We start from the raw sequence: 70,272 nt of genomic DNA, 5'->3' as shown, positions 1-70,272 counted from the left end.
ACGAAAAATGGCGTTCTTGTTGCTATTACCTGCAATCATAATATAAGCCCTAAGGCGTTGGTGATTGCCAGTGGTCAAAAAGTCATGTCAGATGATAAAGACCACCAGCAGCTTTCGACAATACCTAATAGCTGCTAGAACTAAAAATGTTTCGACGGCGCTGTAGTTCAATCGGTTGACAAGGTTTGGTCAGATTTGTCCAAACATGTTAAGCTCGGGAGTTTTTTAAATTTATGACCTTCATTGGCCTTCACTATTGACCTCAGCAAAATGCGGTATATACTATATACGTATACTGCTGAAAGTAATTGTTGAGAGCTCTATCGATTCTTGCCCGCGTCTTCGTATCTTTTTTACTTTTCGGGATGATCGCGTGAGGCAAATAGGAAAACTGTAAGATGAAGCAAATCTGCCTGGGGACCCCCAAGCGGGCGTGGGCTAAGACAATTTTGTTATTCGTCGGTGTAAAAGTTATCGCAACGTAAATAAAGCAAAACATAAATAAAGCATTTGAAAAAAATATGGCAGAGCATAAAACACATTTAGCTTCTTTTACCCAATGAAAAGGAAGTGCAAGGTTTAAACTTTAAGCAAGAGCGCTTCGCACAATGCAAGTACCTATGAACAGCAAAACGTCCTTGTGTATAGGTCGGTTGTCAGTACCAATAAACCGTGGTAACGATAATACAAGCGATACTCTAGCTTAAAGGTTTCTTTTCCGACTTTATCTGCGCAGCAAAGGCGAACTCCAACACGAGCAACAAACTCTTGCAATGAGTGGTGGGCCATGCGGTCAAGATTTGAAAACTATACCCAAAAAACGTGCTGGAGGGGCAAAACATCTTTGAGTGAAGGTAGAAGATACGAAAAACAGACTATAACTACAATGGCTTGTATGCATTTTAGTCAGTTGTTTTTCTTCATTTGTAACATCTGAGCCGTAGCAATCCAATATATCCTGCTCCTTGCTTTAGGATGCTTTTTCGGCTAATAACGGTCGTGGCGCAAGCCACAATCCTAAAATATGCAAAATATGCAGTTACTCAACGTGACCTATTGACCAGACCCTATAACACATTATTCTTGAAGAGCTACCTATACGTTCAAGCATGAACTTATCACCTCTGTAGTCGTTTGTGGACCTTGTGCTTGTCATGTCTCGTGCAATATCAAATACGCGGTGGCGTCGTTTGTACAGTGTGGCTCGATCCTCCCCCTCCCCCCGTTTCAATGGTGTCACATGATGTAAACGACGCCATCAGTTATGTCGAATAGCTAACATTTTCCAACTGACGAACTGTGGAGCGAGATCAGCTATCCATTTCGCCATTGTGCCTGAATGTCTCTCACTGTCGCCACCTACATACTGACTGATCGAAAGAATGGGTTTTGTCGATTGGCCATCGAAGAAGGCAAAAAGGTAGCTTAGGACCGTGCACTAAGGGAGAGACGTTGAGCTTATTCAATTATTAACGTTGTCTGCCGTGGTTCTTCCGCGGGCTCGGGCGTGCTGCCAGCTCGATAATAGACACCCATGCCTAATTTAACTAGCTTTTTTGGGGGGTAATTTTAAGGAACTTATGGAGGTAATTAAAAGAAACAGCATTTAATTTGCAGGGAACAACTGCATCAAAAAGACATCATTTTATTCAAATACCAACTTCGATTTCAAACTAGTTTGATCTGACCTTCATCTGACCTCGAATCAAACTTCATTTATGGGCCAAACTATCAATTTAACGCTTGCATTGCGTTGCTTGAGTAACATTATCCGTGAACTGTGTGCCACATATCCCTTTCAATAATTAGTCCATGGTCGTATTTGGTGACCTGACCTTGATCTTGCCAAAATTGTATCATCATCTGTACACTGCGCCTTTTCTTGGTAACTTATGGATGTTTTTATTTGTTGTTGTTGTTGTTGTTGTTGTTGTTGTTGTTGTTGTTGTTGTTGTTGTTGTTGTTGTTGTTGTTGTTGTTAGACAATTTCGGCCAGATTGGATTACAAGCCAGTGACCCAGAAACTTTCATTAAGACATTTGATTTAACGGTCTTCATTTGACCTTTTTTACCTGATCTTACCTGATCTTACCGATGGTCGAATATGCGATATAAACGTTTGCGTTTTTAGAGCTTTTGAAAACCGTTTCCAGTCTTTCTACGAATGGAATGACTAGGTACTATGACTACTATATGCTTATAGTTGTATCGAGAGTACATGAACCTCCAGGCTCCACGAGTCAAACTATTAAAACAGTTACATTTAAGGCGTACCGGTTTCGTCTATTGACTTCTTCAGCGCCGTATGAAACAAGGAACAAGAAAACGAGCACAACATCAATCGTTTGAAATAAATAGCACGTATTTCTGAGAACAAGGTCAGAGTAGTCGGGTACCTCCTAAATAAAACGAAATCATACATATTTTCGTGAACATGTAACAATCTATTCGCAACATGATATTACAATAGCTAAATAGTATTATATCAATTGACGGTGCATATAATATGTTTTCACTTCTCTCACTCTTTCACTCTCTCTCTCTCTCTTTCTCTCTCTCTCTCTCTCTCTCTCTCTCTCTCTCTCTCTCTCTCTCTCTCTCTCTCTCTCCTTTCTCTCTCTCTCTCTCTTTCTCTCTCTCTCTCACTCTCTCTCCCTCCCCCCCTCTCTCTCTCTCTCCCTCTCTCCCTCTCTGTTCTTTTCCCACCTCCCTCTCTTTCTCTCTCACTCTCACTCTCTCATTCTTAATTTTTATCTAGATCAATGATGCTCAATTGTGCTGCAGATTTCGCCCATTTTATAAACCCCCCGTTCGTGTTGATCGTTTCGTTAGTTGCGATGTACGCTGCTTCGGTTGCTTTTCTAATCGCTTTTGAAGAGCATGAAGCTATAATTTCTGTCCCCTCCCAGTTCGGTAAATGTCCCGTTTTGTTCGCATGAGCCACAAAAGCGCTATGTTCCATAAAGTTACGAAAATCTCGTTTGTGCTCCTTCAGTCTAGTTTTTGCTCCCCTGCCTGTTTCTCCTATGTATGCCTTTTCACAAATCCCGCACGGTACCCTATATACTACACTCTTATCTGACTTGTCTTTCTTTTCTTTCTTTCGTATCATCTCGCCTATTTTTCGACCAGATGTCACAGCTGTGCGCGCGCCCGTCGTCTCGATTCGCTTGGCTACTACGTTCGCTAGCTTCGAATTCGGTATGGTAAGGTAACGTTCGTTTTTCTTTCGCTGTCGTTCAGTCTCTGCTCTATTTCGGATCTCCATTGCCTTCCTTTTCAGATTTAAAAGAAGGCCCTTAGGGAACTTCAGTCTAATAAAAGAATCTAAGACATGTTGGATTTCCTGCTCCAGATACTCTTCGCTACATATGCGATAGGCCCTAAGAAAGAAACCTAAAACTACTCCCCGTTTCACTCTATCACTGTGTCCTGAATAAAAATGAATGTAATCTTCTTTGTTCGTTGGTTTTCTGTAAACTTTGAATTTTAGGCAGTCTCCTGTCCTTTCTATTTCAGTGTCTAAGAAGGGGATTCTACCTTGCTTCTCATGTTCAATAGTAAATTGGATCTTTGGATCTACTGCGTTAAGCTCATCTAGTTTTACGTTTAAGTCCATGTCACTTGGAGCAACAACCAGAACATCATCAACATATCTTACCCAGACTACGTTGTCCCCCATGATACTCTGGTAACGGGCATAGGCATCACGTCGTACATAGGCAGCGCTCCCCACCGACTTGCCAAGGTACTGGCCAGACCTCTCTCTAGCAATTTAGGTGCTATCAGTGACAGCCACATTAAGAATAGTGCCGAGCTGATGGAGATCCTCCGCCCTATAGACATGTCGGGAAAGTGCTTAGCCAGCTTCGATGTCAAATCCTTGTTTACGAATGTCCCCATCGACGGTGCATTTAAAGTCATTGAAGGGGTGGTAAGGAACATGGACCCAGATCAGTTACCGCTAGCCAAATCAGACTATCTTAAACTTATCGCACTTTGCATGAACTTTGGTGGCCTCACATTCGAGTCTGAAGAATACTTTCAACATAGCGGATTAGCCATGGGCTCACCACTGAGTCCGGTGGCAGCCTGCCTGTACTTAGAGTGGCTAGAGAAACATCGTTACCAGAGTATCATGGGGGACAACGTAGTCTGGGTAAGATATGTTGATGATGTTCTGGTTGTTGCTCCAAGTGACATGGACTTAAACGTAAAACTAGATGAGCTTAACGCAGTAGATCCAAAGATCCAATTTACTATTGAACATGAGAAGCAAGGTAGAATCCCCTTCTTAGACACTGAAATAGAAAGGACAGGAGACTGCCTAAAATTCAAAGTTTACAGAAAACCAACGAACAAAGAAGATTACATTCATTTTTATTCAGGACACAGTGATAGAGTGAAACGGAGAGTAGTTTTAGGTTTCTTTCTTAGGGCCTATCGCATATGTAGCGAAGAGTATCTGGAGCAGGAAATCCAACATGTCTTAGATTCTTTTATTAGACTGAAGTTCCCTAAGGGCCTTCTTTTAAATCTGAAAAGGAAGGCAATGGAGATCCGAAATAGAGCAGAGACTGAACGACAGCGAAAGAAAAACGAACGTTACCTTACCATACCGAATTCGAAGCTAGCGAACGTAGTAGCCAAGCGAATCGAGACGACGGGCGCGCGCACAGCTGTGACATCTGGTCGAAAAATAGGCGAGATGATACGAAAGAAAGAAAAGAAAGACAAGTCAGATAAGAGTGTAGTATATAGGGTACCGTGCGGGATTTGTGAAAAGGCATACATAGGAGAAACAGGCAGGGGAGCAAAAACTAGACTGAAGGAGCACAAACGAGATTTTCGTAACTTTATGGAACATAGCGCTTTTGTGGCTCATGCGAACAAAACGGGACATTTACCGAACTGGGAGGGGACAGAAATTATAGCTTCATGCTCTTCAAAAGCGATTAGAAAAGCAACCGAAGCAGCGTACATCGCAACTAACGAAACGATCAACACGAACGGGGGGTTTATAAAATGGGCGAAATCTGCAGCACAATTGAGCATCATTGATCTAGATAAAAATTAAGAATGAGAGAGTGAGAGTGAGAGAGAAAGAGAGGGAGGTGGGAAAAGAACAGAGAGGGAGAGAGAGAGAGAGAGAGAGAGAGAGAGAGAGAGAGAGAGAGAGAGAGAGGGGAGGGAGAGAGAGTGAGAGAGAGAGAGAGAGAGAGAGAGAGAGAGAGAGAGAGAGAGAGAGAGAGAGAGAGAGAGAGAGAGAGAGAGAGAGAGAAAGAGAGAGAGAGAGAGAGAGAGAGTGAAAGAGTGAGAGAAGTGAAAACATATTATATGCACCGTCAATTGATATAATACTATTTAGCTATTGTAATATCATGTTGCGAATAGATTGTTACATGTTCACGAAAATATGTATGATTTCGTTTTATTTAGGAGGTACCCGACTACTCTGACCTTGTTCTCAGAAATACGTGCTATTTATTTCAAACGATTGATGTTGTGCTCGTTTTCTTGTTCCTTGTTTCATACGGCGCTGAAGAAGTCAATAGACGAAACCGGTACGCCTTAAATGTAACTGTTTTAATAGTTTGATTCGTGGAGCCTGGAGGTTCATGTACTCTCGATACAATACTTGTCCATTTATAACTATGCTTATAGTTGCTTCTCGAAGATACCTTAGGAAGCGGAAGCAGAATTTGCCCCGCCAGCGGGGCGCGCTCGGCTGAATAGTTGAATACCTACTTTAACGGTAACCCTATTAGTGGCAGGCTCCTGGCTACCCCTACTGGTGGCGGGGGGGGGGGGGCTGTTAAGAACCTCCAGTGATATCTCGAGATCTAATCGGCCGATCTTTAAACTCAAACGGCATCCGACCCCACTCAACGTGATCTACATTTTGAAAAAGAGAAATCCCCAAAAAACAAATAGGGGGAGGGGACAGTACATAGAGGGATAAAAACTGCAAATTGCAGATGCCTTTTCAACTGCTCGCAACGGCCATGTTTTCAACCGATTTGGACGCAACTACTGCTTATCGGATGGAAAATTAGCCAGAAATAGACACGTATCATCAAAATAAGCATTTCGAAAAAATGATAGGCAGTTACAGGTAATTGACTTTGGAGGTATACAAAAATGTATAATAAATCATTTTTTTTCTGGTGCGGTCACCGAAATGGGTTAGGAATGGTCTTATTATGTTAAAAACATGTGATAAAATGCTTGATTTAGAATATCTATTCATAGGCGGTGTCAGGGCACCGAACTTGGAGGTGAAATCGACACCACTTTATTTTTCTTAGAACCTTTATTTCTCATGTCAATTCTGGTTGGCCAGAAGACATACCGTTGGGGGCTGTTTGGCATCCGGACGTGCTGTTGATGAGCCAGTTCGATGTGGTGCTGTAACCGGCCATTTGAAACAGCATGCAGCGATGTAGGAAAATCGGTATATAATCAAAACCGTTCCACATTTCTCTGATATCACGCAGGGTGATGTGTAATGGAACCATCGGTCTTACGGACCATTCATTTAATATTTTTTTAAATTTTTTTTTGCCTTGTTTTATACATTTAGGTGTGCTTTATGGGGTGGCGAGCTTGTCTCAAATAGTCCCACCAACTTTGGGTATACATATCTGTTTTTGCGCCGCCAGAGTTACGTACAAAAACGTAACCGGAAAATTTCACTGTCGACTTATGAATACTTATTGATAATTATCCTATCATTTTGAAAGTTAAGCATCACATCATATCATCACAGCCCTAGCATAAAATGATGCAATTTTATAACTGACCTAAGTGCTGTGTCCTACGAATACGGAAAACAATTGATTATATAGGTAGTAAACATTCAGTATTTCCGGAAAATATTTTGTCGAAAGGACCAAATTTTAATTTGGAATCTCATTGCGATAAAAAACTATCCCTTGCTTAACCGATTTTCATCAATTTCTTTGCAACTAAAACTGTCTCGAATAGCCCAGCCCTGTGCGGCTATTTGAGGCAGGCTTAACTTAAAGAAAATTCCTTTTTCATTATCACTAGCTGCACCAAAATGCGTCTTTCGGAAAGAGGTCACAGAGAACTAGATTTCTGCTATTTACATGCTATATGAAATAGGAACCATTTTAAAGGCAGAGGCAAAAACTGTTAATCCGTCTCAAATGCGGCCCCACCTTACGGTATATTATATTTCAACAAGCAGCACTATCGACTGATATGTAGCATGATTTTTCTGTGACCTTGAGGTTAAATTTTTAAGTTGATCTTTTTAGGTCATGTTATAGTTCATTCGAATGCGTCTGTACGAGAGAAACGCGAAACTGGTAAAATCAACGTAATACATGCTTGGTGTCAAAAGTCACTGCAGAGAAACGTTTTCCGAAAAAAAAAACGTTTTCCGCCGTTTTTGAGATATTGTTGAAAACCGCAGGGGGTGTTCAAACACCCTCCCCCCCCCCCCAGCAGAACGCGACTAAGAGTTTTTGTTGTACTAAAAAACTCGCTTCGTTCTTTATTCTCGTTCGTAATTTACAGCATTATGCGGAATTACAACTAAATCCGGTGTTTTATATGTATTGTTTTTGTATGCATCCTGAAAATCAGTTTTCCTGACTACATTTCACCGACTTAAACCTCGCCGGACCTATTGGTTTTCCACATACGCGCCGGCCGAGGGGGGCGGGGGCGGGTACGACCCCCCTCGCCGTTTCGCCCCTGGTGAAGCTAGCGCGTCGCGGAAAAAAACGAGCGTGTGCGCCGTTACGAGACGCAGATATTGGTACTCGATTTTAAGGTCCTAGGTCAACCGGTGGCCTCTGAGGTTAGGTCAAGTGCCCCAGGTACGATTCAGTTTTTGGTGAATAACTTCGCAAAAAACGGCCACAGAGCCGCGATTTTGGCAGCATCGTGTTCGCCTCGCTCAGGCGCGTCGAATGATATACTTTTTGTATGGGTCAGGTCAACTTAGGGTTTTGTGTTGACCTCAGGTCACGGTCAGGTCAGCGCCCCCAGGTCACGAAGTTGGTCAAAAGAGGTTATGTCGCATATCATTCGATTCGGCAGATCTTCCTGAGTCCATTGGTGACTTTTCCGTCTCGCTAGCTTAATTTGATCGGGAGTTATTGACGAAAAACTAATATGACCTTGATGACGTCATAAATGACGTCACGCAAGGCCAACATTGCAAAAGTGACGCATCTAACCATGCAAGGAGTGCATAAAATCACGATTCTGTGTGCTTGAGATAGTTAAAAATCGTTCCCGGCGCCAGAATAGCAGTTTTTATTTTTCCCCATTGACTTATAATGGTGAGGTCACGGAAATGACCTGACTTCATATGACCTTTAGGAAAAATCCGAGATATACAAGTTATGAGACTTGTAATGGGTACTAGATCCTGCAAGTTTCATTTCCCTGTAAAAGCTCCTCTGGCAGTGAGGGCGTTGCAAAGTTGCGACATCTGAAGACCTTGCAGAGGTTCACTTATGACGCCATAGGTCAGTGACCTGACCCGACCCGAAAATGCGGTTGGTGTCAAAAGATCCGGCCTGAATCAAAGGTTAGGTATGTCAAGTTTTAGCTCTCTATCGCTTGCGCGTTTGGAGCTATCGCGAAAAAAAACCTATGGGGGGCGGCACCCGCCACCCCCTCGGACGGCGAGGGGTAAGTACATAGAAGTCTCAGCCCAGTTGAACCATGTTAAACTAAGCAAAAACATGACTGTAGCTCAAAGCTAGCAAAATATGAATCTCGGGATAGATGCATAAGAAAAACATAACTTACCTTGTCTTCTCCCATGTTGAAAAACTTCTCGGAGCTTCCCTATAACATACACTTAACCACCACTCACCACTCGCTTTGCCGCCACTTTTTCAGGCGGATCTCAGCATGGTGAGCCTACGGCCATGGGCGTCGGAATGATTGTACCCTATCAAAACTATCAAAAGACTCGCATGCGCATTTATGACGTCTGCTTGCTTTGGTTATCGCACTGGATTAAATGATTTGATTAACGGCCCTGTTTTAAGTGCTAGCTACATAGAGTGTTTCAATACATATTGCATACCTACCTAACTGAGAAGGTAGCTGAAAATAATCAAGTTCTGAGCTACATCCGAAAATGCTAAAGTGCTCCTACCCTCGCTGTGGCCAGGCCGTACATTTCAAACTCTGACACCGAGTCAGTCCAGGAAATACACATAAAAACTAATTGTTGATGACTCGCAAATCGCAATTTCAGTCACATATAACGTAAGCATCCGAACTCTATCAGCATTGGCCCAATAGCTCTACCTGAACGACTATGTTACCGGGCTAAGAGCAGCTATCTTTTGTTGGCCGTCATGATCGGTGGCCGGTGCACACTACTTCTACTTACCTGCATACACTACCTCATCGAATGTCTCCTCCAGGATAATATTGAAGAGTCAATTTACAAAATAAACATGTATTTATCCAGAAGGAAAACGTGACATATCATTTTACAACTATAGGCCTAAAAGCGATGGAGAAGATTTAACCGACGACATATACGATGGAGAAGTGACAATCAAACAACACGAGCTTGATTGCACTTTGCTCACATAAAACAGATGACCTAGAAGGTACGTACGAGTACTTCAGTCGGTCATGTATGCGTAACAGCAATCTAAACAGCAGACAATACGACTTTCAGTGCCAGAATACTCTTAGCGCTCGTAACATTGCAGGCGTATATTCGACAAATAGTAGTCGATACATTGATATTCAATGTATTGGCGACTATTTTTTTCTGCAAACACCGCTAGGCAAAAGAGTAAACGCAGCAATTCATGACCAAAAAGGCGACCACATGAATGTGATACTCTTCAAGCCATGCTACCGACCATTCGCGCTCAAGTTTGAGCCGTCCTCGCCGCAGCTTTAAAGCGACAAACAACACAGAGTCTACCTATTTCCATTGAAATCACACAGTAACACTCTATGGCTCATCATCCTGATCCAAGTGGCAATGGGATTTCAGGGAAAGTTCTGATGTCCCGCTTGCTTCATCTGCGATTGACGAGTAACGAGTAGATCTTTGTTCAGATCGTTTATAAGTGGTTAGCGCGCCGATTTTCGCCTTTTAAGCTTAATTACGAATAAATTACACCACTGCACGCTGTAGGTTACTCTAGTGAGATACATAAGCACCGCCGCAGAGTTACATACTGAATTTTAATGTAAAATTACGCCTTCTGCTGTCCTGTCGAAGAGTTCGTTATTTGTGTTGACAACTGTTCAGGGACAGATATTTCATTTGTGTGCTTCCATCTTTTGCAGTTTTTGTTCTGATCAGCAAGAACGTCAAATGTCGATTACGATCCAGCCGTGGACACATTTTTTTTAGCGGGAGCGTATCACACATAATATAAGACATCCACACCGACCGTTCACAGATACAGGTATAACATGAGATTCACCATAAACTGACGAGTGGCCACCACTTACTTACTCCTGTGTCAGTACTGAACTCATACAGCAGAGAATACTGGCCGATGGTCAGGACTTAGGGTCGCATGTGTGCGTTCTACTAGCAGTGTAGAGTTGGACTTTGTCTCGAGTAAGCTCTGTTGTGATTGGTCTTCGCACCACGCGCTCAGGCAGTTTCTTCCTCCTCGACGTTTCGACATAAGCAGACGGTGAATAGCATGCCGAAAACCTGCAAAAAAGAAAGAAAGTAGGTTATTGTAAACATGTCTGAAGCGGTTCGTCCATGTATCCCGTTTTGTTAGGAGGGAAATGTCGTCAGACCAGCGTCAGGATTTGATTTGCCCAACAAGAGTTATTCATAGGTATACGAGTGCACTTCTACCATATAAAAATAAAGTTACTCAAACACGGATTACGTGAAGGTATTGGGGCTAGGAAGGGTCTATTTTTCTTTTTATTAACAGCATCTCGTCAAACAATTATTGTACTTGAGCTCGTAATTTATATGCTCGTAACTGTAGAGACGGTGAAGAGATGACTGAACGGTGAACCAGAAAGGGACAAAAAAACGTCAAAATTTTGTTTCGTTTTACTGGCCCCCTCTCGGTCTTGAGCAGACAACTTCAATGTCGGCCAACGTGCGAGAAATTATAAATGAAAAAAACTAGAACAATTATTCCAGCTATCAGGGAAAAAACAGGCATTGATTTATACCTATCCGTCTGGCATTGCCAAGTCCTTTCTCTGTCCCTCCAGCCTAGACTCCCTGGACCCTGGTCCGCGATTGCATGCAGAGTATGACCACAGGCGCTTACCAGCAGACCAGCGAGTCCTAGCGAGGCGCAGAGGAGGATGGTCGTCTCCTGATCGAACCACCGTTGGATCTCTGCCATACAGCCCTGGTGGAAAACCACAGCACGTAGTTAGCGGACGGAGTTCGCGATCACAGCGACATCTGTGTGGTCATGGCGTGATAGCACGTGGCGCCATCTGCTCAATGGGGTTTGAGATGAGGAGAAATGGGAACGTCAATGATAGACGTCTCGTGTTACTTGTTAGGTTGTGATGTTTGTTTATAAGCGTTTGTTGCTGTCTTTTTTTGAAGATGAGAAGTGGTATTGGTTTTTTCTTCGATGAAAAACGGATGGTTTGTGCTAGAGTAATTTGTCATCTTCACGACTACGAGGGAAGAACAAAACGCAGCTTTCACAATGTTTTCCTGCTCTATAAACATTTAAACAATATCCGGCAAATGATACGTTCAAACATTACAAGTCAGTAGTCACTTAACAATTCGGTGTACTCAAGTGCTTTCCTACATGCCGGGGTATGTCTTAACCCGGCAGTTGCTGGGGTATTTCGCCACCCACCGTTTGCTGGGGGGGGGGGGGGGGGGGCGTTAAACGGCTAAACGCCCCCAGCCGATACTCGAGAACCAATAGGCGCAGCGAAACGCACGAGGCGGCAAACGAAAGAGCGCGACGAGACGCTTCAGCTGAGTACTTGAAAGTTGAATTTTGAGGTCACAGGTCAGGTCAAGGTCAGGTCAAACACCGGAAATCGGACTTTCAGTAGCATGGACTTCAGGACTTCGCAATGGGCGCCTCTCGTCATAAACTCTGTTAAAACGGTGCACAATCCATCATATAAGGATTACAAGAGTGTCAGCTCCATGTAGGGGTCAGTCAAGCATAGTTCAGGGTCAAGGTCAGGTCAACCGGGTAGGCACATATCCCCGAAAATCAAAACTGATATTCGCAGCCTGTGACACATGTAAATGTTTTATGGGTAATTTGGAGCGTAGAACACGATGGTGACATTCTTTTTCTCATACGTGTACGAGTTTGGCTCAAAAAGTTCAATTTAAGAAATTGATGTATCATGGTCGTTAAGTAACTAGTCACGAGAAATTGCCAAGATTTAGTTCAAGATTTTGGAAAATGCGGAACAATAATCAATAATCGAAGATAGCCATTAGATTGCTCATGGTATTGGCAGTCTAATGGCGTTTACGGCATGTCTGTATATCTATTCTGTGATTTTATATGATTTTTTGAACATATGCCGTTTTTGGTCGAAAACTCAGAAATCATGACGTCACTAAAACCTCGATATCTGAAAAATTTTCCGACCGATTTTTTGGAAACTTTGTCACAATAAACTTCAATCAATTCCCTACAGGTACCCAAAATTTGGGTTTTTATGCTATGGCCCGGCGAAAAAAGTGGGGGCGTTTAACGCCCCCCCCCCCCAGCAACTCGCGGGTTAAGCACAGCACGAGCCGGGCAGTAAAACCATAGTGTAATAAATAACCATAAACCATACCATAGTGTAATAATAAGTGTTATTTATTACACTATGGTAAAACTATGACCAAGAAACTGTCGGTGTCAAAATGACATGTTATTTGATAGGCCGGGCGTAAACAAAAGTTTACTGCCCGGGTTTACTGCCCAGGGCAATGACCTCTAAGCTATTGTTTATCGCATTAGCCCAGAGGTATGATTGACAGGGAGTGTATAATTGACATCATTATTGCATGATATTTGCCTCGTAAAATTAGAAAACCAACCTTTTTGATAAACAATATCTGCTCTGCTCATCAAGGGTTTTGAAATATTTTGTACAAAAGTTTGTAGTCCTTTCCTCGAAACAAACATGTAGAATATGGAAAATATAATGTATTTCACGAAGTTTAGCCATAGGGCATCAACAAAGTACGATTACATGAATAAAGGAAAGATTCTTGCAAGAGCACTGGAAAATTCACGTTTAATCACTAGGAATATTATGCTTTCTTCTTGTTCTTATGTCGTAGCAAATCATTCATGTATTATGTTCCTTGCCGATATCAACTTGTTGTGCCATTCTGAGTTGATGTTTTCAGACGCGATTCTTTTTGAAGTAAGGAGTTTTGATGCATTTTCTTCTATAAATTTTCTTTAAAGCTTTATCCACAGCAGTAGCACAATCACTGTTAGGAAATTATGGACAACAATATCGGATAATAAAAGTGCCGCCAAAACCTGTCGAAACTGCTTAAAGGAAAAGGGCCACCTTCGTGAAATATGAAGATATCGTTGTTTTTCATTTTGACATTATTATCTTTCATTTTCTTTTTAAAACTGGTGCCAGAAGTGCACAATTCGCGAAAAAGTATTTAAAACTATTTAACATATTGGTACTATGTTGATACTCTCTACGGCACCTACTGTATGATGGCATAGCGATGACGTCACACTCAAGCCAATCAGCGTTCAGAAGACAGACTCGTCGGATTGTGTCAGATAAGCTGATTGGTTAGAGCTGAGCTGGTTGGAGCTGATTGGTAAAAAACCAAAGCCTCGCCGCGGGTGGCTGTATTGTCGGATAAGAACGCATTCCTGGGATAAGGACGCATTCCTGGCGTATTTTCTTTTAAAATTGCCGATAACTACGAATAGAGGCCGAAATCGGCCGTAAAGTGGTAGACAGACCGGTTTTCGGACACGGGCTACAAGATGGCTATCTCAGTTTCAATCCCCATGTTAAGGGTGGCCCTTTTCCTTTAACAGGTATGCAGCATGTAGGAAAAATCTTACTGACCTCAGCCGTACGAAATTATTTGGAAACTCGGCTTGCAAAATTTGACTCCGGCCCTCGTGCTCCGCACTCGGGCCTCCGTCAATTTTGCAAACCTCGTTTCCAAATAATTTCGTCGGCCCGGTCAGTAATATAAAATACGTGCTAGGAATCATCTTGTGGTGCTTGCAAGTTGCAACTAGTTATATAAGACTTCTGCAAAAACGATGTTTCGTTCACAAATGCCACAAATTCAGTGATACAACAAATTCCAACCTGCTCATTCCATTCAGCCATCATAATCAGTTTTGAGTTGGCTCAGAAATTACGCGAGCTATAACGCTTACCACAGTATGGCGGAAGGGTCCTCCGTCCTCCTCGGTGCCGTATTTTCTGGGGTCGGATGATTGACAGAGCTGGGAATTTTTAGGCCGCGGGTGGAGGAACGCCGTCTTATCCTGAAAACACACCATTTTGTGATTTTTTTGTGATTGTAAAATGTAGGTATGTGTGCATTGTGCAGTGTCGTTTCTCTTTCCTGATTTCCTATAACAATAGATACCGGCTCACCTTGAGCTCGGCGTAAATATTTAAGTACTTAGCAGAACCATAAAAACTAAACTAACTGCTCGGAACCTGCTTGCACTTTTGGTTTACTCAGAAGTAAAATTCGCTCCATTTACACGTTTGCTAGCCGCCTTGACTTGGATAATTGTCCGAAGGACAGGATCGCTCAGAATCATCGGAGCTCAAATTACAACTCAAAGCAGAACCCAGAATTAGAATTCACGTGGGTCACTATGTGCTCACTCAGATCATAACTCACGTGGGTCGCTCAAGACTCACGTTTTCATTCTTGATGACGCAACAGGTGTCAGGAACTTCTTTTAGCTCCGGAGTTTTGGCGAAAGTTGAGTTGCGCCATTTTGAGTTGAAATAATCGGTGGAGTCGCGGATGCCACAACACTTGCGCTGGAAAACACAACAGTCAAAGGTTATTGTGCAGTGCTTACATTTAAATCCGCCGTCCAGTCGTCATCGAATAGTAATTGGTTCATGCACACAAGAAATGGCATTTAATTCCAGCAGTGACACAGAAGATATCATTGGTGAAATATTAGGGTACTTCATGGTAATAAATGCAACGCATTCATATTTCATAACATGTCAATCTCTTTCTCTCCAAGTCACGAAAATGAAGACTAATCTGTCATTGCGATTGCGATTGGAAAACGAAACGCAAAATAAACATGAACTTTCCCCATATCGATTATTTATTTAAACAAGGTCTCCGTTCATAACACAATCAGGCACGTGAGGACAATCAAAATTGGCTAAGTTTAAAGGCGTGTGTCTGTTGGGAATCGATCCGGCGACCTTCCGATAACCGGCAGCCTCACCTCCACCTGCACAAAGTCCATAGCCACGGTGAAGAGACCCTGTTCGGTCTGGTTGTAGCCGGTCCTCAGTCTCTTTTGCAGCCGCCCCTCGACGTCACTGATCAGAGTGGCCTGTGACGTCACCGCCAGGATGCCCAGCGCCGCGAACGCCAGGAACACGGCCAATAGGAAAGCGAAGTGCTGAAAATGACGTCATTTGTGTAAACACGCCAGGAACACGGCGAATAGGAAGACGAAGTGCAGAAAATGACGTCATAAACACGGCCAGTACCTAAGTAAGGCGAAGTGTTGAAAATGGCGTCATTTGTGTAAAAACAAAAGAAACGGTCAGTGGGAAGGGAAATGCTGAAAATGACGTCATTTGTGTAAACACGCCAGGAACACGGCCAATAGGAAAACGAAATGCTGAAAATGACGTCATTTGTGTAAACACGCCAGGAACACGGCCAATAGGAAGGCGAAGTGCTGAAAATGACGTCATAAACACGGAAGGCGAAGTGTTGAAACGGGCGTCATTTGTGTAAAAATAAAAGGAACGGAAGGGAAATGCTCAAAAGGACATCATTTGTCTTGTGACGTCAGAAGTACGGCCAATGGAAAGGCAAAGTGCTAAATTGAGGTCATTGGTGTTAATACTTGCAAAAGATACTTCCTACGGGAAGTCACGTTGCTGAAAATGGCGTCACTAGTTTACTGCTTTGCATTTGTTATTTGGCAGATCGTGGGCTGTGTTTCAATTGATAGACCATAAGATAATTAAAGCATTGAGCAAGTGTGGTGCCTTTGTGAAGGGAGTGTCTCATAAGAAGCGATGGTGAACACAAACACAGTTTTACTATCGGAATGAAAGCACTGATTTCGATTAAACTCAGCAAAACACTCCCCTCTGACGAGCTTGGTGTGGAATGCCCAGAGTCAATCCATTCTTGCATTGATGCTAGTGTTCTAAGACTTGAGATGCTAGAATGAATAAGAAGTCAAGTATTCAAATATTGCTAGAATGAATAAGAAGTCAAGTGTTCAAAGTGTAAGTGGGACTTTAAAATTGTCTAATGTATAACTCTGAAAAGTATACCAATAACTTATTCAAATTTAATTAGTTTAATCGCCTTTCGCTGGGCTCTACTCAGTACTTACCGTTCCCAGCATGCATTTGCTCTCCTTGCAGGCTCCACAGCAACCGAGCAAAGCCACCAGCGCTGTTACTCCTCCCAAACCTGCGACAAATAGTTATTATTATTCTAGTTTGCACTTTGTGAGTTTTGTTGCTTAAGTTTTTTTTAGAACGTTTTTTGCTCTGTTCGGTGGTATACTTTGATAATCAATTATAAAACTACATCAGCTTGATTGTAAATTTTTAAAAAAATAGCATTACTCAAAAACAATTTGAAATAAACAATAATAATAATAGTTTACAGAGGACGCTCTATGTAAATCCGTTTGCCTGTTGATTTTTTGTCGTTTTTGCCGTTTTGTTAGTGTAAGTGAGACAATAGTTGCGCCTTACCGATGAGTAAATACTTGAACTGGTTGACTGCGTCTGGTCCAACCGTGTCTATGGTTACCAGGTTGTACAGGTGACCCTTGCCCTTGTCGAGGTGGATCCATATACCCAGACCGAGCGCTGCCACTCCTGCCACCTGTTGGCGAGAAAAGAAACCATTCCATTTTATTACTGAGCTCATTGTAGTTGTTGCATCCAACAGTTGCAAGTTGCCAATCTTTTAACATTTTTACCAGCTTCAAATACATATTTGTTTTTGTTAACTTGAGAAAGCAGTACAACTTTACTAAGTAATTTGAAGCAGCCTTACCCAGAATATCAAATTACAGATGATGAGAAGTGACTTAGCGCATTGAGCTCCACAGCCGACAGCCATTTTGGATCCTGAAACAGCAGACGCAATCCGTAAAGAACAACGACAAACAGACAAGCAATACAAAACATGGATAACTCTTGCTGCTTGGAATGTTAATAGGTTTGCAGTCAATATAATGAGTATGAATGTATTCTAAGGTATATTTTGACAATCGATTACCTATCCTAGAAAAACATAAACAATAATCGTGTTTCAATCGTGTACGCTATTTGCTGTTTTGTTAGTTTGGCTAGGCGTCTTAGGTCTTGTGAAATAGTTTAGAATCATTGTTTTATTTTTTGTTTGGTTTCTTTAGGACCTAGCTTTCGCACACTATGGATATAACATCTTTCTTTGGCAGGGATGTGTTTTTGTCGGTATGTGCTTTACGCGGTTTCGCTGATGAAAAGCAAAGGAACACAACTTCATATTTCCTTGGTTTTCCACAACTTTATCAAATGCTTTACACGTCCATGAGCTAAAACCATCTTTGCTAAAGGCCGCCGTGCCTCGGGTATCAATGTCCCGACTTTGCGGCACTCCATCCGGCCCACTATTGACGGGAAATTAATGACTGGCGAGTGCTATCACTTAACGATGGAGAGGTTAAGGTGCTATCGACTCGTGCTGAAAGCCCGTTAGCCTTAGTCGTTGGCAGTTCACGTGGATTCGTGTTTTTTTTCCGTGGCGTCACCAAGGTGCACGGCAAAGAGTTCCCGCCCGCCTGTAGTTCGGGATTTGATTAGTTTTTCAAGTTATGCTTTTTCAAACCTAACCCATTACCGTTCGACAAAAAGCATAATGCCGTCGAGGAGACGTCGGGCATAAAATTTTCATGGCCGTTTGCGTAAGTGCCGAAAGTGGAAGCAGCTATAATAATATTTTTCTTTATTTGCTACCCCATTGGCTTTCAAACACGCTGCCGTACCAACTTCCGTTTTAGTTTTGAGTTTTTTTAGCCCATGCATCAACTCTGCCAGTCTGCATCAATGGCGATGTGCTATTTTTCATCAAGGGACATAAACAATGACTGATCTTATGCATAATATGTTACGATACCTTTCAATAATGCTGCTCAAATGGCCACAATGGTTTGGTAATGAATCGCGACGGCTGACCTTGACCCCTGATATGGCCGAGCGGCTCTGCACCAGCTGTTTCGAGGTCAACTTCGACCAAAACTCGACTTTCAAAATATTCGGACAGCTGTTGTGAGTAGGACCACCTGAATTCAGATTAAGTCTTAACCCTCGCATGTGTGCGGCGTTTGCCAGCTTCTAATGTGTAGGGGGGGGGGGGGGGTCGGTTGGACCCCCCCTTGCCGTTTGGCCCCTGATCGAGCTAGAGCTTCGCGGAAAAAACGAGCGTGTTGCCCGTGACGAGAGGAAGCCGATGATACCCAATTTTAAGGTCCTAGGTCATTGGTTGACCTTCCAGGTCAGGTCAGTGACCCAAAGTCGGGAAAATCGGGACCTGTTAGAAAGTCGTAAAGTGTGGCTGCTAAGGGGTTTTTCGGGGTGCTGATCACGAATATCGTGTTAGTTTTGATCACATATGATGTCTTGAAGCATTTAGACCAGGTCGGGTCAGGTCAGGTCAGGTCAACCAGTAGGCGTCGTGACGGGTAATCGTAGTACGTGTCAACCGCCTCTGACAGCTTCGTAACATGTTACGAAGTCACCAAAACTACTTCGTAAATGTTCAAATGGTTGCTAAATTCGAATTCAGCTAAAAAAACTAGCCTAGAAACATGTAGAACTCGAAAAAGTGACCCGAGGTCACCCGAGGTCACCAAAGGTCAATGACCTGACCTGACCTTCAGGTGACCTTGACACACACGGGAGTAACATCAAATCACATGTTTGAACGTTTGAAACCACGAAAAGCTTGCAAACACGCGGCTAGTGCGAGCCGACATACGCGAAATCGCGATTCCGGCCAAACATGGTCTCGGAAAAGAGGTCACAGGTCAAAGGTCATTTGGGTCAGGGTCATGAAATTTTCAGGGTAGGTGTAAAATTGATCAATGCGAGGGTACTGAAAGTTTCGTCGCGATCGGCCGCTTTTTACGCGAGTTATTCGCGAAAAACCATGGGGGGGGGTCCATCCGACCCCCCCCCCCCCTACACATGCGAGGGTTAATATATAGGAAACTGTGTGTGGATAAGTGACACAACAGTACCGTTGATTATAAAAATGGTTTGATGATGTGTTTATAGCTAGCGACAGCATAATATATGGCAACGGTTTATAGCATAGCAACGGTGTCTGGACTCTGGACGGCACTTATTGTGTGAAACTGGCGTTTGGTGAACGAAATAAAATTTCTCGAACAATCAGCATCATCCTGAAACTCGATGCTAAACAGTCGCAAGGAGTGGACGTAAAACTGGTTCGCCTGGGGACGTTGGAGCTCAGCCAGTTTCAGGAGTGTTGAAAGCTGCCTGTAAACCTTCGTTCCGTGGTGTTTATGAGCGGGGCTATCTACCTCCAGAGCTGTTATGACCCACTGCCGACAACGGACGCGTCTCAGATTTTAAATGTTGGCAGAGACTCAAAGGGTAATTTGTACCCTGGGAATGGACCTGCGTATGTTGATGATAACAATTACTTTGTGACAAAATACCTACTTGAATGCAGTGGCGGATCTAGGGAAGGGCAATTAGGCCAATAGCCCATCCCAAACTGCATAGTTTAACATAACGCCTATGTGCGGTGCATGGAAAGTCTGCTGGAAGGAAAATCTGAAAGTAATGGTCTGCTGATTGGTCTGCGTCACGCCAAGCATAGACTGCCGGGCGATGTCATGCCCACTGTCATCAACGGATTAGTGCTCTCCATCATTCGATACTGTATTCCCGTCTATGGCAGCGCTCCAAAGCAGGCCATGCATCGCATTCAGAAGGTTATGAATTTCTGTGCCCGAGTTTTATCTGGACGCAGAAAACACGATTACATCAGTGACGTGCTCTCACAGTTAGGCTGGCTTTCCGCTCACAACCTATGTATGTACCGCTGTATCTGCTTGCTGCGTCAAGCACTGGTCATCGGCGAGCCAGCCACAATCGCCCAGTCGATCACGACCACCAGTCAGGTCCACGACAGGAGCACACGTGCCAGTTATCAGCAACAGTTGCGACCGCCGGTGATCAGAACAGAAACTGGCCGGCGGCAGTTTATGTACAGGACTGTCTCCGCGTACAATGCGCTGCCCCAGTCTGTTCGTGGGGGCTCCAAAAGACGGCTGAAAGAACACTTGGTACAATCACAGGGATGATAGATCGACCGAATGTTTGAACATCATGTGTGTCAATGGAGTGCATAGTTATTGTGATGTGATTTTGTTCCCACTCATCCATGTTAACATTTTATATCTGTACTTGTTCTCATGAAAGCCACACTAGTGGATGAGACGCGATGTCAGTACAATACAATACAATACAAAGAACCACTAAATTCTCCTGTTTTGCGGCCCAAAGCTCGGAGCTGGATCCGCCATTGCTTGAATGTGCATTGGTTTGGTACTTCTACAATTTAGATCTGTTTAAGGTCTTCATTGAATATGGTTATGAATTTACAGTTGAAATGACTTTAAATTTTGATTTTTTTCAAGAATAGTAGTACCAAGTACCAACCATAATAGGTACCTACATGGTTAGCGCTCGATTTAGTATCCAGCGAAGGGGCACTAACTTTTGCATTCACGACTGGCTGGCTTGGAGATGTTTTAAGTTCACGACTTTGGATTCCCATCAAACTCAGGCTTTAATGACAACAAGCCTCACTGACGTCGAACGAGGGCTCGATGGCTAGGCTATGAGAGTTCTGAATCGTTTAGGCGGCTGCTGTGCCAAGTTCTACCCGCTTCGAAACTATTTCTGTTCCTTATTGGGAAGTTTTGTGGTCTGGGAGTAGTTGCGCCAGTCTTTATTTGGTAAATATACGAGAGAATTACTACTTTAACTTTAAAGTCATTTATGATGCTTATATTATCATAAATAAATGACTTCAAGCCCTATAATGCTTTTGGCTCGGCCTCCACACTCACAGTTCTATGACATCCAGAAAGAGCATTCAGAGCTACAGTCTCGTATATATTACCCATCCGTTTTTAGGCGAGATCGTTGCATGCAACAGCCAATTCAGTAATTTGTTGTGCTTAGGTTGTTGATATAACTTGCTTGTAAAAATAACCTAGGAATAAATAAAGCATTAGGCAAAATATGTACTTGCAAGTCTATTAGACAGGCTGTCAAAAGTTATAACCATACACAAAACCCCAGACCACTTTTTCCACTCACCTGTGCACTGTGCACTGTGCGGTGTTGGTGTCCTCCAGTCTCCGATCACCAACTTCAGGAACCGATCACGATTCCTGTAACTTCATCTCGGAGGTCACACCAGCCGCTCCCTTCTCCCACTTCCTTCCTTTTCTGCCTGTTCACTTTCGTCTACCGCGCCTTTTTTCCACTGTTGCTGCCCTCCTTCGCTCACGATATTCTATCACTCTCTTACCGCAGCTGTCACTTTACTTGCTACCTAATCACTGTTATTTCCTTTCCCCTTCCTTCTCTCTACCTGTCACCTGACCGGAGACTACGAGCTCCGCACGGCACAGAGGCTGTTTACAGCACGCTCCCTCCCATCCCGCCGCTCTGGGCACTGTAAATATTGACCTCGGGGGAGCCGGTGGGCGTGCCCGAAGCTGTTGCTCGGGGCGGTACCCTGAGACGGTGACCGTCCGGACGCACCAAAACTAGATTTCAGCCGAGATGGTTCTTCTGACGGAGATGGTTGCTGGTGTGATGATGGACTCAACGCTACCGTCACACGAACTCTTCTTGGCACACTGTGCACACAACTGCACTCACAGGGACAGCGCCTCCGATTAGGATCAGGTTCCTCCGATCTCAGTCACTCTTTTCTTTCACGACCTCCTCACGGACCTCACGGACTTCGTCACGGAATTTCCCACGACCAGCGCTCGACAGACGGTATCTCTCCTGGACGGAGGAGACGCCGCTCTGTTCTGGCCTCAGCGACTCCCGGCTCTCCGCCGGCCCGTGCTGCGCACCGCTCGGAGCCCACGATCAATACGCGGCTCTGGGATGCTGGATACCGTAGGATGGCAGCAGCCAGACTCGGAGCGACCCCCCCCCCCGACCCCCCCCCCGCCGACGGCGCAGCGTTCACGCACAGAAACGCAGCAGGGAAGGGGGGGGGTAGGATGCTGCGCGGCGCAGGTGCCCGAGCTGGCTGGATCGTTAACTGGACTTCTCGCAGCCCTGGGAGGCTGCGCGGTTGGTACGTAGGTACGCGTCGTCGATTCCTGACTGGCGTGAACAAAAGCCGAGTGGGTCAGTGGGCCGGCCTTGGGGGCTGGGGGGTGGGGCGGAGAGGGGTGAGGCTGAATATGGAACAGGCGAGGGCTCTTGGGCGTGATATGACGGAGTCAAGTATCGCTGAAGAGGGACTTTTATGGAAAAAAGGACGACCTAAATGTAGCGGCATCCCTGAAATGTACACCTTCGCTATTTCTGACATTTCGCGTGGAATCTACTCGTATAGTCAGTTTTCTGCCGGTTTGTTTGCCCGATTTATGCAGACGACTTGGTAGCAAATTGGCGTGTGTTTCGAAGTTCGTAACAACGTGTGTATTTTTACCTACGCTTAGAGGGAGTTGGTATAGTTTGTTACCGTTTCTAATATTGGCAACAGTGTATGTTGACTCGGAACAAACAACCAGGGGATAGCAATACACAAAACCTGATAGATGTATTGACTGATGTCAGCAATCACGAAATGGCAAAGAAGCCCAACGTCGTTAGGATATTGAGGCTGTACCCGCACTTAGTGTAAACGTAGATTACTGACCTTGACTGCGAGTTATTTATCTGAAGTCATCGCCAAGATGTCTGGTGGTAAAGATTGTAAACATTTTTTCTACATTGTTCTTGAACTAGCCACCTAAGCAATGATGTTTGCAGACTACAATACCTGAGGTTTATATATCTCTGTGGCAAAGGCAAACCCACTTGAAATGAGACCATTTCACGACGGCCATCTGGTAGGTGCAGATTTGGTGCAAATTTTGTCAAGTTAGGTTCAGTGTGTTTCTTAGTAGCTATGCGCTAGGGTTGCACTGATTGCTTTTATGCCTTCTTTGTCATTCTATCAGACAGTAATATCCGTATCGATAAAAACACTGGAATAAATGTATGATGTGAACATACTTACTGTAACAGATATTTCGTGCAGATTTGGTCAAATTAGGTGCATTCGCCAGGCATCCCATCCCATCGTGTAAACGGCTATAGTATCTGTAGGAGTTATTTTCGCAGCATCAGGGACGAAGCTTCAAACTAGTTCAGTCAGTTACAATTTCATCCCACTTATCTTCCTTTAAAATGATTAACCAAACTTGCAGCGCCTTCATAAGTTCGGTTTCCCAGCGATTGAAGAATTCCTGCACAGGACGGTACCTAACTTTGCTCGAAAGCCCGTCACTGTTTGTGTTACGTAGTCCAGGTAGTTTAGCTCTTTTAGCCAGCCTGCAAGACAATTGCTAGATGCTACTGACCGTTGTGGATCCCTGTTCAGCGCTATTGCTATCTTTCCTTTATCTGCTGCCTGCCTGTGTACTCTGCATTTCTGTCTTCCTTCCATATCGCAGCAATCTATCTCTCCCTCGTTGTTACATTTGATCCCCTCCCTCTTGTTTCACTCATCTTAGAGCACCTGTGAATATCGAACTTGATTTAAACCAAACGATACACACTATTCATTGGTCACTTCAAGCTCCGCTAAGAACCACTGCATGCTAACCACTACTCGTATGTGTCGTTTTATAGAACGCTCTGGCTGCCATGTCTCCGCTAAATATGCGGGACGCACGAATCCTCATCGATAATACGTCCTACCGGTCACCGCTATACGGCTTCCAGCTCAGAGCTCAGCCCTTCCGAGAATCAGGGAATGTGCTCGAAGCTTATTGAATGGCTAGGGTGTGGTTGAGGCATGGTCGAGTGTGGTATCTGCATAGACTTCTCTATAGTCTATGGTAACGGCCGTCGAGTATGGTAGTTCAAGACGTTAGTTATTTTAGCCGTTATTGGAGGAGGCAGTGGTATAGGAACAGCGGTGGTAGTGGTTAAGAAGCAAGGTATGGACGTAGAGGTGTTGGTTACTTACAGTAGAATGGAAGAAAGAAAAACTGGCTCAATTGTTTGCCATTGGGTTCATCAACCTTTGCCCATAAGTGATTTCAGGCAATCAATATAGAGGACTTCTATGGCCACATAATGAACGATCCGAAAATATCCATTTGTTCCTGAGTACTTGAGCATTATTGCATCAGCAGCTTTTCACGGGTGATATGTCGCTCATGATATTGCGCGTGATGTCATGGTGACATAAACACATCAATTTGACTCGGTTGTCATGATGTTCATAAGCGTGTTTTATGGCCACTCAGCTTCACTGCTATAGAAATTTACATCGCAGTGACGATGAAACAAGACCAATATTTCGCTGTGCTCTACAGTAGTCCGCTTCATGCCCTAGCCAATGCAGAAGATAAAATGTAATATCACGCCACCCTTTTGCCTATAGGCCTTGTTTCAGCGGAGTGGAAGTAGGAAAATTATGGTGCCAAATAATGAACATGGCTTCATGAAAAAGCATATTGTGCGCAACATTGGTCTTCAAAGAAAACTTCAATATTTACCCATCCCTTCCAGACAATTAGTTTTTTAGTAATTCACACTTCAACTTCACAAACTTGAAATTTTGCCTTCCCCGGCAGGCGTCTTTTGTTGGTATTGCCAACTATTGTTATATTTCAACGCAAGTATTCTTGTTCAGTTTGCAAAGAAGTCACATGCTTCATGAGTCTCTCTGGCCATCCCCTCAGACTTCAGCTGCACAATCGGACAGCAGGAAATGCGCCAATCGGGCTGGGGTCGGCTTGTCGTCAGTCGGACTGGAGTGAGCGTACAGTCCGCAACGTCCGGGACAAGACAGCGACAGCTGCAAGGCTCTTATCGGGTCAGGAAGCTGCTGGGTGATAACAGCGTCCAGCAAGCGTGAATCATATAGCCACTGCGGTCTTTGTGCGAACGGGTAGTGCAGAAAACTGATTCAGCATTGCTCCAGAACTACCCTGGCTGCTGGTGAGAGTGGTACGCAGAGCGACGCCGGGCATCGAGAAGACATTGCGGTGCCGCAAGAACTGAGAGAGAGCTGGTATTGAAAAGTCTGTGACATTTGGAACGCTGAGCACTGCCAATGTTCGGTGAGACCTTGGAAGAGGAGCATGATCCGTGAATAAGCAGGCGCGGGATGCTGGTCTAAAAGGAGAGCGTTTTTACGGTGACTAAAATCGCACTTGAGGACTTCACAACCTACCGCACGAACCAAGTTTCTGAGCTGCGAACTGATTGCGTTTTCGACCAAACGTGACGAAAATGGCATCGCCCACAATCGGCATCGACCTGGGCACCACTTACTCGTGTGTGGCGGTGTTTCAGCACGGCAAGGTGGAGATAATCGCCAACGACGAAGGAGCTCTGACCACACCGAGCTGTGTGGCGTTCACGGACACCGAGAGAATCATCGGAGAGGTTGCTGTCAGTCAGGCGGTGCGAAACCCCGAAAACACTGTGTTTGACGTGAAACGAATGATGGGTCGCCCGTTTTCGGACCCAACGGTGCAGGAGGAGATGAAGAACTGGCCGTTCGCTGTCGTCAACGATCGCGGGAACCCTGCCATCAAGGTGGAGTACAAGGGTGAGCGACGTCAATTCTCGCCCGAGGAGATTAGCTCGATGATACTCGGGAAAATGAAGGAGACGGCCGAGGCTTACCTCGGTGAACCGATCACCGACGCCGTGGTCACTGTCCCGGCCTACTTCAACAACCGCCAGCGATCGGCCACCATGGATGCCGGTAAGATCGCCGGACTGAACATCAGGCGCATCATCAACGAGCCGACGGCAGCTGCGCTTGCCTACGGCCTCGACAAAAACCTTAACGGCGAGAAAACAATTTTGGTGTTCGACCTTGGAGGAGGGACGTTCGACGTGTCCATTTTAAAGATCTCCAGCGGATCCAGGTTTCAAGTTCTGTCCACTGCCGGTGAAACTCACCTCGGTGGCCAGGACTTCGACAACACGCTGGTGAAGTACTTTGCAGATGAGTTCAAGAAGCAGCACAAGAAAGACCTCACGGAAAGTCGTCGAGCGATGCGGAAGTTGAAGGCTGCCTCTGAACAGGCAAAGCGAACCCTGTCCTGCTCCTCGCAAGCACGCGTCGACATCGACTCACTTTACCGAGGCATCCACTTCAACTGTTCAATCTCCAGATCCCGCTTCGAGAAAATGTGCGGTGAACTATTTCGCCGAACGTTAGACTCTGTGGAACAAGCGCTGAGTGACGCGAAGCTGAAGAAATCCTCCATCGATGACGTAGTCATGGTTGGTGGTTCAACACGCATACCGAAAGTGCAGCAGCTGCTGGAGGACTTCTTTGACGGAAAACGGGTGAGCAAGGACATCAACCCGGACGAGGCTGTGGCGTGTGGCGCCGCACTTCAGGGGGCTATTCTTGGAAACGACTCGAACAAGTTGGATTTGATTGGCAGCGTAACCCTCCAAGACGTCATTCCCCTGTCCCTTGGCATAGAAGTCAATGGATTTTCCATGATGAAAATGCTAGAGCGCAACACTGAAATTCCCGCGTGCCGCAGCGAACAGTTTTCACTTGGCAGTGACAAGCAGACATCAGCCCAAGTCAAGGTACTAGAAGGCGAACGAGTGATGACCTCTGATAACAACGTCATCGGTGAGTTCTTGATCAGTGGACTCGTGGAGAGACCACGTGGCGAACCTGGTATCAAGGTGACGTTCGATGTGAATGCTGATGGCATCCTCCGCGTTAGCGCCGTCGACACCAAGAAGAGTGACAATGTGATGCACATCACAATCGCCGAGAGTAACGGACGGCTCAGCGCAGCGGAAGTCGACAGAATGATGAGAGAAGCGGAACAATTCCGTGAAGAGGATGACGCCTTGCGGAAACGTGTCAACGTCCGGAATGAGCTGGAAGGCTATGTGATCATGGGCCTCCGTACGGTGGACCAAGCAGGGGATGACGCCTCAGAGGAAGACAAGAAGACGGCACGTAGCACTTGCAACGAGGTTTTGGAGTGGCTGGAGAAAAACAGGCTGGCCGAGCTCGATGAGCTGACGTACTGGCTGCAGTCCACCAAGGAGAAACTGTCGCCCTTGCTGCAGAAACTCAATAGTGGAGACGGGAGTCGTCAGTACACCCCCAGTGCCGGCTCCATGCACTAAAGGATGGTCAATCCTCGGGCCTCGGCGTACTGACGTCCCAACGCTGCGGACTTTTCCCAGGAAGGCAAGGAACTCAAAAAGTCAGCAGACGAAACGAAGGAAGTCAGGAAGTCAGGGGGCGAAACGAATCCTGACGATGAAGGTGCGAAATGTGAATGAAGATGTGCGACGATGGTCGCGGCGAGGGTGAGCCAGGAGTCTGACGGCTTGGGCACGCATGCTCGTCGTTCTGGAGATGCGCGGCTGGACAGCTGCGGTGCAGTGGTGCCCGAATCGGATTGACCTAGAGACTCAGGTGATGAGGTCGATCAGGCTCGCCTTGTGCCACGATGTCTACCGCGTAGTTGGGATGCTAGATGAAACAAACAAATTGAATTGCTGTAATGCTTAGTGCTTACGTCTTGCAAAACTAAATGGATTTGATGTGTTTGGGACCAACGTAAGCATCAGGGTAAGGTGAGCTTGTGTGTGTGTGTGTACTTTCTCCTGTCTAATAAGATACTTGTGCATATACCTTTTAGCAAACTGAGTTAAATCATCACATTATTGCGAACTTGAACGAAAAATTGACGTTTTGCTGTAAATAAATGCTTTGTGGAAAATCAAACGTATGTGAGCAGCGGAAATGGTATAAAAGCCGGGCTGTGTAGGCGAGGTACTTTTCGATCGTCGCCCAGCCCCCAGGCGATTTGGTAAAGTAACGGATTAGTATTGTAACCCCCTTTTTACTAACGTGTTTTCACTCGCCGAATCTTGTCATTCTGCATCCTTCGCCGGCACATAATAAGATCGGACGCGACCTCCATAGTCGTGGTTCGTTCTTCATTTATCGCGAGGTTTAAGGGAAACAACAAGCTTGTGGCTCCCCACGATAGAAACCTATTGGTGCTCGACTTTCAGGTCTACTTGTGGTCACATAGCTCGGTGACCGAACGACTCTGCCTCGATATCGTATGTCGTCCGGGTGCGTGTGACGTCATGTCTCAAAATATTTATGCGTCATATAAAGAACAGTGACAATCTGCCACCTCCGTGGACAAGTCAGGCAGGAAATATACCGTTCTAGTGACTTGAAATGTGCGTGGATGACACATTATTACAGGCTATGATAAGAGATGACTCAAGGGATGGCAAATACCTACTCCACCAACTGGCACCGTGATTCGCTCATGCAGTTTCCTCACACTTGACAGGGTGTAGAAAAGGGACCACAATTTTACTCTATTAATTTTGGGAATGCTCGACCACATAACCTATATATCGGATTGCACCTATCATTTGGAGGAAAATGACATCAAAAACTTTATTTTCGACACTAACCGTAGCGGTCAGAGGAGCTTGTGAGATCAGTTTTGGGCTAATAGCGCCCTCTTACGCGTAGGTAACGCCGGCCGTGTTTGATCGAGTAGATGGCGCTATACACCGTCCAAAATGACTCCGTGCACTTCTGGGCTCAGGGCCCAGTTCATCTAGAGCCCATTTGCTGATAAGTGACACTTATTGGAAAGGGCGACCCACAGATGGGTTCATATAGCTACCCTTACACACCTACACCAATGTTCCCAATAGTGTCCCTTTGATAAGTGGCACTTTGACAAAGTGAAACTTGCCGACTGGCTTTTCTATATGAACTGGACCTAGTTCATACAACCCTTCGGTTAAACAAAGCCCGTTGGCTAGAGTGTGCCAAAGTAAGCAGTTACTCGAGGAGACTCTTTCGCTAACGTTAATGAGGTGTGTAAGGGTGGCTTTTTGAACTCAGCTGTCGAGTAGCCCTTTCCAGGAAGTGTCACTAGCTAAAAAGAAATGCGACAGGAGACGTTAAATGTGCATCCGAAATTTATAAGGGTAGGTTTTTAGATGGCCTTCTCTGTTGTCCCCATCAGGATAAAAAATTATTTCGTGCATACTGTGTATTTCAAAGTTCAAACAATGTTTGAATTCCAAGCATTATATGAATCACCCTCCTGTTATTATCTATAAATTCATAGAATCAACAGCATCTGGAAACCTTAATAGCCCTTACTGCTTAGCCCAAGCCAACCAAATTCATTGGGGCTTGGAAACAACTGATGATCTGCGAGTAGGCCATGCTAAAAGTGACATTCATCGCCTCTAGCTTGCGCAACACTCAATCAATCATCATTTCCGACACTAAAAGTACGCACATGAAAACTGAATGTGACTTTAAAGGCTGAAACAGACTCTTTCCGCGTTCAGGAAATCGCATGCGAGAGCCTATTCAAATACATTGTAATTCTTCTCGCATCAATCGCTTGCGGGAGGTGCATGCGATTGATGCGAGCGTGCTTCCATGTATTTGAATAGGCTCTCGCATGCAAGTTCCTGACTGCGGAAAGAGTCTGTTTCAGGCATAAGGGAACTGGGTTCGCGTCAAATTGTCAGTCGCTTAGCAACGACTAGCTTTCCTTACGATTTTAATTAATTTGCGATCTCTGCCTAAGCAATGCGTTAGGGAAAATAAATTCAGTAAAACCGTGAACAGGGAGACGAAATCGGCCAGCTAAAATTAACCCGTTTAGGTCATATCCTAAAATAGTTGTTAGGTACTTAATCACTAGGTTTCGGGAGCATGATCAGGATACAGTCACATCAAGCTGCGAATATCACGGACGCTCGGGAGGATACGTCAACATTGAAAATTGCTAAACTATTAATTTCTTGCGTCGACTTATTGCTTGTAGTCTTTTGCGCTCTGTTCACTTATCGATGACACCCACCGGGGTCTCATTACGCCAGCTCTTGGTGTTCTGATTATACTAGCCTCCTCTGCACCTTATCTCCGATGGTGCTCCACTCTCCCCTGTCTTTTCTCTCTCCGTCTCTCCTCTCTCTCTCTCTCTCTCTCTCTCTCTCTCTCTCTCTCTCTCTCTCTCTCTCTCTCTCTCTCTCTCACTCACTCACTCACTCACTCACTTACTCACTAACTCACTCACTAACTCACCCACCTCTCACTCACTCACTCACTCACCCACTCACTCACTCACTCACTCACTCACTCACCCACCTACTCAGTCTCACTCTCGCCTCCTCTCTCTCTCTCTCTCTCTCTCTCTCTCTCTCTCTCTCTCTCTCTCTCTCTCTCTCTCTCTCTCTCTCTCTCTCTCTCTCTCTCTTCCTCTCATCCATTCACTCAACTCGCTCACTCACTCACATTCACCTTGTCTCGTTCTCACGTCTTCTCCTTTCACCTCACTTGCATTCTTTTCCTTTCGTCGTCATCTCTTATCTTCCATTGCTTCTCTTCTCCGCTCTCCTACTACTACATATTTCTTTCGTCTTTCTCTCCACCTCTCGGTACATCATCGTCTACATCTCCTCTGTGGAGGAGCTGGAGGTGCCTGTGTTGCACGTGCCGGTCCAATCGGCCGAGAAGCCACGGAACTGAGACGAGCTATCCGTATAAAGGTTGACTGTCAGCTGTGAGCCGGCTGTGGGCCCAAAGGGAGCTGGCATCGTGTCTCCGCAGAAAGGGCCCTCCTCGATCCCGCTCGGATCCCTGAAGAGAGAAGGGACGGTTAGTTTAGCGAGAGGGGTGAATAGTTCAGCGGGAGGGGTGGCTAGTTTAGCGAGAAATAGCAGTCAACCCAGCGGGAAATGGCGGGTCAATTCAGCGAAAAATGACAGTCATGTCAGTGGAAAATGACAGGTCAGCGGAAAATGGCATTCGGGTCAGCGAAAAAGCATTTGGTTTTAATGGGTTTTGAGTTGGAAGTCACAGAGCGTGAAATGGGGTATTTATTTATCTAGTTCACACCATCATCGAACTTAAATCGCAGTCTATGCTGAGTAACGTTATCTACATTCCTTACTCCTCAGATTTTCGTTTTTTTAGGAAGTTTACTCACATTATTCAATCTTGGCATCGAAGAGCGAGACGTTTAGCTCAATTCTACCAGTCTGATTACTTAAAGCGAATAGAAAATGGCAGGGCACAGCCCCTCCCCATTCACTACTCACGAGATTTTCAGAGTGTCGTAGCTACACGTGCCGTAGCTACTCTCGAGCTCGAAGTCTGTGAAGGTGATGCTGAACCTGCGTGTCGGGTGGGTGGCCACGAAGTGCCAGAAGGTGTCCCGGCCGCTGGGGTACTCGGCTGGGTAGTTGACCGACTGCAGCGTGCCGCTGAAGTTGGTTGAAGCGTCGCACGAACCTAGCTGGTCACCTGGTGGTGGAAGAAAGGGGCACTTTATGGGCATTGAAATATGAATGAATGAAATGGTGGGACCGTTAGCGGTCTAGTATAATGGATTTTCTTAGATTATAACCGTCTGAGCTTATAAAGAATCTGAACATTTTATTTGCAGTCGCTGAACGACATAGCTTTTATCACAGCTCAACCTATAGAAATGCCAAAGAAGTTGAATAGCAGGTTTTATTCATTCTTTTCCTCACGATTTGCTAAAAGTCGCTTTAAGTTGATCCACTGAACTCTATAATGTGGAATGCGCATCGGCCGCCAGATGGTGTCCAACGGTGCCGCCATGTTGCGCAGACCAGAAAGCGGCCGCCGCCTGTGTTGGGGAATAGGGAATTCGGGACCTCGATTTACGTTTGCGGTCGCTGCATCCGTTACGTTCAAGCTATGTGGCCACGGAACCCGGCATCTTACGCAGAATTGAGTGGAGAATAAGATGAAATCCTAAAAACTTCTCAGATACAAGGAACTAATACGTTAAGCCATTATAAGTCAATGGGGAAATATGAAAATTGCTATTTTGGCGCCGAGAATGATCTGAAACTATCTCAAGCATATAAAATCATGATTTCATGCACTCCTTGCAAGGTTCTATGCTTCATATTTGCATTGTTGCCCTTGCGTGACGTCATTTGTGACGTCACAAGGGTCACAGTTTTTCTTCAATAACTCCCGATAAAATTGAGCTAGCGAGTCGGGAAAGCCACCAACGGACTCAGGAAGACCTGCCGAATCGAATGATATGCGACATGACCTCTTTCGACCATCTTCGTGACCTGGCGGTGCTGACCTGACCTTGACCTGAGGTCAACACCCTAAGTTGACCTGACCCGAACAAAAAGTATATCACTCGATGCGCCTGAGCTAGCTGAACACGATGATGCCAAAATCGCGACTCTACGGCCATTTTTGGCGAAGTTATTTACCAAAAACCGAACCCGTGCCTTAGATCACTTGACCTGACCTCAGAGGTCACCGGTTGACCCGGGACCTTTACAGTGGGTTCCTACCAGTCACTCTGCATTATCCTTTGTCGCAAACGACCAATTTACCGCTTAATTCTAGTTAAATTAGCGGCGCATTAGCGAGGTGAGTTCAATCAACCCCCTCGGCCGGGGCAAATGTAGGTCCGGCGAGTGAAGTTGAGGAATTCTGAAGATACGATCGTGTTCCCCACTCAATTCTGCGTAAGATGCCGGGTTCCGTATCTACGTAACTTGAACGTAACGGATGCGGCGGCCGCAAATGTAAATCGAGGTCCCGAATTCCCTATTCCTCAACACAGGCGGCAGCCGTTTCTTGGTCTGCGCAATATGGCCGCCACCGTTAGACACTACGGCCAATAGGGTTCAAGCGGCATTGCTCCCCTGTGAGTTGATCATAAAACGACCATGCAACCGAATGGCAATTCTCCCAAATTATGCATCTCATGCACGTGACATTCCTCATGAGTTGTCTCGCGTATAGCCCTCACCGGCTCCACATAGCTTCCACGTGAGGTTGAAGCCGCGAGCCACTCTACCAATGTCCGTGTGAAACACCACGGTCATTACGTTGCTGGTGCTCGGCCCCACCCGCTTCGGGTAGTTGGAGCCGCAAAACTTTCCGCCGAGGGACGGTGCGTCGACAGAATCGCCGTCTCTGACGAAAGACACAGCGGATCGAATTGGGTTGTGGAAAAGTAACGGGTTGTTATAGAAACGTAACGGGCTGTATAGTCTGGCAAACCTAAGAAAGAATGGATTTAAAGTGCTGCGGTCACTGATGCATGTGCATTTATATTGTGAGAGCGTATTTTCTCTCACAACTTTTCACACAAATTTCTCCGAGCCATACATTTCAAGTGATCAAAACACGTGCAAAGTGATTCAGGCGCTTTAACTCCGTTCTTTCTTAGGTTTGCCAGACCATAGTAGGGGGATGAGGTCAAATCATGCACCAAGAGTGAGTACATATGATGGGGTTATGTGATGCGCCGAGGCGTCACCTTCCACTGCGGTGGAATGCAGCGGGGCGGCATCCTAAACCATCAAGCGAAAAGTGGAACACCTCTGCGGTTCCCGGAACCTGTAAAAATATGGCAGGCTTGTCTCCTCCCCCTCTATCAGAACCAGGCTCCAATCTTATGAAGCGCTGTATTTTCCTACTCTAAAAAAAAACACACATAAAAGCTCCTATTACCACTGCTTATGTCCTTCTTTGATTGCGCTAAAATACACGATGCTGGTTCCATTGCACTAAGGCACTTTGGCATTGTTGAATGAAGAATGTAAAGTCGGATACTCTAGTAAAAAAGTTGATCCCTTAACCCTATTCCTGGCGGGCTCCGCCGGGACAAGAAACTGGCGGGGGGGGCCGATTCGGCCCCCCCCCCTGAGATCTCGAGAACGAAGCAAGATAGCGACAAGCGGTAAACGGCATCGGATACGCACGGTCAAGATCTACAATTTTTACTAAGGTCATTTTCAGGTCAGGTCAAAGATGACGTCACAGGGGTCGAAAAAGTCAAAATGGCGGCGCTAGATATGGAGAGAGTTTTTCTCGAATAACTTTCGAATTAGTCAAGATAGGAACAAACTAAGGGCATCGTCGTGATCCTCTCGTCAATCCGCATCGAATGATATATATGTTGACCTCGAAAGGTCAAGGTCAAAGGTTGACCTCAGGTCACGTGACCTCGAGGTCATCATGTATATCATTCGATGCGTCTTGACGAGCTGAACACAATGAGACCATCCACGCGTCTGTATCTTGTTCCTGTACGGAGTTATTGGCCAAAAACCTTTGGTGACCTTTGATGACGTCACATGACCTCACAGCTGCCCAACAGCAAAACAGACCTCAAGGTAGTGAAGGTTGATCGTATATGAAGTCATGTATGGTATATGGGGCCATTCCGACCCGTTTTAGTGGTAAAAACAGGGAGTTGATTTTCCCCCATTGACTTATAATGGGGAGGTCGCGAAATTGACCTGACCTTAGGTCACCGATATCAAAATTCCGAGATATACAAATTGCACATACTGGTACCCTAACTAAACCCTGAAGAGAAGAAATTGATCGGTCAAAAACTCTAGCTCTGGCGTGATTGCAAACTTTTCTGAGGAAGGGTCACCAAACCGCCTCTGGTGACCTGACCTGAGGTCAGATCAACTCAAAATTTTCAGACATGTTGCGTAGAAGCCTTTTAGGAAAAGTCAGAAAATTTGAGCTTCCTAGCTCAACGCGTTTGGGAGAAATAACCAAAAAACCTCAGGGGGGGGGGGCTCCTGAGGCCCCCCCGCCAGGAATAGGGTTAATAGTTTAATGTGCTCACCTGAACTCGAGAAAATCGTATCGGGTGCAGTTCTGATCGTCTTCCTCCAGCGAGAAATCGTTTATGTTGATTCGGATGGTCTGTCCCGGCTCCGCCATAATCATCCAGATGATGTCCACATCGTTTCCGTAATCGTCGGGGTAGTTGGGGGATAGAATAGTTCCCTCAACGCCTTCGATCTGGGTGGCTCCGCTGCACGCTGTGAGAGAGAATATTTAATATTTTCACTGAAATGGTGCCTATGAAGTGAGCCCGGGCCCCGCTGTCGCGCAGAGTGAGATATAAATCAGTGATGTCAATCACAGGTAATTTAGAAACCGATGCCAAACCAAATACCAACTGAACCCTTAAAAAAATACCAAAACCGAACCAACTCGCGAATTCAGGAGAACTACCAACTTGTACCGAATTTCTAATGTTGAATACGCTACCAAGTCCTCACAATACCAACAAAATACCAAAATTGTTAGGTTTGAAATACCAAATACCAAGTTGGTATCGGTTTGGTATCATTCTTAGGTGTTGTTTTTATCCGCTGGGACTGAGAGCGTGAGAGCTTGCAAAAGATGACTGATGTCATCACTGTCAACCGTGGAAGCCGTATGGCTACCCATCTACGCTGGCGTACGAAAAACATCATCTCACCCGGTTTGGTATCAGTATACCAAATAATTGGTATCCCATTGACATCTCTAATATAAATACATAACTTTAAGGAAAAAGCGGTAACGTCATGATGGAAGCTGTCGATGGCCTATATTTTTACATCAATGCCATGAAGGGCCAGATGATCTTGTGGATCCAACGGGGGTGGGGGGGGGGGGGGGTAACTGAGGGTAACTGGGGTGGGGGTGGGGTAACTGAGCCAAAGTCAGAGCTAGGGGTGGCCAAAACATGATTTGTTCCCCTTTCCAAATCGAATTCGCCCCTTTAAAATCTCCTCTGGACCGCGATGCACAAAAAAGACGACATGCATTTAAGTTAAGTCAATAAATCCTCATTTCTGATCCCAATTAGTCCAAGTACATCAAAAGCGGACAATCTTGTCAATGATAACATTAGAACCTGAACTTTGGGCCGGCTTTGGGCTGGCCCCTTCCCTTGAAAACGGCTGGATCCGCCAGTGGCCAGATCGCATCAGCGAAGTAATTCCATATCGCTATATAGATAATATATAAACAAATACAATCAAAAATTTTCGTGCCCTTCTTATTCGCCGAAGCTGTCGTTCCGCGCAAACATCATTTCTGCTGCATTTTTAGACCGTTTCAAAGTTTTTACCCATCAATTCTCGCTCTTACACAAATTACAAAAGCATCCAAAATGCTAGTATGAAACCATCCAATCCATGTCACTGCAAGAGAACTTATTGCTGTGCTGTGTGCATTCTGCCGATAGTTTAACGGTGATTCTATCATTGCATACAAAAGTTGAATGTTGTCCGTTAAATGCCTCCATACGTTAGATACTCACGGTCTTCGGTGGTAGTGGTGCTGATAATGGTGGTCGTGCTGCCGATAGTGGTGCTACTGATGGTAGACGATTCAGTCGCAGCGGCGGTACTGGTGGTAGACGATACAGTCGTAGGCAGAGTTGACGTAGAGGAAGGAGCAGCGGTAGACGATGTGGGCAGGTCGGTGGTCGAGGTTGTTTCGACCGTGGTCGAGGTCGTTTCGACCGTGGTCGAGGTCGTCTCGACCGTGGTAGAAGTGGCCTCGGTAGTTGTTGGTATGGTCGCTTCGCTGGTTGTCGCCACGGTAACGGTTGTGGTGGTGGGTGGGTCACCTGAGGCAAAAGACGGGTGTGTTTAATTGATAAGTATATTCTATCAAATACAAATACAGATGATTGAATCCAATGATTTTCTTTCAGCTCTCAGCCCCAACACTGGTCTTTCCATCGCAACTCTCACCCCCTCTCTCTCTCTCTCTCTCTCTCTCTCTCATTCTCTCTCTCTCTCCCTCTCTGTCTCTCTCTGTCTCTCTGTCTCTCTCTCTCTGTCTCTCTGTCTCTCTCTCTGTCTCTCTCTCTGTCTCTCTCTCTGTCTCTCTGTCTCTCTCTCTCTCTCTCTCTCTCTCTCTCTCTCTCTCTCTCTCTCTCTCTCTCTCTCTCTCTCTCTCTCTCTCTCTCTCTCTCTCTCTCTCTCTCTCTCTCCTACCTCCCTGCACTCCTCTCTAACTCACCACACTCTGTCCAGCTGATGGGCTGTTTTCCAGTCGGACAAACGCACGTGCCTCGACTGCATGAGGCTACCCCATTTGTGAATTGACACTCGGAGTCAGACGTGCACCAGTCTCCTAGGTTAGCTGTCGGTAAATGTCATGACACTGACATAAACTGGCATAACACTGACACTGAGGTTTGGCATTAGACTGGCACCTGATTAGCTACTGACACTGACGCTTGACATTAAACCGACATGATACTGACACTGACACTGACACTGACACTGGCACTGATATTGACAAATGACGTGGAAGTGACACGATGCTGAACCTGACACTTTATGAGACTGATGTGGCCCTGATAAGACACTGATATGACATCGTCACAACATGAACATGCTGCCAGACACTGACATACCTACATATTCAATGGGGCTGAGGTCAAGCGCTACGATATTGATCCATCGAAGAGATAACACTTTTTTGGAAAGCTTGAGTGGTTGTAGGCGTGGTTGTAGGTACAACAGCTATATAGTCATTTCCTCAAATAAATGCTTTAAGAGAACGACAGTGATGAAAGAGACCGACAGACCGACGGACAGAATGACATACACACGCACACATGCAGATTCAGACCCACACAGAGACCTAACCAGACCAGACCAGACCATTGTAACCCAGCCTAGACTCAGCCAAATCAGACCAATTAGATCGGCCCAACACAGACCAGTCAGACCAGATCAGCTCCCACCGATGCCCCAACAGACCCCACCAGACCCCAGCAGACCCCACCGATGCCGCTGCGGAAGCGGTAGATCACGCTGGAGTTGTGTGAGGTCCTTGGGCCACTTCCTCTGGTAGCGTGCAGCTTACAGTCGCCCGAGACGGTGTCGAAACTGAAGCTTAGACAGTCGTCTCGGATCAGGCAGGACGACATACACTCGCCTGTGAAGGGTCAGGTCAGGTCGGGTCAATAGCAATCCCTCGCCCGGCCAGGGGGAGGGGGTTGATGCAACCCCGAGTCTTGTTGTAGATAGCGTAAAAACCCCTGTAACTTTGGTGTTTCTGAGTGCCATAGGAGCCAAGCGCCATGTGATCGTGCTCCTTCCCCCCTCCCTCCGGCCTCCGCGTGTTTGAAATAGGCCAAGACCTGACGAGAGGTATACATAATGCATTGCTGAATCGTCACAGTTCATACAGCACAGTTTGGCCAGGCTATACGAATTATCACTTCGCAAGGAGCCAAACTCAATTTACGAGACTACGAGATTTATAGGTTATTATTAGAGAAATTTTAGTTATTAGGAATCATATCCATCGGTAACTACACTATTTGTACACAAATCGCGGGTACACTCGCAAGTGACCCGCGGTGCGAGTCTGTGGTTACCTTTCGCCAACTTTGGTTCATGTCAGTGGGCTCTTTGGAAAAGCGGTTGGCAGTGGCTAGCTTACCTAGTGACCTTTTGACTTTAATCGTACCGGGCCCGGTCATAAGGAATGCCTTCCTTGACATGAATCATAAATATGCCTGGGCCTACCTCGTGTGGCGTATGACCGTGCGTGAGAGAATATCGTTATGCTAGGTTTACCAAGTCGCACTAGCCTGTACTTGCTGCTTGGTTTTGTTCATTATTGTAGTGAGACAGCCGTGACATCTTTTATGTCATTCGGCCAGAACCTGTGTTCCGTTCGCTCGATCACGTCTTTTTACCGAGGTGTATTTTGTGTGTAGATAAACGCATTATTTCCCGCGATTCTCAATTTTCGAAGTCATGCATCGTACTGTTCACTGATAAAAGCTTTGTAAATTTCGAAAATCACTTGTTTTATAATTCTGTCAGGAAAAGCGCGAATTTATGCAATGCATGATTCTGAATAGAATGTCCATCAAATTTCGTTCGCTTAGGAACATACAATGTTCCTGCACCATGGTATCGACTTGGCGATCAATGTGTTGTTGGAAAGTTGACAAATGAATACCTTTATGACAATACCTGAAATGTAATGTTAATGTGACCATAAAATGGACAAAAAACATCACAGTCCTAGCGAGCATTGTCCTGAACTGACCATAGAAGCATAGCAATGATCGCCTACGGATATCGGATATCCTATCCTGTGAAAGCTCAGATATCTGATCCAGAAAAGATCCAGTGTTGGATGCCGCAAGAATGGGGCATATGAACTCCCCAAAATGTTTCCTTGAAACTAAAAAATGTCCTCGAATTTCGTCCTGATGAAATTATTTTCAACTTACAGGCAAACACTTTATCTTATCTAAAGCCGATTGATAATCGTTTTGGGTATTAGAAAAAGTTATCCTAAACTGTTTCTGGCATGCTGGCCTCGATAATATTTTGAATCTTGTCCTGTGTTCTTGCGTGATGGTGGGTGGCGTTAAGACTTTTATAACGCTGGTGTTAACCATTGTAGAAAAATGTATCCTATTGATTTGATTATGTTTCTCAGTTTTTTTTTTAATACTGGTAATGATATGCATGTTTTCATGCTACTTTTAACGCTTATGTTAACGGGGTAAGTGGACTCTGACAAATCGAGACATATATCGCTTCAGATATATTACGCCGTCGGCAGCTGTAGACTCCGATCATCCTCCCCCAACTCACATTCAGTGGCCTTGGTGGAGCTCCTAAGAACCGCAGTCGGCTCTGTCAGCAAACCCTCACTCTTGAACAGGAACGGGGCCGACCTGACCACGTACATGCCCTCGGGCAGCCTCCCAGAGGTCAGGTGAGCGATGTTAGCCAGCAACAGCAAGAGCAGTGGCGCTGGACAAGAAGATAATCTTCGCGAAGCACCCCCCATGGTGAGCGCCCGGCGCCGAGCCGCGGTGTCGGGACTCGGCCGAGGTGTACTGCCGTGGTGTGCTGTGCGATGGGGGCTGACCCCACAGCCTCGGTCAGTTGGGGCGCCGTTTCCATGGGGAAGGACTGGCTAGGTAACCAGGGGGATCAAGAAACTGAGTGGGTATACTGTCGACTCACACGGCTGGTGTGTAGGGGTGAAAGGTATGCTGCTGGTATGTGATGAAAAGTCATTTACTAGTCATGTGGCTAGTTACTGTTGTTTTGCGTGTGATGTGTTTGCTATCGACTGTAGCTAAATGACGTCTGCATAGTTTGAGCGGCCAAGGTCATGCTGTGGAATATGTATTGTGCTGGCACATTGGGTATACTAAATACGCCCCAGGTGGTAACGACTAGCCTTTTGTGACCGCACGATAACCAGTAGAAGTTCTCGCCATGCCTTCTGCAGACTTATGTGGTGCGGATGTTGGGTCGCCAGCAGGTAACACGTGACTACAAAAAGGCAAAGAAAGCGCACTTTCCCACTCTATTGACCATGCATTTATAACTGAAAATCTATATCTAAATTCTTTAACCCTCGCCGGACCTATTGGTTTTCTACATACCGAGGGGGGGGGGGGGGGCGGGTACGACCCCCCCCCTCGCCGTTTCGCCCCTGGTGGAGCTAGCGCGTCGCGGAAAAAACGAGCGTGTGCGCCGTTACGAGACGCAGAGATTGGTACCCGATTTTAAGGTCCCAGGTCAACCGGTGACCTCTGAGGTCAGGTCAAGTGCCCCAAGGTACGGTTCAGTTTTTGGTGAATAACTTCGCAAAAAACGGCCGCAGAGCGCCGATTTTGGCAGCATCGTGTTCGTCTCGCTCAGGCGCGTCGAATGATATACTTTTTGTCCGGGTCAGGTCAACTTGGAGTGTTGACCTCAGGTCAAGGTCAGGTCAGCACCCCCAGGTCACGACGTTGGTCGAAAGGGGTCATGTCGCATATCATTCGATTCGGCAGATCTTCCTGAGTCCATTGGTGGCTTTCCCGACTCGCTAGCTCAATTTGATCAAGAGTTATTGACGAAAAACTAATATGACCTTGATGACGTCATTAATGACGTCACGCAAGGTCAACATTGCAAAAGTGACGCATCTAACCTTGCAAGGAGTGCATAAAATCACGATTCTGTGTGCTTGAGATAGTTGGAGATCGTTCCCGGCGCCATAATAGCTGTTTTCATTTTTCCCCATTGACTTATAATGGTGAGGTCACGAAAATGACCTGACCTCATATGACCTTTAGGAAAAATCCGAGATATACAAGTTGTGGGACTCATAATGGATACTAGTTCCTGCAAGCTTCATTTCCCTGTGACATCTCCTCTGGCAGTGAGGGCGTTGCGAAGTTGCGACATCTGAAGACCGTGCAGAGGTTCACTTATGACATCATAGGTCAGTGACCTGACCTGACCCAAAAATGCGGTTGGTGTCAAAAGATGCGGCTTGTATCAAAGGTCAGGTATGCCAAGTTTCAGCTCTATCGCCAGCGTGTTCGGAGCTATCGCGAAAAAACCCTATGGGGGGGCGGCACCCGCCCCCCCCCCCTCGGCCGGCGAGGGTTAATTTCTTCCACCAGTTTCTGTAGACATTGAGGAACATGAAGTGAACTCGATGATGTACCGGTTTTTGCTTTTTCGGTTTTGCCATTTAGGCGATAACCGTTATAAAGCTTGTATTAGTTGTGTAAGCCCAAATAGACAGAAATGTATGTATAAAAGCTGAATGTTTTTCTTCTAAGTCAGTATTGACTAGTAGGCATACCTATGACCAGTATAGCGCCTTTTGGGGCGACTAACGGAGCGAGCGAGGGGGTGAGTCTTGCACGTGCGAAATTTCGAGGAGGTACCTCCAACTGACTTGTGCACGGCACCCTACTGACCGGTTTCTAGCGATGTGCCAAATTTGAGCACAATCGGCCCAGCCGTTCTCGAGATCTGGGAGCGGCACCCTGCACGTGCGCACGTGCAAAATGGGTCCCAACTGACTTGCGCACGGCACCCTACTAACTGGTCCCTAACCGTGTACCAAATTTGAGCGCCATCGGTCCAGCCGTTCTCGAGATCTGGAAACGACCCCTGCACGTGCGCACGTGCAGCAGCACCCCAACTCTGGCACATGGATATGCAGTGCCTAGTGGGTGCCTACCTACATGCCAACTTTCAGCGCAATCGGCCAAGTAGTTACCGAGATATTGCAACAATTACAAAACTGACACCTCTTCGTTTTGCACGTGGCACGTGCATAAGGGGTCACCCACATGCATCGGGAATAGTCCAATACTTGGTAGAAGGAATGAAGCTACCCTACAAAAATTACCGCATGTAAATCGGTCAAGTGGTTGCTGAGATATAAGCCTCGCAAAAGCGTCCGCACGGCCGGCCGGCCGGCCGCTCATACTCAGAAATTTCCGTTATTCTACGTAAGACTCCGCTCGCTTCGCTCGCTCCGTAATTATCATTTCAGTTAACTATATCTTGAAAGACGAATGTCCTGTCCTTAGATAGAACTTGGTTTTAACATAGGTATTTAAAATATGTGTCGTAGTTCAATAGGTCACAATATTGCTGTTATCACTGTAACTGTGAAAATAACAGCTGAGGAAGTGACGTTTGTGGTAATAATAAAACCAGTATAGCGCCTTTTGGGGCGACTAACGGAGCGAGCGAGGGGGTGAGTCTTGCACGTGCGAAATTTCGAGGGGGTACCTCCAACTGACTTGTGCACGGCACCCTACTGACCGGTTTCTAGCGATGTGCCAAATTTGAGCACAATCGGCCCAGCCGTTCTCGAGATCTAGGAGCGGCACCCTGCACGTGCGCACGTGCAAAATGGGTCCCAACTGACTTGTGCACGGCACCCTACTAACTGGTCCCTAACCGTGTACCAAATTTGAGCGCCATCGGTCCAGCCGTTCTCGAGATCTGGAAACGACCCCTGCACGTGCGCACGTGCAGCAGCACCCCAACTCTGGCACATGGATATGCAGTGCCTAGTGGGTGCCTACCTACATGCCAACTTTCAGCGCAATCGGCCAAGTAGTTACCGAGATATTGCAACAATTACAAAATTGACACCTCTTCGTTTTGCACGTGGCACGTGCATAAGGGGTCACCTATATGCATCGGGAATAGTCCAATACTTGGTAGAAGGAATGAAGCTACCCTACAAAAATTACCGCGTGTAAATCGGTCAAGTGGTTGCTGAGATATAAGCCTCGCAAAAGCGTCCGCACGGCCGGCCGGCCGGCCGGCCGGCCGGGCGGCCGCTCATACTCAGAAATTTCCGTTAATCTAAGGAAAGACTTCGCTCGCTTCGCTCGCTCCGTAATAAACGAAAATATGATGTAGCGCGATCTCAAGCGGTACTGAATATTGGACAAGAGCACTTGGTTTAGCGACAAAGTCCTGGCTGCAAAGGGCAAACAGCTGTTGTGTTTGATGGTTCGCATTAAAACAAATAATATATCCTAGAAATTTTGATGCTCGTGTGCGTAAGCTTTTCCGCTTTGATAAACGGCTATTAAATTGCACTCAATCATCCGCAACTCCAGTTGTGTTTGGTGTTTGTCCAGCGACGCTGCTCGCTGCTTTACACTGCTCGACTCGTCCAGCTATATTGCGTGAGCTCGAATATCGTCAACTTTACGTCCTGCTGTTGCACATGCATGTATTTCACAACACATTAATTTCAAGTGACACAAGAACAGCGGGAAACCGATATACGAACCGCACAAATTCACCCACGCCACCAGTGTTTCCAGTCGGTTACGCGCCGCCGCTCTGGTACCCTTAGCGACACCCAGCGGGCTCAGCTGACAGCGACACAACACTGATGACGTCACAGGACCAACTCAGTGACGTCAGAGGAACGATGAACGGGCATGGAGTCGAGTAACGGCATCAGGTGACTGGATGCCGAATGATACAAGCGCAAAATCACTGGATTGGACAATGACGAATGACGATCACAAATCCACTTGATTACACGCTAACGAAATTGCAATTTTTGTCAACAACTGAACGCAGAAGAAATACCAAATATTACAGGCTGAAAAGATCACAACCGTATTTCCCCAACATGGCTGTGGCGTGCTATTTTTAGAAGAACCCGTCGTAGCCATAGCCGGCGCCGTAGACTCCGTAGCCACGGCCGTAGCCGGGGTCGTAGCCAGCTCCATCCCGAGGGTAGAGCGTCGTACCGCCGTAGCCGTTGTCGTAGCCGTTCCAGTAACTGTTGAAGCTGCCACTGGGGCCGCCGTAGCCTCCTGGCCTGATGGAGGATGAACGGGGTGTTAGCTAAGTGAAGGTAATGCTAACGGATGACGTTAGATGAAGAAATGTTGAGAGGTCGAATGATGTAAACCGTTCCGCTCCGAATATGTATTCTCTGGATATGTTCTGGTATGCATTTGTCCTAGGTTTTGACCCAGCTAGGTATTCATACATTGGCGGATCCAAAAAGGCGGTATTGAACGCTATTTTCGGCCAGTATATTTCACATAATAACTTCTAATTGAAAAGCTCGGATTTTGCATCCCTAACTAGTGGTCTGCAAAGCAAATCTAAGGATTAATTTATGTGATTTTTATACAAATTATAAAACATATTCATGGAAGAAAGCAACAAAGTTAAACTTGACCAGAGTTGCTAAATGTCGCCGTGGATAGGCCAGAGGGTTTTTTTAACTTACCCTCCAAATCCGGCGTCGAACGGGCTCCCGTAACCACCCAGCTCGAACTGGCACAGGGTCACTGTCGCCAGGGCAGCCACGAAGAGCGCAGCGAAAAGACAACGACCGGCGGCCATATTGGAGGAGTCTTCGGAGACGGTAGACGCACTGAGAGGGTCTTGGATAGTGTGATGCATTGGAAGGGTACGATGGCAGTTTTATACTCTTGTGAGGTGTTGTGGGAAAGATGTGTGTGTGCGGTTGGTTTTCACATCGTTTCACGTTTGACTGGTGTGTTACAGCGAGCTGTGACTGGGTTGAAGTGCACGTGGGCGTGGCCTGGGCGGTGTACGACTTCGCCTAGATATCCCCGGGCTGTCTGCCGGTCTCGACCTTTGGAAACCTCCTCAGGCTTCAACCGCCACAAGTGGCTGACCCGGGCGGTTTTTACTATCCGCAGGTCATGGCGCTCAGGGGCGAGTGAAGATCAGATGACGTGCTAGATGATCATGCCCTGCCGCTGGAGTCAGCCGCAAGTGCGGCGAAAATGCCGCAGGTGACTGCGCGTGGGAAAATGCTGATTAGATCCGCCAAAGGTGAGCGAAAATGAGCTCTTTGCGGCAGTGTTGAGACAAGGTCAGGAGGCGGTGCGGGGTTTCCGTTGGCGATGTCGCTAATGATTCGGTAGCATGCAGATTATCACGTAATGAAGCTAATTCGAGTAGAAATTATTCGAATCTTCAGTAAATTACTTCTATAAGAAGACGACGACGCGGCACGGCATCAACAAATTAGACGCATCAGAAGCTTTTTAAAGTTTTAATTATTCGCAAAATACACTTACGCTGAGAAAACATCAACACTATAAGAAATATATGACGGATGCTGAGTATTGGGCCCGTCTGGGCGGGCCAGGACGGCGTTATCAGGCTAGTGCCACCCCAGTCCTAGGGAGGGTAATTAGAGGACACCTCCCCGGCCGGGGAGAGATGTATGTAGGGTGCCTCCGCGGCGCTCCAGACGGCCTGCCCCTGCCCGCGCTGCCCTGCGTCTATTACAATGGAATATGGATGTAAAAATACATAGGTACAGTTGACTTTAGAATAATGCTCCATTTCTCACAGGAAAATGGTTGCCTGGAATGGTAGGCTGGGCGCAGCACTCAGGCTGAGTGGCACATTTTGTCCATGTGACCCTACGCTCACGCCTCATCCTAGCATAGGCGGCGGAACGGGGGGGGGGGGGGCACTGGGGCACCGTGCCCCCTTGAATTTTGACATTTTTACATTAGCCCTATGGGCTTTGTATGGAAAGAATGGGACCAAAAGTCGGCAGTGCCCCCGTTAATTGAAGGTGTTCCGCCGCTACTGCATCATAGGCATATACCATAGGCATAGGCATATTACCTAGAACTACGCTCATTGGCACGTTAAATTGCGGGAGAGTCGGTACTTATTAGCATATCAGTCAACAGTTCAACTGATAGCTTGTGAGGAGTGGACCATCATTCTGTAGCCAACTGTAGGTATAGGTACACATTTGCAAGGGCAGTGCCGCTGACCTCTGCACCGACCTCCCGAGCGGAACGCCAGCACGCCGTCCGGCGCCCCGGGCGAGCGGCCGGCAGGCTGGCCCTGCACAGCGTGCTAGGACCGCATATGATATGCATACAACGACGCATCAGGAGCTTATTTGCGTAACAAATTTATAGCTTAAATCTGACAGCAGGTTAAAGGTGTATTATTTATCATTTATTTTATTTATTTTTCGTTTCACCCAACAGCCACAGCCCACAAGCAAGTGGGCATTGCGACGGACACTGGCAAAAGCACAGATAAAAACACGGCCTCGCACCGTTGGCACATTTCATACAACATTGTTAACATTTTCAATGCACACTTATCCACAATTTTCGCAAAGTTCAATATACACATTCGAAGAAGACGCATTTCAGTGCTACATTCCTAACCGCTTAATTCGCCAGCATCCGCTATACTTTTAAGGTATTTGCTAAACTCGGCAATAGAGCATTGTCGTAAATGTGGAGGCCATTCCATATCTTACAACCGTGATATCTAAACTGCATGCGACACAATTAGAGCTGAGATTAACTTCACCGCCATGGCTAATCCGACCTCATACGGTGTGAGACAGCTTAGCCCTCAGATTCCAAACCTGTACTGAAGGCTAGCTCACTTCTGTACGAGCGCTGCGCCTGTGATTTCAATGGTCCCTTTGTGACGTGTTGTTCCTCTTGGTCATTCCCTCTGATCCATCAAAGAGTTTAAAGATCCAAGATCCAGGAGTTTAAAATAGGTTATATTGCAATTAGCCGAAAGATGAGACCGAAACCAAAGTGATGTCATAACAAAGAAGCAATGAAAACAACTCAGGGCGAAAATCAGTCCCGAATGAGTTGCAGTGGCACTCGAACAGGCCAATATCTACGAAGCCAAAATAATGCCGAAAGAACTGCTTGCAGCTGCCATGCCGGAACAATCGGCTTTTACGGCTAGCTTCACAACAGCAGGCTGAAATACTAACTATACGAATGTGACCGGACACTTGTGGTCAATGGTCCCTGAAAAAGGGCCGAGAGTGCTGAGGAGTGGGTGTTGTGAGTGAGTGGGTGTGTTCCGCTGCTCCGTCTAGCACCCGTTTTACACCTCGAAGCTCGTACAAGAAGTGGCAAGGGAACTGTTATTCCGTATTCCTTATTCGTTGTTCGTTATTCGTCGCTATTCGTCCCGCGGCACAGGAGCAGCTCATGTTCGGCTGGTCGGCCGACTCTAGCCTTTTTGTAATGCTGTTTGCATATCGGAGGTCAGTTCCGGAGCGATATCACTGAAAAAAGTTTTTACCATCAATTTACTAAGTTACTAGCTTTGGTAAATTTTACCATCAGCCTACCATCATATTACTACCAGCCTACTATGGTGCTGAATACTATCCTGCCTTGACATGTTGATATTACCATGGTTACGTTTATCAGGGGTGGTTTTGTACCCCAGTTTACAAGGTGGTAACCACCTGAGGCTAGTAGATACCCTCGTAAGCTAATATTCCCTACCATAGTAAAATCAACCTTTCCACGGGCGGATCCAGCAGGTGAATTCGGCGATCAAGTCTCCTCCTTTCCATAGAGGTGTTTGCCAATTTTTGATATGTTGGAAGGAGCGTCATCCAAGGACTAGCTGAGACCCTGAGCAATTAATAGTTTTATGGACGAAAGGCCAGAAATTTCTTGCAACAGTTCCCTGGGTGTGCTTCTGCTGCTATGGTAAGGTATACCATGGCAACACCATGACAACACTACACCCTTACTAACAATCCACGTGCGTCTGACTCTGCTGCAGCGGCGCCGCCATGTCAGTTCCGGCCGCGCGCCGGCGTTGTGAAGGTGCTCCGTGGTTTTAAATATTTGAACGGTGATTGTGTGGGTGGTTAGCGTAGCTGACGGTGGAGGATACTCGGAAATAACAAGTAAGTCGTTGTATCTTCAGCATAATAATACTTATCTCACGAGTGCCATTTCCAGCAAAGATCGCAGCCTTTGTTTCGGTTCATGTTGTTGAATTTCCTTGAGACCCTGTTGGACCGGGTAGGGGGAGGGTGGTGGGGTGGGTATCGTTGCGGGCATTTCCCAGCGTCGGAAATCAACGTGTTTTTTTATTTGTTAACCCACGCCTCACTGGGGTATGTGCTCTAACGCGCCCCACAGCACGTTACAGCACGTTACAGTGGGGGGGGGGGGGGGGGGGGCTCCTAACTCCGAAACTACTGGGCCGATTGTCAAAATTCAAACGGCCCCTGGTAGCCCTGGAAATATTGTTGAGCGAAGCCTAATGTCATTGACCTCGAGGTCATCGATGACGTCACAGGTCAGGTCAAAGTAAAAATATCAGCGTCTTGGCACTCTGGGCGCCGGCCAACAAATCAGATCAGGCTCATTTTTTGTTTGCACACTCGTGAATATATGCGTAACATAACCTGAGGGTACCGAACTTGTACTTCGAATTTTTCAGGTCAAGGCCATCTCATCCCAGGTCACGAAAGCTTTATATCGTGCATCGGTGACGTGAGACATGTTTTATGGTTCATGTAGGCCATATATATCGAAATCAGTGTTGTATGTGTCAGTTTAGGCCATTTTAGCTGAATATAGCTGAGGTCAGGTCAGGTCACTTGATTTTGTTTTTGAAGTTGACCCCAAAAATAAAAAGAAATAGATATAATAGCCAAAAAATCCCAAAAGTTTTTCGATTTTCGAAACAAACGGAATATATGTAATAGCCACTATGGACTTCTATTCACATTCCAAGTATTAGATCGATAACTCCTTTTTGCCAAGTTATAACAAAAAAAAACTGTTCAAAATTAATGACGTCAAATTTTCAAACTCGATTTTGGCAATTCTAGACCACAAAGCGCAAAACAAAGACCACCATTAGACTCGCCGTGACGAGTGGCATCGAATCAATACCAATTTTATGCGAAACTATCAACTTTGACCTGAAATTTGACCTTTTTGACCTGACATTGACCTGACCTCCACCAGAAAGTGACCAAAAAACCGTCCCTGATGGTCTTATAACCAACACCATTGAGGCGAATATGAAAAATTGGCCATAAAACATGCATCGCACAACCCTACTTAGTAAAGATAGGTTCATGTGCTGACCCTTGGTGATCGGACCTGGTATTATCAGTGACCTCCAATAGCAACATATGCTCGTATAATAGGCAACTCACGCCCTATCGCTGATTTTTGACAAAATGCCCTTTACTCGATGTTGCAGCGCATTCCTTAAAAGACCCGTGAACGGTGAAACATTTTATCTTTGACTTGGCCTGTGATGTCATCGGTGACCCCGAGGTCAATGAAATTGAAGTTCCCTCGACAAATTTAACAAGGCTATCGAACGCCATTTAAATTTTACCGATCCGTCATAGTAGCTTCGGAGATTCGGGGGGGGGGGGTCAAAAATCCCCCCCCTCCCACCGCGCGGAAGGTAGCCGGGAGGCCCACCGCTTGCCGGGTTAAAACTCAGATCTTGAGAGCGATTACCGTTGTTCAATGCTTTGCATCAAAATCGGCCGAACATGATGTCACTCTGGCGTCATTTCCGGCCGATCTATAGTAGCTACGAAAATTTTATTAGTGCACAAGGTGTCAAATAAATTGATGCAGCCGAAGGTCCTAAAAGCTTTGTTTTGATACGTCCAGCGGTTTTAAAGATATTGCGTAAACACGAGAGGGGCTATGAATAGCCCTCCCCACAGTAGGGTGGGGGTTAACCCTCGCCCGTATTGGTGTTTTTCAGCCACGAACGTTTAAGGGGGGGGGGTCCGTTGAACCCCCTCCTTGCCGTTTCGCCCCTGATTGAGCTAGAGCTTCGCGGAAAAAACGAGCGTGCTGCCCGTGACGAGAGAAAGCCGATGGTACCCAATTTTATCCTAGGTCGTCGGTCCTAGGTCATCGGTTGACCTTCCAGGTCAGGTCAATGACCCAAAAGTGGGGAAAACTGGGACCTGTTAGAACGTCGTAAAACGTGGCTGCTATTGGGTTTTTTAGGGAACTGATCACGAATATCATGTTAGCTATGATCATAGATGATGTCTTCATGCATTTAGGCCAGGTCGGGTCAGGTCAGGTCAGGTCAACCAGTAAGGGTTTTGCCGGGTATTCGTAGTAGGTGCACTAGGTGGCAACCGCCTCTGACAGCTTCGTAACATGTTACGAAGGCACCAAAACTACTTCGTAAATGTTCATATATGGTTGTTAAATTCGAAATCAGCTAAAAAAACTAGCCTAGAAAGATGCTGATAAAACTCGAAAAAGTAAACCGAGGTCATCAAAGGTCAATGAACTGACCTGACCTTCTGGTGACCTTGACATCCACCCTAATGCATGGGAGCAGCATCATATCCCATGTTTGAACGCTTGAAACCACGAAAGGACTGCAAACGCGCGGCAAATGCGAGCCGACATACGCCGAATCGCGATTCCGGCCAAACATGGTCTCGAAAAGTAGGTCACAGGTCAAAGGTCATTAGTCAGGGCCATTACATTTTTTAGGGTAGGTGTAAAATTGATTATAACTCGAGGGTACTGAAAGCTTCGTTGCGGTCGGCCGCTTTTTACGCGAGGTATTCGCGAAAAACCGAGGGGGAGTCCGTTCGACCCCCCCCCCCCCCCCTATACGGGGGAGGGTTAACAAGCCAAAACGTTGCTAATTTTATTTTGATCTGACCTGTGACGTCAACGGTGATCTCGAGGTCAATAAAATTAGGTTTTGCTCGACAGTTTTTCCAGGGCTATCAGACGCCGTTTCAGTTTTGACAATCGGCCCAGTAGTTTCGGAGTTGGAGCGGGGGGGGGGTTCTATAAATAGCCCCCGCCTCCCCCAGTGGAGTGCGTTACAGAACATACCCCAGTGGGGCGCTGGTTAAGAGTAGAATTTTTGAATTATTGCCAACACTCAACACTGCACCTCATGGCAATTAATTCATTATAGGGCATTTTACCTGAACCAGCCTCTGGCCTAATGTCCCAAATTTGCTAAATTCCTTACCCTACAAATCCCCTGTTTTATTAGATGCTGCCATTTTTTTAAAACAACTTATCTTAAATCCTTGTTTCATCAAACTGGGAGCTAGGTCACGGGACACTGCGAGTCAAGGTGGGAGGGGTAGGAGATAGAGTGTCACTGCAGCACACACAATCAATCTTTCCATTGGTTTATCTTATATCAATGCCTGCTCTTTTCCAGAGCTGGCTTTCGAAGTTCGAACCTTCGGTATATGGCTACCAATGCCCTTGGAGAAGGTGTTGCGTGATAAATCGCTGGAAGGGCGACATTCAACGATTGTGTGAAAAGAGACCGATTGCATTGTGATGATAAAGTGAACTGTAATAATTGTTGTTCATGCGCGTTGTTTGGTTATGTGCAGACGTAACTTTGTTTGTGGCCAAATGCTTTTTATGTGTGAAATATTTCATGTAGGTTACTAGGTAGATGCTTTGGAAAAGTGAAGAGCTGCTTTGTCGACTGCTAGGTAGATACTGTCATGCATGCTGTTGTGCATCAGTAAGTGGCTGTCGTAATGATAAACAAATTTGGCATGGATAGGCTAAAGCACAGCATATGAAGCATGCTGGTTGATGACTAGTAAGATCCTGTTAACCGACTGGTAATATCACAATAAATGTCACATAGTAAACTATTGTTTTACGATGGTTGGCCAGCAAAGCAAAGCTGGTATCCAGATGACAAAAGGATGGTTTTACCATGATAAGTCATTAGTAAGCATTACCAGGGAGTAGCTAACGATAGTAAAGTCCTAGTTTCGTGCTAGTATCACGTGGGTTTTTGGGCATGGTATGACGACATATAGTTACCGTGTTAATACCATGGTAATTTTTACTGGCATTGGTATTCACATGGTTTTACATTCATATTAGGCCTAGTATTTGGGTCGTAAGTTAGTTTACCATAGGTAAGAGGCTGTTCAAAATATGACCACCACTCGAAAACTAACTAGGGTGGTATTTTTCTTAGTAGGCGGTACCAGGATAATACTAGCGTTAGTAGAGCTTTGGTTTCTTATTAGTTATGCTTTAGTTTCAAGGTAGTATGATGAAAAAATATTACCGTACTAAGACCATGGTATTTTGATGAGCATTGGTAGTTGCATAGTATTCCTTTGATATTGGGCCTAGTATTTGGATCGTAAACTGGTTTACCATAAGTAAAAGGCTGTTCAAAATATGACCACCACCCAAAAACTAACTAGGGTGGTATTTTTTTATTTCAGTGATGCTGTCCATGTATAGTGTATACCCCTTAGTCGCTATACCGGTTATCCTGATTCCAGTTTCTATCTGGTGATACTGGCGTCCGGTCTGCGACGGAACTATATGTATGGTAACCAGCCGGTGTGCCGCGGCGGCGGCACCGGCCCGATATAATAGAGCTGTGGCTGTCCTGTCCCTTTTCAGAGATCTGAGTGACACTGGTATAGAGCTGCTGCTCAAATATTTCTCTCACACCATGAGAGATAAGAAATGTATTTCTCATCATGGCTGCAGCCTGCATAGTAAGAAGTGATGGCCTTAGCCCCATTACACACGATCATTCCTACGTTAACGTTTTGGTACGACACGGCATTGATAAATGGACATGCCATGTAAGCTTGTTTTGTTTTGTCAAACGAACACCTGCCTCCCAAAATGAGGATATCTGTGGTTTTGCTGCTTCATGGCAATCCGCTTGGAAGCGGGATAATACGTGGTGTAACACTAACCCGAATTCCGACAAAATCTTCAAACCATGAGCGCGTCGACGATTTACCTTGGCTATGAATAGATCGTTGTTTTACAACCCGTAGCGTGGCATTGACCCACAATTCAGGTGCCTGGAGGGATGGGGAGGTGTTTTCGGAATCTCCGTCAAAGTCGGCTCTTGTCTCAGATAGTAATAAGCGTTGAAGGGTTTCGGAAAGGGTTTAGAAATGTTTTCGCAGCCCACTTTGTTAACCCGCGCCCTGCTGGGGGGGGGTGTTTGAACACCCCCCCCCCCCCTTGTGGTTTTTTGCGAATATCTCAAAAACGGCGGCGCGGAGCGCCGCCGTTTTTGGTACACCTTATCATACATCAATTCTACACATGTTGTGAAAATTTCAGACCAAGGTCATTCAAGGTCAGGTCACCAGGTCACTTGAAGTGACTTCACCTCATAAAAACTTTCAATGTCTGTCATAGCTACACCGAGTGACCGATCGCTTTGAAACTTTCAGCGATTGCTGAGAGCAATAGCATGTACAAAATGTATATCTCAGAATTTTGATATCGATGACCTAAGGTCAGGTCAATTTTGCGACCTCCCCATTATAAGTCAATGGGAGAAAATTGAAATGCGCCTCTTTTGCATGATAGACATTATAAACACTCCCAAACACCGAATTACAAGTGGTTTAGACACACTGAACTTGAAAATGGTGTCCGTGACCCTTGTTTATGCCCTGAGGTCATCTTAGGTCACGAATGGTATCTAACAGTTTTTCGCAAATAACTTTTGATAGAGGCATGCTAGAGCGATGAAAACGCCTTAGATGTGTTCAGCTCGACGATACGGATCGACTGATATGCAACATGACCCTTTCCGGTCAGGTCATGACCTTGACCTGAGGTCAAATTTTCAAGTTGACCTTTCAAGGTCAAGTCATAGTTCATTCGATGCGTCTTGACGAGAGGAACACGATGCCGGTAAAAGTAAGCTCGTACAAGGCTTGGGTCAAAAGTTATTGCAGAAAAACTGTTTTCGAAAAAATCGGCTATTTTTGCAGTTTTTGCCCCCTGCAGGCAAAACCGTTGACGTTAGGTCAAATCTGAGAGAATTACTCAGAAAGGGCGTTAATAGGGCTATCGAATGCGCTTTTCCGCGGCGCTGTAGCTCTATTGGTTCCCGAGTTATGCGTTGGCTTCTTGTAAATTTTCGACATTCGACCTGGAAATCGGCGAAATTTTGCCTTCAATGACCTCTGGTGACCTGACCTTTGACCTGACCAAAAATTGACCGAAGTGATTTCGTCATTATTTTTGACGCTCTTTCGAACGCCGCCTTCCGCGTATCGCTACGTGGCCCAGGAGCCGAGTTACAAGGGGGGGTGTTCAAACACCCCCCCCCCCCAGCAAGGCGTGGAAATCCAGGACCCCCAGCAGGGCGCGGGTTAATGCTTGGGTCATGACCGAGGTCATCACACGCTTATCATGGATCAATTTTAGCTCTTTAGTCACTGAGATGCTATTATAGTACATGAGTGATTGACATAAAATGCAGCATGTTGTGGAAAATGTTGCCATTCATACCAATTTCCATGAGAAGTCGTAAGTTTTGACCTTCCGTTCTTTCAATCCACGACTCGGGCACGAGATAGCATAAGCAATAAAAAGTTGTGATTGCATTGGAACTGTTGTCCTGCTGTATTTTTTAAAGTTTTTTTTGTGTGTGTGACGTCGATTGCATTGCCGCCTCATCTTCCTTGCCAAGTTGCTACGAATGCCGTAGGTATCTGATCTCAATAGACCAAGAAATTGGCGGGTCGGTGGCACAAGTCTAGCCTCTATAATATACCGTTTCATACCTTAGCTAGAAAATCTAGTTCCCTTGTTCAACGTTGGTGGGAACTGTTGATAGTAACTATGTACATATGTTACCTCAAAGGCGATATGTGCGGCCATGAGTGCGATTTCCAAGTTGGTATTTGACATTGTAAGGAATAGGCATAAGGTATGGTTCAGGCTAGCCTCTGAGGGTAGAAATGTAAGAAACAGCGGGTTCTTCCCCCTTCCATCCTTCCCCCATCTGTCGTTCCTCCTCACATCCCCTGCGTGATTGGAGGCGATATATCTGACCTATCCCCTGCGCTATAAATAGTCCTATGCTCGCATCTCCTTCTTCCTCCGAAGCTTTGTGGCTAACACGGTGATGTCAATTGCAATATATTGGGACACCGATACCGCAGTAAATACTAACCAAACCCCACGGTAATATAAAAAAAACGAACTTACAAGTTACAACTGGTGACACTGGTAGAAATGCCAACATTTTACAAACTTCAGGGCATCTTATATACTGATGAGGTTTGATAATATCAACAAAATGTCAAACCATTGGGATTGAAAATTGAAATATCAAATACCACGTTGTTATCGGTAGGGCTTGGCATCGGTGTTATCAGTGTAAAACTTAGTATCCAATTGGCATCTCTAGTGGCTATCACCCCACGGCACTGGGCCACCGGACACCCTCCCTCCCCTCCCCTCCTCCGCCCCCGGAGAGTCAGATGATACCGCGGGGGGGGGGGGCGGGCTCTGACCGACAACTACCTCTGCCGGCCGGTGGCCGCACGGCGCAGACGCCGACCGGCCTCACGGGCGGCGGGTTACCTCTCCACGGTCCTCTGGTCCCTGTAAGTCTCTGTTGGTCCGGTACTTTGGTCCTAGCTGGTCCGCCTCAGTCCAAGCTGGCCTTTAGTCATACCCGTCTTTGACACAGTATCATTTCCTTCCTCTCAGTACATTTCAGTTTATCCCCGGGCTTGTCAGTTAGTCAGCTAGTCCCTAGTTTTCCGGACAGTGAGTCGGCGGAAGACCGTCATGTTACGTCTGCTGCTCTTCGTGGGTGCGGCGTTGGCAGCCCCGAGGGAACAAATCTGCGGTTATGACGTAAGTGTTCGGGGGTCGTGAGATGCGTGACGCATAGATTCTGGGGTTCTATGATGTATGACGTGTGCTGTATGTGTGTTTGGGTTGGGGTATAACGTAAAGGTTGTCGGATGTTCAGTTCAGATGAATTGAATGGTGACCTTGTTGACCCTATTGAGCGCATTGTATGGTGGATTACTGGGTTGAGATGAAATCTGAATGTAACGCAAGGTGTTGTCACGTATTTTTCTACGGCTTTAAGGTCAGTTTTATCAGATCTGTCACCAGTTACGCTCGTTGGTCGATCGAACGTGAAGCAGGTATTCTTAACGCACACAACAGGTCACCAAGAGCTTCTCATGAAAAGTCATCAGTGAAGTAACGGCATGAGGTATGCTCATTGCAAGCAATGATTGTGATATTATATTTATAATTGCGTCGACCTCCCTTCGAAAATCTTCTTTGTAGGTTCGATGCAAAGCATTCAAATTTGTCAGTTTCCCATGCAATGTTTCGGGTCTATGGTTTGGGTGAAAAAGTTGACTTTAACCCAGGTCGGTAAGATGCAGCGTAAATATTTTATTGGAATCAATTTTCGTGCATTATAATTGTCTATATTAACCCGGCAGTTGCTGGGGTATTTCACCACCCACCGTTTGCTGGGGGGGGGGGGGGGTTAAACGCCCCCAGCCGATAACTCGAGAACCAATAGGCGCAGCGAAACGCACGAGGTGGCAAACGAAAGAGCGCGACGAGACGCTTCAGATGAGTACTTTAAAGTTGAATTTTGAGGTCACAGATCGGGTCAAGGTCAGGTCAAACACCTGAAATCGGGCTTTCAGTAGCATGGACTTCAGGACTTCGCAATGGGCGCCTCTCGTCATAAACTCTGTCCAAACGGTGCACAATCCATCATATAAGGCCTACAAGAGTGTCAGCGCCATGTAGGGGTCAGTCAAGCATAGGTCAGGGTCAAGGTCAGGTCAACCGGGTAGGCACATATCCCCGAAAATCAAAACTGATATTCGCAGCCTGTGACACATGTTTTATGGGTAATTTGGGGCGTAGAACACGATGGTGACATTCATTTTATCATATGTGTACGTGTTTGGCTCAAAAAGTTCAATTTAAGAAATGCATGTATCATGGTCGTGAAGTAGTCACGAAAAATTGCCAAGATTCAGTTCAAGATTATGGAAAATGCGGAACGATAATCAATAATCGAAGATAGCCATTTGATTGATCATGGTATTGGCAGTCTAATGGCGTTTACGGCATGTCTGTATGTCTATTCTGTGATTTTATATGATTTTTTGAACATATGCCGTTTTTGGTCGATAACTCAGAAATCATGACGTCACTAAAACCTCGATATCTCAAAAATTGTCAGACCGATTTTTTTTTAAACTTCGTCACAATAAACTTCAATCAATTCCCTACAGGTACCCAAAATTTGGCGCGCCTGCGGCGCGCCGTTTTTATGTTATGGCCCGGCGAAAAAAGTGGGGGCGTTTAACGCCCCCCCCCCCAGCAACTCGCGGGTTAATAGTTGGGCATTATTACGGAGCGAGCGAAGCGAGCGTAGTCTTTCCTTAGATTAACGGAAATTTCTGAGTATGAGCGGCCGGCCGGCCGGCCGGCCGGCCGGCCGGCCGTGGTCACGCTTTTGCGAGGCTTATATCTCAGCAACCACTTGACCGATTTACACGCGGTAATTTTTGTAGGGTAGCTTCATTCCTTCTACCAAGTATTGGACTATTCCCGATGCATGTGGGTGACCCCTTATGCACGTGCCACGTGCAAAACGAAGAGGTGTCAGTTTTGTAATTGTTGCAATATCTCGGTAACTACTTGGCCGATTGCGCTGAAAGTTGGCATGTAGGTAGGCACCCACTAGGCACTGCATATACATGTGCCAGAGTTGGGGTGCTGCTGCACGTGCGCACGTGCAGGGGTCGTTTCCAGATCTCGGGAACGGCTGGACCGATTGCGCTCAAATTTGGTACACGGTTAGGGACCGGTTAGTAGGGTGCCGTGCACAAGTCAGTTGGGACCCATTTTGCACGTGCGCACGTGCAGGGTGCCGCTTCCAGATCTCGAGAACGGCTGGGCCGATTGTGCCCAAATTTGGCACATCGCTAGAGACCAGTTAGTAGGGTGCCGTGCACAAGTCAGTTGGAGGTACCCCCTCGCAATTTCGCACGTGCAAGGCCCACCCTCTCGCTCGCTCCGTTAGTCGCCCCAAAAGGCGTTATACTGGTTACGGAGCGAGCGAAGCGAGCGTAGTCTTTCCTTAGATTAACGGAAATTTCTGAGTATGAGCGGCCGGCCGGCCGGCCGGCCGTGGTCACGCTTTTGCGAGGCTTATATCTCAGCAACCACTTGACCGATTTACATGCGGTAATTTTTGTAGGGTAGCTTCATTCCTTCTACCAAGTATTGGACTATTCCCGATGCATGTGGGTGACCCCTTATGCACGTGCCACGTGCAGAACGAAGAGGTGTCACTTTTGTAATTGTTGCAATATCTCGGTAACTACTTGGCCGATTGCGCTGAAAGTTGGCATGTAGGTAAGCACCCACTATGCAATGCATATCCATGTGCCAGAGTTGAGGTGCTGCTGCACGTGCGCACGTGCAGGGGTCGATTCCAGATCTCGAGAACGGCTGGACCGATGGCGCTCAAATTTGGTACATGATTAGGAACCGGTTAGTAGGGTGCCGTGCAACAGTCAGTTGGGACCCATTTTGCACGTGCGCACGTGCAGGGTGCCGCTTCCAGATCTCGAGAACGGCTGGGCCGATTGTGCTCAAATTTGGCACATCGCTAGAGACCGGTTAGTAGGGTGCCGTGCACAACTCAGTTGGAGGTACCCCCTCGTAATTTCGCACGTGCAAGGCTCACCCTTTCGCTCGCTCCGTTAGTCGCCCCAAAAGGCGTTATACTGGTAATAAACTCACAATAGTGTAGCAAACCTGTTTGAGGATAGTGGTATATTCTCTCACACTACGCTTTTTTTCTTTTTACTCATTCCGACCGATGGATTATGGGCGGCACGTCATTGAACTGTTAATTATCATCATACGGCAAAAGTCAATCCATCAAAGTAGCTTAAATAGGTATGTGTTGGAACCAAACAAAACGCGTTTGATTAATACTTACTCAAGTCACTAGTCACTAGTTATGGGACCAACTCCCAGCATTTGGTCCGTTCATAGGCGGAGGAACGGGGAGGGCACCGGGGCACCGTGCCCCCTTTGATTTTGGCATTTTAACATGAGCCCTATGGTCGTTGCATGGAAAGAATGGGACCAGAAGTCGACAGTGCCCTCCCGTCCCCCTTAATTGAAGGTGTTCCGCCGCTACTGTTTCGTTGGTTTCGTGATATAGTCTTCGAGACTTTTTATATGCTGTGTCGAGCAATAAATAAATGCACTTACCTTGCTGCCGATGCAAACTAATTTAATTTTAAGAAAATACAGGGGTTATGGTCAGTATTTTTATTAACAAATATTGACCGTTTCATCGACGGGTTATCTGGCGAGTGCACCGAATTTGACCAAATCTGCACCAAATCTTTTTACCGCAAATATCCCCATGCTATGGCCTTATTTCAGTGTTCTAATCGAAAATAATGTCTGATAATTTGAACAACCACACATATAAGCAGCTGCGCATCCAAAGCTGCTAACAACTAAGAAACCCAGTGAATCTAATTTGACCAAATTTGCACCAGATCTGCTAATGTGAACAAAATGTATACCAGATAGCCGTCATGGAAACGGCTATTGATGTTCAAAATGAAGGAATCAGAACACTGACACATCTCACTGTGGCTTGCGGTTAACAGTGTTCACTCAAAGGACCTTTAACTATTAGGCTTACGAACCTATGATTTAAAAATCTCCAAATACCCACAGGAGAAAGAGTGTTCCTACCTACAAACAAACGCAGTGCACCTTCAAGAGGAGGGCAACTAACAACTAACAAGGCGAACTTTTTGTTCATCACTCAACGGGGAACAACTTCCTTCGAAGCAGTTTTGTTTAATCGGAGACTTCTAGATACCGATACGTAGGTCTATGGTTAAATTCGTGCAGCACAAATCAACAAGGGGCGTGTTATACACGGACCATCCTAGTCGACTTCTCCAGCCGATAGCAAAAATTCGGCCATCAACCGTCGCTAGAATCCCGGGAACCCGTTCCCAAAGGTGCGTCGCTGCTGGACGGTTTTTGGATGTTTGCCGATCTCCTCACTCCCGTGAGCACCTGGCCCAAGGTTTGTTCGCTCTGGAGGTCCTACCCCGTGTATACCTGACCACCTCTCGTCCGTTGAGCGGCTGCAGCTCCCTCCAGTTGTTCTGGATGGTCTCGGTGCCGGCCAGGTCAGCCGACAGGCTGGTGCGCAGATCCTCCAGGAACGTGGTCTCCACCGAGACGGGCTGGTCATGCACGATCCAGGTGACCACCGGGCTGCAGGGAGGGGTCGTCAAGCTGCCCTTGTAGCTGTAGAAGCTCTTGAGCGCGGTGCGCAACACTTTCCTCAGCGGGCGCAAGTCGACCTGTCGGGTGATGGAGCTGCCCAGCTGCGACAGCTGCGGCAGGTCGCCGTCCAGACCCAGCGTCGGCAGGGATAGACTGAGCGCCGCGTCGGGCCGCAGCAGCAGGCCCAGCACGGCCAGGCCGTCGGCGTGCTCCAGTGCCGCCGACACGTTGCCGTACCGCCGGTTGAAGAAGACAAAGTGCGCCTCGGCCTGCTCGAAGGCGCCGTTCATCTTGTGCTCGGAGCCGCGGCCGCCGGCCGGGTCGTTCCAGTGTAGATGCAGGTTATCCAGGATGTACTTGCCGCTGATCGGACCGGACTTGGCGCCTTTCAGCTGGACGGCCGGCTGGTCAGAGGCGTCCTGCAGCGTCACTTTGAGCGTGCGGCCCGTGTTGCTGGCCGTGAGTTGGCCGGCCTTCAGTTGTTTGGCGAACCTCAACTTGGGCCGTCCGCCCCAGCCGCGGACCTCGGTCGTCTCCAGACTGACGGGCGACTGGCGGTCTCCGTCACACTCCGGGTACAGCGCCGACCAGCCGCTCTGGTCCGCGAAGCTCCAGTCGGGCTCGGTGACCTCCGCCTGCGCCGTGTCCGGCAGGAGGGCCGTCACCGCGAGCAGCAGCAGCGTCAGCACGGACATGGTGTGGGAGGACTGCAGGGACCGCCTGCCGACGATCTGTGACCTGTGTCGCTGGTGACGACCAGTCGGGTTTTATACTACGAACAGACTCATTCCTGCCATCGAATGCAGATCCGTATTTGCACATGTTTGCCTGCCACTTCTCCGGCCTCCGGCCGGAACTGGCGGATGTACGCACGCTTCACTCAATATAGATCAAACTGATACACTGAAAACGAGACACCCATGCCTTTTCCCAATGTCGGGTCTTATTGTTAAGCAGGAGGTGATGTTTTGAAAAATTATTTCACTCCACAAAGCACTTGGCTAGATTCCTAGATAGTTGCGCAGATAACAAGCCATTCAATGGTGTTTGGTGAGCTGCTCTGCCGTATGCAAGTATCCGCAATGCTCCCGTGCCTTATTTCGTAACCAATATTGTGAATCGGCTTTACATTTTTGTTTTGTTTGGTTCTGCTTTGTGTTTGCTCCCAATTGTAAAGTGAGGTAATCTCCCACGTATAGTGGGGGAGGGGTGGGGGGTCGGATTTTCGTTTACGGCAAGTGGTCGATCGCAACGAAACTTTCCGTGCCCTCAGGATAATCAATTTTATACTTACCCTGAAAATTTAAATACCCTGACCGAAATTGAATTTGACCTGTGACATCTTTCTCGAGACTACGAGTAGGTATGTCAGGCGAGAGTGGCGATTCGGCGTTTGTTAGTCAGTGCACACCACACAGTGCACATTATTCGAGCGTTTCCGAACTTCTTGTGATTAGGTATAAATGTGCCAACATATGAACTGATGTTTGTGCCATGGACTTTTGTGGTTTTCAAAGTAATGTGAAGGACAGGCAAAGATAATTGACCTTGAATGACCTCGGTCGACTTCTTTGAGGGTTATTTTATAACTTTGAATGGTAGTTTTTTGGCTGATTTCGACTTAACACCCAATGGAGCATTTGAAACCTAGTTTTGGTGTCCGTTGCCAAGATGTCAGTGGTGGTTGACATCACTTTTTGGCGGAGCTCATCGCCCCCCCCCCCCTCCTCTCCGTCCCCCATACCCGACAATTGCACCCGGAACAAGACTCCACATCTGCGTGCAGCAGGTGACCTTCCTCGAGAGTTCAGTGACCTCTGTGCCCCTCCCCTCCCCCTCCCCCTGGGGACGGAGGTACGATAAGGTCCTTCCTGCAGCGGACCAACCGCTCAGCAGCTGTGGTCCTCTCATGGACCGTCCGCAGCTCTGAGAGTTTACACCCGGGAGGCGTGTTAGAGACGGAGAGCTGTCAGCTGCTGAGAGCGATATCGGTCGTGCACCTTACTGGGGCGAGGGGAGGGGGAGCTGATAGCGGGCCAAGCCCCCAACACGCCTCTCGAAATGACCCCGGACTTTGGCACGTCGTGTTGTTTCGGGTGCTGGAGCGACACAACTTTTGTGCGAGAGTTGAGAGGCCGATGTGTATAAGTTTTTTGTGGGAGGGGATAAGCCGTATGCTTGTTTACCAATCCGTTTGTGATATCTCCTTATTTTATAATGCAATAACACTTGGGGCTAGATTCAAGCGGGTCGATAAGAGAGCTAAGAGAATGTGCTTTTAGTCGGCGTTTTCAGACTTAACGATAAGATCGATAAACTAAAATATCCTCTTCAAAACACTAACCTCGACTTGCAGCATATGCTCCTAGTGAACGGAAAGCAAACCCAACAACGTGGACAATATTCCACTGTGTGCTTACATGGAAACCACCAGTATTTCTCTGTTTTATGGCATATAAAACTGATTTGCGAGGCCTGCACTCTGATCGCGGTCACACTATCAGACACAGTTTCCGCTTCTCGTTTCCGAAGACAGTTCTTTTTGTAGCTGGTCAAATGTGAGCGTCTGCTGCCATAGCAACATTTGCAGCGTGGCCGCCGTCGCGAATCACGATAAACTTTGCAGACGTCTAATGTGACCGAATTAGCAAGTGAAAATGTATTCGGCGAGCCGTTTGAAGACCACTTGATATCGCTGTATGAGCGTAACCATGAGACATTTTCTATGACGTAGAAATGGGTGGAGTATATAACGAAAATGAGGAAAATTTATAGGAAATGGGTGGGTGAGGGTCTTCAAAGCCCCCGCTCATTCCTCCAAATGCACTGGTCTGATTGTGAAAATCCCACATGCTCACACACCAAGTGTTGATCAGGGCTTCATCTCATGACCTATCACCTTCCCCTTCTACAACAATCACCCTGATCGCCCGGTTTGTTCCAGAAATGTCCGGTGGGCCAGCCGGACATGCTGAACGTCCACCTTGTACCACACACGCACGATGATGTGGGCTGGCTGAAAACGGTCGACCAGTACTTCTATGGAGGTGAGATGGCGATGGCTTCGTCACGGTAGCCGGAGTTGTTTTAGTTCAGTTGCTAGGCAAATTGTTTGCGGTTGATGGTTGCATCCAAGACGTTTTTATGGCGAAGTGTTATCGCTAGTGTATTTTGCCGTCTTATTTTCGGTTTCTTCCTCTAGCACTTTGTGGTAGTCGAGTTATTTTTGGTGCTTATGATATGGTCCACTCTTTATGTTTATTTTCCATGGTTTTCGCATTGTCTAGCTCTGAGATGCTCTCAACGTCGGGCGATACCCTTTATATTCTGCTGTTTCTCCTGTTCACCATCGTCCCTCTTCTTTTCCAGCCAAGTCTGAGATTCAGAGGGCTGGAGTGCAGTACATCCTGGACTCTGTCATCTCTGAGCTGGTCAAAGACCCCGAAAAACGGTACGTCGACGTCGATTGCTTTTGTTTTCTTTCTGGACAGAACAACCTCTATATTCGTTTCGAACGTAACGAAAGTTATGACGATAATGATGACGATCACGATGTCGATGATGATGACGACAACGACGAAAGTGACGATGACACTGAAGGTGATGATAATCGAGTTAATCGTAGTTTCTGTCACCCATGTAACCTTTTTTACGCCTCCTTTAGAGCTTGGAAACCGTAACGCTTTGGGGTAGCCATTTAGTTAGCTCGTCCCTTGGGCGCTACTACTTATCTCGCCATTTTGGAGTCCCGAAGAATTTCACCATTTCCAGCTTCATCTACGTGGAGACGGCCTTCCTGTGGCGCTGGTACCTGCAACAGGACGAGGAGACTATCGCGACGGTGGAGAACCTGGTGAACGAGGGACGCCTGGAGTTTATCGGAGGCGGCTGGAGTATGAACGACGAGGCCTGCGTGCACTACAACGCCGTCATCGACCAGATGTCACTGGGAATGAGGTAGGAGATGTTACAGGACATGTGGGTCGCCATGATGTGGGGATGGGTTGGTCGGTACTTCATGCCAAGGTTAGTGTCATTGAAATACAGAAAAAAAGTATGTGCTATTTCTCCAGCTACATATTGCCATTGGGTGGCTGTCACTTGCTCACTTGCGCCGATTTAAAGAAATATTCGAATGAAAGATATTTGATAATCTTCTTTTATTTAATGCACCTATGCAATCCCCCCAAAAAAATCGAGCCATTTTAAGCGTTCAATTCAATGCTCATATTTATCAAACCCAGCCTCAATTTGTCTAGACTCATTTAAACATTTTACTTATCCAGCGTTTTGGCCAAAACTGTTGGCAACACCATGGTCTTCTGTGTAGAGCCCCTCGTATGCCACTGAAACTTTCCCACCTGCGTGCCGCGAAATAATCATTTCATGAATTAGTGGCGCTGGCAGCGTGTGAAGGGCGTAATCCAGCCAACTCACGTGTCGTAGAACCGTGCACATAACTACCGTACCCGCTAAAGGTCGCTAGAAACGCCTTATCGATCGTAGTTCCCTGCCAAATCCCAGAGTTTGGGCCGGTAACCGAACGGGGCTGTGACGGAATGGCGGTCTCCATGGTGCTGACAACGTGATAGTGAAACATTGAGCAGCGGAACATTTTTTTTACGTGATTTATGCTGACCACTTAGTACATTTGATGGATTTGTCGCTAGGTTGTGACTGAGGGACATACGTCTTTGTGTCGTAATTTGTGGGTTTGTCGTTGTTCACTGCCAGGTTTACTATTGTCGTTGGGAATAAATTCACCGCCAAGTGTCTGGGCGAAATGACACTTTTTATGCGATGAAAATGGAACATAGTGCAGTCATGACTTCCGTATGAGTTACTGTAGGTGTCAATCAAACATAGAGACGTTTTGAGATCAATGGCACACTCGGCTTTGTCAGATTTTGCAGATGAACAACTTGGTCTATGGTTTGATCACGTTCCTAGTCACGAATTCCTCCTAGTGTTTTCTGTGTATAAGGTGAGTAGACAATACCGAATGCGTTACATTTTCGTGATGATAAATTCCGTCAAAATTCCGACGAATTTGACGGTAATGAACTCGATAGGTCGCTATGCTGACAACGAACCGTCGTCATCACTCTGCCATTATAACTCTGTGTATGTGTGCTTTTTAGGACACTGTGCGACCATTTCGGTCCGTGTGGTATTGCCTCGCAGACTTTTAGTCATTATAACTCTGTGTGTTTGTGTGCCATTTTCAGGACGCTGTATGACCATTTCGGTCCGTGCGGTATTCCTCGAGTCGCTTGGCAGATCGATCCCTTCGGACACACCAAAGAACAGGTCAGTGAGAAATTTTGAACATGTGAAATGCACATTGCAAATGCACATATGCTCATAAATCGCCGTCATAATTACACATATGTACATAAGATATCATGACGCTTAATTATGTCTACTTATAGATCGGAAACCAATAACCTACCATATCTTCAACTTGACATTCTACATCTCAGTATCTATTTATTTTTCTCCCTAAAGAGTATTGAACTGTCACTTTTTATCTCGCAAAACAATACATTGTTCCCTCTCTTCCGTCCCCAGGCGAATCTGTTCGCCCAGATGGGCTTCGACGGCTACTTTTTCGGCCGTCTGGACTACGACGACAAGAAGCGTCGTGTGAACGCCAGCGAAATGGAAATGGTCTGGCTGGCCAGCCAGGATCTCGGTCAGTCGGCGCACCGGAGGGGGTTGGGGGTGATGGGTGGGGGTGGGGGTCACTGAGAGGGGTGGAGTTAGGGGAGGCATGGGTGCTATAGTCTCTTCCATGTCAAGCTTGCGGCTGAAGTGCCGTGCTGAAAGCATTGCGTGATTTCTGTACATACAGCTTTTACATTCAAATAATTAAGCAAATTACTGAACGAAGCAGCGAACTGCGGAAGAAACTCAGACCGCAAGCTTGACATGGAACAGACTAAAGTTTCTGAAAATCATTAGGAGGGCTCTAACGGTTAGTTATAGAATATTAAAGACATTTTTCCCGTGCAGTGCCATGAGGATAATGTTAACCCGCGCCCGGCTGGGGGTCCTGGATTTCCACGCCCTGCTGGGGGGGGGGGGTGTTTGAACACCCCCTTGTAACTCGGCTCCTGGGCCACGTAACGATACGCGGAAGGCGGCGTTCGAAAGAGCGTCAAAAATAATGACGAAATCACTTCAGTCAATTTTTTGGTCAGGTCAAAGGTCAGGTCACCATAGGTCATTGAAGGCAAAATTTCGCCGATTTCCAGGTCGAATGTCGAAAATTTCCAAGAAGCCAACGCATAACTCGGGAACCAATAGAGCTACAGCGCCGCGGAAAAGCGCATTCGATAGCCCTATTAACGCCCTTTCTGAGTAATTCTCTCAGACTTGACCTAACGTCAACGGTTTTGCCTGCAGGGGGCAAAAACTGCAAAAATAGCCGATTTTTTCGGAAACAGTTTTTCTGCAATAACTTTTGACCCAAGCCTTGTAAGAGCTTGCTTTTACCGGCATCGTGTTCCTCTCGTCAAGACGCATCGAATGAACTATAATTTGACCTTGAAAGGTCAACTTGAAAATTTGACCTCAGGTCAAGGTCATGACCTGACCGGAAAGGGTCATGTTGCATATCAGTCGATCCGTATCGTCGAGCTGAACACGTCTAAGGCGTTTTCATCGCTCTAGCATGCCTCTATCAAAAGTTATTTGCGAAAAACTGTTAGATACCATTCGTGACCTAAGATGACCTCAGGGCATAAACAAGGGTCACGGACACCATTTTCATGTTCAGTGTGTCTAAACCACTTGTAATTCGGTGTTTCGGAGTGTTTATAATGTCTTTCGTCCAAAAGAGGCGCATTTCAATTTTCTCCCATTGACTTATAATGGGGAGGTCGCAAAATTGACCTGAGGTCATCGATATCAAAATTCTGAGATATACATTTTGTACATACTATTGCTCTTAGCAATCGCTGAAAGTTTCAAAGTGATCGGTCACTCGATGTAGCTATGACAGACATTGAAACTTTTTATGAGGTGAGGTCACTTCAAGTGACCTGGTGACCTGACCTTGAATGACCTTGGTCTGAAATTTTCACAGCATGTGTAGAATTGATGTATGATGAGGTGTACCAAAAACGGCGGCGCTCCGCGCCGTCGTTTTTGAGATATTTGCGAAAAACCACAGGGGGGTGTTCAACCCCCCCCCCAGCAGGGCGCGGGTTAATAGGGCTATCGAATGCGCTTTTCCGCGGCGCTGTAGCTCTATTGGTTCCCGAGTTATGCGCTGGCTTCTTGGAAATTTTCGACATTCGACCTGGAAATCGGCGAAATTTTGCCTTCAATGACCTCTGGTGACCTGACTTTTGACCTCACCAAAAAATTGACCGAAGTGATTTCGTCATTATTTTTGACGCTCTTTCGAACGCCGCCTTCCGCGTATCGCTACGTGGCCCAGGAGCCGAGTTACAAGGGGGGGGGGGTGTTCAAACACCCCCCCCCCCAGCAGGGCGTGGAAATCCAGGACCCCCAGCCGGGCGCGGGTTAAAATGGCCAAATAATTGGCAGGGGTCGGCCTCTATCAGGCCTATTTTAAACGACAACCTTGGAGGATGGTACGCATGGACGGGGTATAGGGGTTATGGTGGGGTTGAAGGGGTGGGGATGTCTGGAGGGGAGGCGTATGGAGTGAGGGCTATAATAGTGGCATGCACTGAGCGCTAATGGGGTCAGCATGCGCCCTGGGAGCCTGGCAGGGCTTTGTAAAGGCGACGTGTAATGGGACATGTAAAAGGTAACATTTATTGGACAGGGCCCTGCCGGTCAGACAGGGTCGCTACTTTGCCCTCTACAGGGAAATTAGCGGGGACAGGTTTCAGGGAACTTTTAGTGCTAACAGTCAAAGGCCTATTTGTTGATTTCTTTCGGTCAGTTGCTTTGACTGGTTGCCATTTACAGGCGTTTAGATAGCTTGCGAGGAAGTTCTGTATTGTCGACTACAGAATGATGTTCCACTCCTCAGAAGCTATCAGTTGACCGGAGCGCTAAGTTGTGCCGCTTATCACGCAATTAAGCGTGTCGATTGTGAGCATTGGGACAAAGCTATAATTTGTGAACTCAGCCCGTGTGATGCGCCACAACCTACCACTTCAGGCAAATAATTGCCTGTGAAAAGTGGAACATCATTCTGTATGTAGTCGACTATACTTGGCTGCATAGGTGTTTGTTGTCGTTTATGACGCTCTTATTCGCCTTTCAATACCTACCAACTGCTATTGGTGTGGTCCATTGGTCTGTTCACAGTTCATTGTTCATTGATCTGTTAAATCAATAATCCAACACTGAAAGCAATGGTCCGTTGAAAGCAATGGTGAACAGTGTAATAGTAGGGTGAGTGTGTAAGGTGTTTTTTTTTTATCCGTGAATGTCCCAATCAATCCTGACTGGAGCTGGTCCTCCTCCCAATTGTTCCATGGGTACATTTATCGAAATCTCAGAGGTTTGAAGCTGGCTTTTGGAGGATCCTTCTAACCAACATTGTATATTTGGATGTATCCCAAAGCGAACTTCCCGTTACAATGGGTGATGTAGTGCCTAAGACCTATGTCTGTTATAATATCCAAGTGATATTGCCTTATCCAGTATCGCTGTTGCCACCCATCGACAGAATATAAATCAGGCGATGTGAGCTGTTGCGTCATCCATAAATTCTAGCATCCACTACCAGTAGTTTTATGATGTATATGTCGGGATTTATATCCGCATGTTTCTTTCCCATCAATCTATGGTCTTTTCGCCATAAATTGAATAAGTATGGGTAAGGCGCTCATGGTCTTTCGTCATCACATCTTTGTCGTTTTTTACCTATCATCGAGTAACACAGATAGATCCGACCCGTCATTCTTTGAAAGCCCTCTAATATTAGTTAATAATGGTCGATACTTAGGTTGAAACCAAATCATCGGTCCTCATTTAGGCCTATCACCCGTTCAAGCATGCTTTCCGGTCCTGCAGCTTTGAAACTAAAATATATGTTAACTTGCCCCTCTGTCACAAATGAACTAAATATTCCGGGACCCATGAGGCAAGCCATTTCATCTGCATTGAAACTTGTCTATATTTGCTTGGCTGTGTCCTATAGGACACAGCCTGGGGTATACGACTATGGGTATGCGACTATGGGTATACGACTATGGGTATACCCATAGTCGCGTTGCGGGTGATAATTTACTCCCGTCGTGTTAACTTACACATCGCTGCACTCCTGCTATTGCATACCCCGGACAAGGTGTACCCTCCCTGCTCTAACCACCCTCTCACTCTACCCCTCTCCGCCCTCTCCCCTACCGTTACTAACACCCCCTAACACAGGTTCGGAGCTGTTCACTGGCGTACTACCTAACATGTACCAGCCACCAGCCGGGTTCTGCTTCGATATACTCTGTGATGACGAGCCCATCATGGATGACCGCCGCCTGCATGACTATAATGTGGACCGAAAGGTAGCGCGGTGGTGGACGCATGGCTGATAGGTTACACCTTACCCAGATGATCCCAACGCTCTTTGATCGGCTTGTGCACTAATCTTTTCCATACCACCATTCTTTCTTTAAAACTTTGGTCTATCTCGTCTATCTCTCTCTCTCTCTCTCTCTCTCTCTCTCTCTCCTCTCTCTCTCTCTCTCTCTCTCTCTCTTCTCTCCTCTCTCTCTCT

The 70,272-nt window shown here is 46.5% G+C and overlaps 6 protein-coding genes across 6 annotated transcripts in view; 2 read left to right on the top strand and 4 right to left on the bottom strand.

The window, feature by feature from the left end:
- LOC122373857 (innexin inx2-like) overlaps positions 1-8,939 on the bottom strand; it is a 43,816-nt gene extending 34,877 nt beyond the window's left edge. Inside the window, exon 1 of the mRNA XM_043352246.1 lies at positions 8,794-8,939. Coding sequence (XP_043208181.1) covers positions 8,794-8,808 — 15 coding nt within the window. The 5' untranslated portion in view covers positions 8,809-8,939. The remainder of the gene's footprint in view (positions 1-8,793) is intronic.
- Positions 8,940-9,441: 502 nt separating this feature from the next.
- LOC122373858 (CD82 antigen-like) lies at positions 9,442-22,373 on the bottom strand. The gene is made up of 9 exons (XM_043352248.1): positions 21,583-22,373; positions 17,237-17,310; positions 16,930-17,062; positions 16,560-16,639; positions 15,423-15,602; positions 14,869-14,994; positions 14,370-14,480; positions 11,277-11,360; positions 9,442-10,690 (listed from the first exon to the last, which is right to left on the bottom strand). The coding sequence occupies exons 2-9, from the start codon at positions 17,300-17,302 to the stop codon at positions 10,628-10,630; spliced, it is 843 nt and encodes a 280-aa protein (XP_043208183.1). The 5' UTR covers positions 17,303-17,310; positions 21,583-22,373; the 3' UTR covers positions 9,442-10,627.
- A 3,001-nt stretch (positions 22,374-25,374) lies between these two features.
- LOC122373855 (heat shock 70 kDa protein II-like) lies at positions 25,375-28,240 on the top strand. The gene is made up of 2 exons (XM_043352244.1): positions 25,375-25,591; positions 25,673-28,240. Exon 2 carries the CDS (start codon positions 25,747-25,749, stop codon positions 27,631-27,633), a length of 1,887 nt encoding a protein of 628 aa, XP_043208179.1. The 5' UTR covers positions 25,375-25,591; positions 25,673-25,746; the 3' UTR covers positions 27,634-28,240.
- Positions 28,241-30,690: 2,450 nt separating this feature from the next.
- Positions 30,691-40,207, bottom strand: LOC122373856 (cubilin-like). The gene is made up of 8 exons (XM_043352245.1): positions 39,964-40,207; positions 38,126-38,278; positions 37,352-37,474; positions 36,642-36,953; positions 35,169-35,367; positions 33,327-33,493; positions 31,615-31,819; positions 30,691-31,153 (listed from the first exon to the last, which is right to left on the bottom strand). The coding sequence occupies exons 1-8, from the start codon at positions 40,160-40,162 to the stop codon at positions 30,964-30,966; spliced, it is 1,548 nt and encodes a 515-aa protein (XP_043208180.1). The 5' UTR covers positions 40,163-40,207; the 3' UTR covers positions 30,691-30,963.
- Positions 40,208-43,850: 3,643 nt separating this feature from the next.
- LOC122373859 (shematrin-like protein 2) lies at positions 43,851-45,234 on the bottom strand. The gene is made up of 2 exons (XM_043352249.1): positions 44,894-45,234; positions 43,851-44,473 (listed from the first exon to the last, which is right to left on the bottom strand). Exons 1-2 carry the CDS (start codon positions 45,067-45,069, stop codon positions 44,302-44,304), a joined length of 348 nt encoding a protein of 115 aa, XP_043208184.1. The 5' UTR covers positions 45,070-45,234; the 3' UTR covers positions 43,851-44,301.
- A 10,542-nt stretch (positions 45,235-55,776) lies between these two features.
- On the top strand, positions 55,777-70,102 carry LOC122373854 (lysosomal alpha-mannosidase-like). The gene is made up of 7 exons (XM_043352242.1): positions 55,777-56,102; positions 63,514-63,616; positions 63,939-64,020; positions 64,341-64,526; positions 65,798-65,879; positions 66,141-66,264; positions 69,930-70,102. Exons 1-7 carry the CDS (start codon positions 56,034-56,036, stop codon positions 70,085-70,087), a joined length of 804 nt encoding a protein of 267 aa, XP_043208177.1. The 5' UTR covers positions 55,777-56,033; the 3' UTR covers positions 70,088-70,102.
- Positions 70,103-70,272: the final 170 nt, after the last annotated feature.

Source organism: Amphibalanus amphitrite, unplaced genomic scaffold, assembly GCF_019059575.1.
Source record: "Amphibalanus amphitrite isolate SeventyFive unplaced genomic scaffold, NRLGWU_Aamphi_draft 001562F_arrow, whole genome shotgun sequence".
Taxonomy (NCBI): domain Eukaryota; kingdom Metazoa; phylum Arthropoda; class Thecostraca; order Balanomorpha; family Balanidae; genus Amphibalanus; species Amphibalanus amphitrite.
The sequence above is the reverse complement of the archived record's forward strand: the minus strand, read 5'-3'. Positions and strand labels throughout refer to the sequence as shown.

Excerpts from the sequence above, each read along its gene's own strand:
- LOC122373858 (XM_043352248.1), bottom strand. The coding sequence starts at position 17,302 with ATGGCTGTCGGCTGTGGAGCTCAATGCGCTAAGTCACTTCTCATCATC. Across the intron at positions 15,603-16,559 it reads GCAAATGCATGCTGGGAACG|CACTTCGCTTTCCTATTGGC; the intron begins GTAAGTACTGAG and ends CGTCATTTTCAG. Across the intron at positions 11,361-14,369 it reads GACCCTTCCGCCATACTGTG|GGCTGTATGGCAGAGATCCA; the intron begins GTAAGCGTTATA and ends GTTTTCCACCAG.
- LOC122373855 (XM_043352244.1), top strand. The coding sequence starts at position 25,747 with ATGGCATCGCCCACAATCGGCATCGACCTGGGCACCACTTACTCGTGT.
- LOC122373856 (XM_043352245.1), bottom strand. The coding sequence starts at position 40,162 with ATGGGGGGTGCTTCGCGAAGATTATCTTCTTGTCCAGCGCCACTGCTC. Across the intron at positions 37,475-38,125 it reads CCGCTTCCGCAGCGGCATCG|CTAACCTAGGAGACTGGTGC; the intron begins GTGGGGTCTGCT and ends ATTTACCGACAG. Across the intron at positions 36,954-37,351 it reads CATCAGCTGGACAGAGTGTG|GTGACCCACCCACCACCACA; the intron begins GTGAGTTAGAGA and ends CTTTTGCCTCAG.
- LOC122373859 (XM_043352249.1), bottom strand. The coding sequence starts at position 45,069 with ATGCATCACACTATCCAAGACCCTCTCAGTGCGTCTACCGTCTCCGAA. Across the intron at positions 44,474-44,893 it reads TTCGACGCCGGATTTGGAGG|GCCAGGAGGCTACGGCGGCC; the intron begins GTAAGTTAAAAA and ends ATCCTCCATCAG.
- LOC122373854 (XM_043352242.1), top strand. The coding sequence starts at position 56,034 with ATGTTACGTCTGCTGCTCTTCGTGGGTGCGGCGTTGGCAGCCCCGAGG. Across the intron at positions 65,880-66,140 it reads TCGGACACACCAAAGAACAG|GCGAATCTGTTCGCCCAGAT; the intron begins GTCAGTGAGAAA and ends TTCCGTCCCCAG. Across the intron at positions 66,265-69,929 it reads GCTGGCCAGCCAGGATCTCG|GTTCGGAGCTGTTCACTGGC; the intron begins GTCAGTCGGCGC and ends CCCCTAACACAG.